General features: G+C 32.6%; 2 protein-coding genes and 1 pseudogene across 4 annotated transcripts in view; all 3 read left to right on the forward strand.

Moving 5' to 3' along the window:
- The first annotated feature begins 7,833 nt into the window (after positions 1 to 7,833).
- LOC133202057 (vacuolar-sorting protein SNF8-like) lies at positions 7,834 to 15,458 on the forward strand (annotated as a pseudogene).
- Positions 15,459 to 42,082: 26,624 nt separating this feature from the next.
- LOC133202200 (calcitonin receptor-like) lies at positions 42,083 to 57,162 on the forward strand. Its single transcript, XM_061337976.1, has 12 exons — positions 42,083 to 42,304; positions 47,023 to 47,136; positions 47,425 to 47,534; positions 47,912 to 48,012; positions 49,109 to 49,235; positions 50,469 to 50,622; positions 53,967 to 54,033; positions 54,564 to 54,627; positions 54,833 to 54,912; positions 55,853 to 55,991; positions 56,651 to 56,692; positions 56,950 to 57,162. The coding sequence occupies exons 1-12, from the start codon at positions 42,196 to 42,198 to the stop codon at positions 57,088 to 57,090; spliced, it is 1,248 nt and encodes a 415-aa protein (XP_061193960.1). The 5' UTR covers positions 42,083 to 42,195; the 3' UTR covers positions 57,091 to 57,162.
- Positions 57,163 to 64,212: 7,050 nt separating this feature from the next.
- Positions 64,213 to 72,089, forward strand: part of LOC133202198 (methylmalonyl-CoA mutase, mitochondrial-like) — a 16,894-nt gene continuing 9,017 nt past the window's right edge. The window contains exons 1-10 of one of the 3 annotated variants that reach the window (XM_061337975.1): positions 64,213 to 64,337; positions 64,718 to 64,846; positions 66,535 to 66,619; positions 66,758 to 66,804; positions 68,137 to 68,243; positions 68,769 to 68,952; positions 69,282 to 69,416; positions 69,671 to 69,788; positions 71,208 to 71,287; positions 71,656 to 71,787. In XM_061337975.1, the coding sequence (XP_061193959.1) occupies positions 64,284 to 64,337; positions 64,718 to 64,846; positions 66,535 to 66,619; positions 66,758 to 66,804; positions 68,137 to 68,243; positions 68,769 to 68,952; positions 69,282 to 69,416; positions 69,671 to 69,788; positions 71,208 to 71,287; positions 71,656 to 71,787 (1,071 nt within the window). In that variant the 5' untranslated portion in view covers positions 64,213 to 64,283. Of the gene's footprint in view, positions 64,338 to 64,717; positions 64,847 to 66,534; positions 66,667 to 66,757; positions 66,805 to 67,578; positions 67,626 to 68,136; positions 68,244 to 68,768; positions 68,953 to 69,281; positions 69,417 to 69,670; positions 69,789 to 71,207; positions 71,288 to 71,655; positions 71,788 to 72,089 lie in introns of all 3 variants that reach the window. The other 2 variants (XM_061337974.1, XM_061337973.1) reach the window with 2 other exon arrangements.

The following is a 72,089-nucleotide window of genomic DNA, read 5'->3' on the forward strand; positions in this document are numbered from 1 at the left end:
CGTTCAGTTCACAAGGAACCTTAGGTTTTTTTTTTTGTTCTTTGATATACCAGTAGCTTACTTTCACCCCCCCCCCTCTTCCTCCCTTTCTCAGCGCAATAGGATATATTTTTACTTTAAACAAAACCTTGGAGTAACTCAGAATTTCAGGATTCTGAAGTCAATGAATTTTACTAGATATTTCTTAAGTTGCAGGCACGTAGTATCGGTTTTGAAATGCGGAGGCGTTGGGGGGGGGGGGGGGGGTCGAACTTGAAAATCCCATTTCGTGGGAGGGAGGTCCAACTTCTCAACTTTTTCCACATCATTTTTTTTCATACATCACCACATAACCCTGCAACAAAAAGTGGGGGAAGGAAGCTACTAGCCCTTCAATGGACATTTTCGATAGAGAATGTAATGTTAAAAAAAAAAAGGGACACCCCCCCCCCCCAATACTTCGAGCCTGAGTTATTATTACATCCTGGTGATATAATTCCTTATTATTTTGCTGCCCATTGATCTCTTTTGCATGAATAATTTAATACTGTTTTAAAATTGCATTGATTAATCTCAAAATGGGCGATTTTCGGTATTTAAAAAAATATAATTTGAACCTTAGTGCAAATAGGTCAAAATTAATACTAAAGTAAGTTATATTTCCTCGTTTACCATTCTTATTTGTTAATAAAAGCTTCATTTCAAGGATCTTTTTGCATTCTCTATCTATTTTTTTTTTAAACATTCCTGAAAAAATAAATTTATTTGTGGAGAAAAACAGACTGCACATTATGCAAGCAATTTTGACTGCAGTTATGATATTCAGGTATATCGATACTATGGAGGTCATTTATTCTTTAAAACATTCTTTTTTGAGCAATATTTTCTTTGAAGTAAATAAACTATGCAATGTAAACATTTTAATGTAAGATTTTTTACGTATATCATACATTGATACATTAAATTAAGTTGTTATTTAAATGTTCTAAATTGACAGCAATAATGACGTCATAGTGCTCAAAGCGGTTAAATGCAATAAAATACATTCCATTTTTAGAGGGCTATTGCAACTAAACTACAAAAGTTAGATAAAAATTGTTGATATATTTATAAAGTGTACATCTTCAACTCATTTCTTTATAATTATTTTAAATTTTCAAAGAAGGGCCGATTTTCACTACTAACGTACCTGGCTCTTTCATGTATACTCATGCTTAGAAATTTACAGAGAAAAAATCACACTAAAGACTAAGTGTCACCAAAATGAGGCTACAGAGCTTGCATGTAGGTATAATTTTCATGAAGTACTAGCACATTTCATGAAATATGCCTACATGAAAAGTCTGTGTGATTTCATATGCAGATCTAGAGAGGGGTTAGGGTCCAGACCCCCCCCCCCCCCCCCCGGAATTTGCAGTTATTAATGTGGATCCCACCACCACGAAAAAGGTTTTAAGATCTACTGGTCATGCAGAGACCAGAAGAGCTTATGCAAAAGTGAGGTGTCTGCCAGTCTGTCTGTCTCTCTGTATACAATTTTTCAAAATGCTACTCCTCCTACAGTTTTGGTCTAATTTCAATATAACTTAACATACAAGTAGACTACACTAAGATACATAATTTTTTATATTGGTTTTTGATTTTCAATGAATGGTGTTGCCCTGGTTACTAAAAATATAAATTCTCTGTGAAATACTTTCAAAATGCTACTCCTCCTACAGTTTTTTTCTGATTTCAATATAACTTGACAATAAGTAGTCTAAACTAAGAAACATAATTCTGTTTATCAGTTTTTGATTTCGATTTAATGGTGTTCCCATGGTTACTAAAATTATGAATTCTCTGTGAAATACTTTTAAAATGCTACTCCTCCTACAGTTTTGGTCTGATTTTAATATAACTTGGCACGCAAGTAGAATCTAAGAAACATAATTCTATGTATCAGTTTTTGATTTCGATGAATGATATTGCCATGGTTACTAAAAATAGAAATTTCTGTGAAATACTTTCAAAAATGCTACTCCTCCTACAGTTTTGGTCTGATTTTAATATAATGTGGCAATCAGATGAGTAAATTGTCAAAAAACGTTTCATTTTTTTTTTGGGGGGGGGGGGGGATGGGGGTGGCAAATGGACTAATGAATTAATGTTATGGACTAGTGAATGTCATAGGCATAGTAGACATGTTTAGGGAAAATTTAAACCCCTGCATGTAGACACTAGACATTGGAAGATATTGTCAGCTAAGTTTGAGTACCATTTGCTTACATCAATTTTGGTACACTGGTACCCTTCGAGAAGTATACTACCCCTACTGATATTGAGATCTGATAGTGAGCAAACTCTGTATGTATTATGTTTTCCCCTGAATAGAAGATGACAAATTGTTTTCAGTATAATTACAGACTTTTTAAAGTTGTTCTGTTTTCAAAATTGCCACACAGGGACAAGTAGGTTTTTCAAACATTTCTTGTCTAGATGAAAAGTCAAAAAAACCTTTCTAAAACCTTTCTCAAAAAAATACTTGTCCTGAACATATTTTCTCACCTCTTGATACAGATGGACTCATATTTCAGCCATAGAGTGCCAGTGTCAGTGAGTAGAGGAGGTGCAGTGACCATGAACCAATTTTCTAGATGAAAGGTCAAGGTTAGAAAACCTCTCTGCAAAAAATTCTTGTCTAGAGCATATTTCCTCTCCCCTTGGTGATATCTTGCTCATACTTCACCCATGAAGTGTCAGTGGGTAAAGGGTGTGGAGTGACCTTAAACTAATTTTCTAGATCTAAGGTCAAGGTCAAAAACCTCTGTGTAAAATTAGTTACTCTCCCCTTGGCTCAGTTGGGCTCATATTTCACCCATAGAGAATCCATACATGTAGGTAGAGGGTGTGGAAGGATCTCAAGTAAATTTTCTAAGTGAAAGGTCAAGGTCAGAAAAACTCTTTTCTTGAGCATTTTTTTTTTCTCTCATTGGTTCCATCTGGCACAAACTTCATCCAAAGAGTGCCCTAAGATAAAGGGTGTGCACTATGCAGTGTTAAATAATTTAATTTCTTTTTTCCTTTTACTAATTAATTCCTGAGACATTCTGACTCCATATTTTGGTCCAGTGTAAAATGAGTGTTTTTGCCTCACAAATGTTGAATTATAGTATGATATCTAAAAATATTTCAATTCATGAAGTTTCAACCAAACATTTTAGGGAGGAATACCACAATTTTACTGGATCTTTAGAAGAACTTTTTTATTATATGGTTTTAGCATCCTTTCTTTTTTTAAGTCACCTGAGTCACTCTTGAACCACTGAACCAATTTCAACAAATTTTGGTATATAGCATTAATGGATAAAAAGCTAGGTGCAAAAATTATGATTTTAATGGTTCCTGCCCCCTGGGGCTAAAGGGGTGGGGCTAAATCCATCTAAATTAGTGCTATCTTTAAAAATATTCTTCTTTACTCCTGAACATCAAGCATTCAAACTGTTGGCATGGTTGTAATAGGCATTGATCCCTCTAACAAAATTGTGAAATTCATGGCCCCAGCATCAAAGATTCTGGAGTTAGGATGGGGCTATTCTCTATTGAGAAGTTGCTGGCTCCTTTATACTCCCCCTGAGCCAGCAACTTCTCAATTGAGAATAGGATGGGGCTCTAATGACCATATAGTGAAAATACATAATTCTTTAAACATCCTTCTCTCCCTCTGTTTTTACATGTAAAGCAGAAGAACTAGATGCATGGTTATGATGATCAAGGAGACCTCCTCTAAAATGGTGAATTTTGTTGCCCAAGGGTCGGGGGTTCTGCGGCGGAGGTGTTGGTGGGAATCTATTGATGATATGTATATAGTAAAAGAGCAAATTATTTCTTTGAAAATCTTCATCTCTGCTCCTGGGTATTAAGCAAACAAACAAAGTGCATAGTTATCCTGAATTTCATGGCCCCTGGGTCAGGGGGCCAGTGTTTGAGTGGGGCTCTATTGATTATATATAATAATTAAGTTTGTGAAGTATATGTATTTACATTTAAAAACACCATGTTGTTATCCAGCATGCTCTGTATTTCTTTAATGAATTTTATGAAATCTCTGATGAGAACTGTTTTTTGTTTTGTTTTGTTTTGTTTTGTTTTGTTTTTTGGTTTTGTTTTGTTTTGTTTTTTGTTTGTTTGTTTGTTGTTTTTTTTTTTTTTTTGGGGGGGGGGGGGGGGTTCAGATAATGTATATAAAAATTACCCCATCTATCCTTTGCAGTTATTTTTAAACAAACATTGTAAATTAAGATTATGGTTACAATGCAAACTGAACTTCTGTGATATCTGTTCTAAAAAATATTTTAGGCCTGATGGCTCTGATATTTTTGGCTTACAAACATATTACCATGAAAAAAGAAAAAAATAATAATGCCCAATGTTATAATTTTTTTAGTATTTTATGATTGTGATAAAATGGGAAGTTAATGTTTTTTTTTAATTTTTATTATTATTATTATTGGGGGGGGGGGGGGTTACTTGATACTGGTAGGCTTTAGTAAGTATTAATTAAATATCAACTAAAGGGCTAACATTGTAGTATTCCGTCTTTGAAGAGTGCATTCATGTTTGGTTTCTTTTGTTGACTACTTCCGTATGTCGCTCTATTTGTAGAAAAGGATGAGAAAAGTTGCTGCAGTAAAGAACAAATCCCTAGCGGAGGTTAGTAACATAATCAGTGTAAAACTAACTGTAAGACACAGGCGCTTGACGTTTTTAACCTTTCTTTTCATAAATAAAAAATCCCCCATACTATAATAATAACAAGGTTCGTCACGGTCGCCATCTTGAATTTTTCAGTTCAGCTACTTCGCCTCGATTTTTTAGTCTACAATTTGTTTAAAATTAACGGATACAACCGTTTCCCTCAAGTACTTACTTAAATATGCCTCCACTTTCGGGAAATTCAACTCAAATCACATTAAATCCTCTCTAGTTCTTAAAATGTCGCTTCAAATTCAGTCTACTGCTACCGATTCCGTAAAACTTAGAAGAGGGAGGCCGGAAGTTGATGTTAGAACGTCACAATCCGGGAAAGCCCTTTTCTGATTGGTGGATAACTTGAGAGTTATATTAATATTAAGAGCTGTTTAAAAATGGAGCTTGAGCAGTTCCAGACTACTGGTACGTATTTTATAAATAACTTAGTAATATATACTGATACATCTATAGTCCCCAACTGTTTGCAAATAAATATATATTTAGCCTAAAACTGTGTACTTTTTCAACTGCTATTTTTAAAAGAAACACTGAAATATTTAGGCTGAATAGTATACACTGTATTTTACATACAGAGGCGTAGTTACACACCTGAAAGTAAAGGGGGCTTAAATCCAAATAAAAATTCAATTATATTGTCAAAACATGAAAGCGTTCACAATTTAATTCTGAAATTTAGGGGGGGGGGGGGGCTGGCAGATTTTGAAAATAAATTTAATTGTCCTTCACTGACATGGAAATAAAGCTGGGAAAAAATTGCCAGCCCAGTCCCTCCCCCTCCGGAATCAATTGGTCCTCCCTTAAAAATAAATGAATGGCAATATAATCAGTGAGGCCACCCGTAGGTCTTAGGCGAAGCCTTGATTAGGGCGGGGGGGGGGGGAGCTCCTGGCTTGTACAAATATTTCAATCACATTCTTGCAGGGAATAGCATGGTATTCGGCTTTTCTTATGAAAGACAAAACAGTAATATTGTTTTTAACACGAAGTTTAACTTTCTCGAAAACTTATTGTAAATGTACTTGAGGCATGCCATCTCACAGCCACACACACAAAATTGCTTTATTAAATCTTATGTATATTTTGGACACAAAGGAAGGGGCCGGGTCCCCTGCCCCCCTCTAAATCCTACAGTATACTATTTGATCAAGCCATTTGACGATAATTAAACTTAATTTCTCATGATCAAATGTCTTATAGAATTATTAATGTGTTATAGAACACTTACTATAGATTAATGATTTATTTGGATTTGGCAATGATTCAATAAAAGATTTCAAATAGACGTAATAATATAAAATTTGATTCGAAATAATGACAATTTATTATTTAATAATTTGAAACAAAAATATTTGCCTGATGATGTTAATATTTGTTTTCTCTCAACAATCTCTCTCTCTCTCTCTCTCTCTCAGACCTAGTTTTTTTTTTTAACGATGTGTAGTAACGCACTTGCGTACTTGCAAATACAGCTTCGCGCGCCTGTATAGAAAGAGGGGACATGGAGGTTAATTCAGTGATCTGGGCCATCTCACCACTGTGATGAAAAATAAAACATACACATATCTATCCTTCTTTTTTATAATTTTCATCACTTCCAAACACTAAAAATAGTACCATTGTAGGGAAGAAATATTTATGCCAGAATGCAAGGGGTCTGGTTTACACGAGAAATTAGTAACCAGAATTCAAGGACCAAGCATAATTTTTATTTCCTCATGATTTTTTCTTCAACAAAATAAAAGAAAAAAATATTTCACATATTATTTCTGATGATTATGGAAAGCATCGGCCTGCTCAGCATTCAACATGTCGAAAAAGTTTGTTAATTACTGTCTTTGCATGATTTTTCCCGCGAAACGTCATATTTCTTTTAACCAATGAAATTTAAGTAGAGGGTATTCCATTTACATAACAACATCAACTTCCGGCCTCCCTCTTCTAAGTTTTACGGAACCGGTAGCAGTAGACTGAGTTTGAAGCAACATTTTAAGAATTAGAGAGGATTTAATGTGATTTGAGTTGAATTTCCCGAAAGTGGAGGCATATTTAAAGTAAGTACATGTACTTGAGGGAAACGGTTGTATCCGTTAATTTTAAACACATTGTAGACTAAAAAATCGAGGCGAAGTAGCTGAACTGAAAAATTCAAGATGGCGACCGTGACGAACCTTGTTATTATTATAGTATGGGGGATTTTTTATTTATGAAAAGAAAGGTTAAAAACGTCAAGCGCCTGTGCTGTAGGAGAAATACTTAAAGAAAAGTGACTTCGACCCAAACTAAGGCACTCGCCGGCAATTGGGGGGGGGGGGGGGGATCTGGTAGCAGTGTCAACAAGAAGTAAAGTTCACAAAATATTTTATAAATTTTATTAATAAAAAAAGGTATCACAGGAAAGATAAAGGGAAATGCTATTTTTCACAGCAATATACCAGGACTGACATGGCGGAGAAAGAAAAGAGACGTACACAACGTGTTAGAGGAGAAATGGACCTAAGTTAGATCTATAACAATTAACATACATTGAAAATTTATACACACATATGAAAATTTATAAATACTCAATCAAAATGAAAGGCTGGGCCAGGAATTCTGGATGCTTGATGTTTAAATATTGGGTACAGCTTTTGATTTATTCTTATTTATTTCCTAAACTAGCTTAACAAAAAAAAAAATACTTTTAGCCATTTAGAATTGACAAATTTCTGTTTTTGTTTTGTTTTTTGTTTTTTCTGTTTTATTAGTTATTCATTTCATAAGAAATTAATTCTACTTTGATGTGTTTACAAACAAGATATATAAAACTTAAGCAAAAGAGCTGTATATATTTATGATAAAGTTGAATTACAATACCAATTTATATAACTTAACTTTAAAGGAGTAAATTACTATAAGCATTGATAAACTTACCACAAGGAATGTAGCAGGAGAATGATTCTAGGGGAGGGAGTTGTGTGGGAGGGGGATAACAAAGCCTTTTAGTTTCAAGATTTCTGACCCAATATTTCCTGTATCTCTGTGTCTTTAAATGAACTTCAAGGATCATAAAGTTATGTTTGCATGGTTAGCATTAAGTTAAGCATTCTTTGATTGAACATTTAGATGGCCAAACAAATGGAAATGTTCAAAGTGAACTTAGAAGACTTTGCTGCTAAACACAAAGATGACATTAAAAAGGACCCACAGTTCAGGGTCAGCTTCCAGGAGATGTGTGCCTCCATAGGAGTGGACCCACTGGCCTGTAAGTATCTGTATCAGTAAAAGTAGACATTAAGCCTGTATGTATGTATATCAGTAAGAGTAGACATCAAGCCTGTAAGTGTCTGTATCAGTAAATGTAGACATCAAGCCTGTAAGTATCAGTATCAGTAAATGTAGACATCGAGCCTAAAAATATCAGTAAGCATAGACATCAAGCTTGTAAGTATCTGTATCAGTAAACATAGACATCAAGCCTGTACGTATCTGTATCAGTAAGAGGAGACATCAAGTCTGTATGTATCTGTATCAGTGAGTGTAGACATCAAGCCTGTATGTATCTGTATCAGTAAGTATAAACATTAAGCCTGTATGTATCTGTATCAGTAAGAGTAGACATCAAGCCTGTAAGTATCTGTATCAGTAAGAGTAGACGTCAAGCCTATAAGTATCTGTATCAGTAAACGTAGACATCAAGCCTATAAGTATCAGTATCATTAAACATAGACATCAAGCTTGTAAGTATCTGTATCAGTAAACGTAGACATCAAGCCTGTACGTATCTGTATCAGTAAGAGGAGACATCAAGTCTGTATGTATCTGTATCAGTGAGTGCAGACATCAAGCCTGTAAGTACATATCTGTATCAGTAAGTATAAACATTAAGCCTGTATGTATCTGTATCAGTAAGAGTAGACATCAAGCCTGTAAGTATCTGTATCAGTAAGAGTAGACGTCAAGCCTATAAGTATCTGTATCAGTAAACGTAGACATCAAGCCTGTAAGTATCTATATCGGTAAATGTAGACATCAAGCCTATAAGTATCTGTATCAGTAAGAGTAGACATCAAGCCTATAAGTATCTGTATCAGTAAACGTAGACATCAAGCCTATAAGTATCTGTATCAGTAAACGTAGACATCAAGCCTGTAAGTATCTATATCGGTAAATGTAGACATCAAGCCTATAAGTATCTGTATCAGTAAACGTAGACATCAAGCCTATAAGTATCTGTATCAGTAAACGTAGACATCAAGCCTATAAGTATCAGTATCAGTAAACGTAGACATCAAGCCTATAAGTATCTGTATCAGTAAACGTAGACATCAAGCCTATAAGTATCTGTATCAGTAAACGTAGACATCAAGCCTATTAGTATCTATATCAGTAAATGTAGATATCAAGCCTGTATGTATCTGTATCAGTAAGAGTAGACATCAAGCCTGTAAGTATCTACTGTAGATTCCTTATTCTACGTGAGTAGTTAATATCATGAAATTGCTGTTAGGCGTCAAATCACGAGAACAATAATTCGTGAATGGACTGTTGATCAACTGATTTTACATGGATTTCAGCACCATAAATACATAAGTGAGTAATTTTATTTCGCAAGTGATGCTTCATATGAAATTACGCGAATACTTAGGAATCTACAGTAAATCAGTGAGAGAAGACATCACTGCTGTTAGTATTTTTGTTGTTGCGAGTGGACCCTCTTGCTGAAGGAATCCTTAAGAGTAGTCCCTTGTACTTATGAAAATATACAAAAAAAATCATCCCTTACTCATGAAATGATTATCATATCAAACTACAGAACATTGAATTTTCTACTAAATATATCTATTTTTATCTTGCCTTCTGTTTTAATCCTCTTGTTTGTTGTTGTTATTGGTATGTTTTTTTTTCTCTCTAGCCAGTAAAGGCTTCTGGGCAGAGATGCTGGGTGTGGGAGACTTTTACTACGAGCTGGGAGTACAGATTATTGAAGTGTGTATGGCAACCAACCATAGAAATTGAGGTAAATAACTGGTGACTTATTGTTCAGTTTGTTATAAATGTTTGTTTTTCCCAGGAATTTCATTTTTGTGGAGTTAAATGCCATCCTCATATACTAGTAGTATCGCTTGTGTATCATTTTCTGTTTATTATCTCACCTGAGATCAAGGTTTTCAGATCAAATTTGCGGTCTGTAAATTTTTAACATTTTTGACCTCTTACCAAAAAACTTGAGCAATTTTTAACAAAATTTTGTAAAATGTTGCTAGCATCTCTTTGTGCAGGAGAATTAAATTTGACTGTTCTTCCTTCCAAGAGGAGTTAATCAATAAATGATAAAATGGGATGGGTCATTTGAAAGTTCTCATCTCAAAGACCATTTGGCTAAGAAAGACTAATTAAAAGTTAAGTTAAGCTTCCTGGCTAGATGTATAATTATTGTAGTTTCAAGATTAAAATGGTGGTGAAGTTGGGACATAGAATTAAACATGAATTTTTTTTTTCAAGAACAAAGACTCAGAAATTAGTTACATTTATACACTGCACATACATGAATTCTCAAGTTTATTCAATTAGTAGTACCAGGTTAGGAATGGGATCACAATTAGGGCATTAAAATTTGATAGCAATGTACAAAATTTTTCAAGAACACCATGGCTAAAATACATATGCTTGACTTCAAACTTCAATATACTTACCCAGTAATCTAAATTGCTGAAAGTAGTGAGTTTTTAAAGTTGAAGGGTAAACTAGAAGTGGTTTTATTTATGAATGTATTTCTTTGTCAAAAGAATTAATGATTCAGGTAAGCATCTTGGTCCTTGGGTGTCTTGTTGATACTGTTCAGTTTGTTAGAAAATCTGTAAATTTACTTATTCACTCATATGACCTCAGTAATATTAAATTACACATCAGGAGTATATACATGTATAAACTGGATATACTTTGATGTTACAGGATTAATCAGTATAGAGGAATTAAGGGACAAAGTAACAGCCTCTAGGGGAAAGAAAAGTCAGCCCATTAGTATGAAAGTACTGATGTCCTCAGCCTAATATGTAATTTAAAAAAAATATGTTATTCATTAGAAATAGACGTAGTCTTGATTATCTTTAATAAGTAATGTAGAAATTCATTATTATATAAATAATTCATGTAGTTATGGGTAAAATTGAAAATTTTCACCCCAAGAAAATCATTGTCAACCGAGGCACAGCCAAGGTTGACAATGGTCAATCTGATTAAAATCAGATCTTTGTTACGCTCCAAAATTCTGATGGTCGCTGCTTTGTACAGCAACCATCAGAATTTCGGAGCGTAACAAAGTTCTGATTTTAATCAGATTGGACAATGGTTATCTTGGGGTGAAAATCTTCATTGTTTCCTTCAATTACTTAAAGTGTTTATTATATTATACTGAATGTTTTAAATAAATACTAATAACAATGAACAGTGTGCGCATAGATTCTGCACACTCAATATTTTTTGGAATATATAACCCATTGTCAAGTAATGCTGACTGTTGTTCTATCAAGATGGAAGGCATGGTTTCATCATTTAGAGGATAACAGTGTGTTTTTAACAAATGTTTCTCAACAAATCAAATTCAACTAATTTACATCAATGTATAATGAATTAAATGTATACTGCATCTTCACTGAGGCCTAAGCTTTACAGTTGAACTTTGGTGTGTTGACCATCAATATTTCAAACATCTTGAATATGTCAATGTGAGCTGAAAGTCCCCATCACTCTTTCTTTATATATTTTAATCTCATTATCTTGAATCCATGGATATATTCAGTGTTTTCCCTAGGAACTAGCTACTGGCCAAATTGACCACTTCAATTGATAAAAATGCCACTTAAAAATAAAAAATTTGAAAAATAATTGTAAGAGATTTTGTTCATAAACCTCAGCCCCTAGCCTGTTACAACTGATCTTTAACCCTTGTGAAATAAATTGAAAACAGTGTATATTGAAGTTGGTCATGCACCATTCTAGTTCAAATGACAAGGCTGAAAATCTAATTTACAAGTTCATGTGTTTCAGAGATGATCTCTTGCGTGCAATAAAGAAGCTGAGGATTCTGGGTAATGGTTTTACTGTGATAGCCCTCGGAAAGAGTTACATGGTGCAGAGTGTATCAGGGGAGCTAACTATGGATCACACCAAACTACTGCAATAAGCTCAGGTACATGTATATAAATATCTATACTTATAAATTAATAAATTTTGCAAATAAACTCCGAAACAGGTGCACCAGAGTTCTTACTATCTCCTCTATGAATTAATTCACTAGATACAAGATGAGATCCGTAAACTATATTCAGATTTCACTCGCGTAGTAAATATCATACATTGAATTAAAAGTCTACTTTCAATTTCTATAAACAGCCATGAAATAGCAAAAACGTGAGTACGGTGGCTGCTCCGGTTGGCGGATCTAAGTTACTGGCAATTTGTAACGAAACTGACAACAAGCAATCGTTTTTTTAATTTCATAAAACATCATCCTGAATTATTCAATCAAAACTTGATTTAAATGATATAAAAGAAATAAGTTATGATAACCGATTAAAAAAGGAAATGCGCAAAATATTTTCGTCATTCATCGATCTTAATATTGACGGAAACTTCTAGAACATTGTATAGCATTGAGCCCGATGTTAAAAAAGAAAAACGAGGTGATTCTAGCTGCATGAACATAAAAAAAGCTTTTGTGTGAATGGTCATTGAAATAATGGTAAATCATTGATATCACTATAAGTTATGAATATATTTACATATCGAAAGACCTAATAAATTCATCGGTAAAAATTTGAGAGCATAGCGACAACGAACCCGAAGTACAATTATTTACTTAATAATACAATAAATTTGCTTACATGAAAAGAGAAAATAAATGAATAAGGTATTGTTCAAATACAATTAAAGCTGTTAATATTTTGTGCTTTAATCAACACACTTCATGATTTTTTTTTTTTTTTTTTGAATGCAGTCTTTTGTATCATCTACTCGGCCTAATTCATAGGGCGTTAAAAGCAAAAAAAAGTTTACCCCCCCCCCCCCCCAAAAAAAAAGAAAAAAAATTCAATTTATCATTAATATGTGCATATTCGCTGCTTTTATCCTTGACGGAAATGAAATGAGAGCACCTTAAGTACAATATCCATAACATAGTATAACAGGTTTCACAATAAATGTCAATTAATGATATTGTTATTTTCAAGTTTTTACAAAAGGGGGTGGTGGTGACGTACATCTACTTCTGCTACAAAGCTAAATTCGGGATTTTGAACAAAGTATTTCTTCCTGCTATAAGCCTGTAGGCTGTCAGTAGAAACTACAATATATATTATTGGAATTTTTCTGTCGGTAGTGGTATAAATTCAATTCCCTTTGCTTGCGCGGGATTTCATCTAGTTTTCTTTAATTTAATCATTGTAGAGGAAGCGATTTTTTTTGTCGAGAGATCAAACAAAATCTTGATTTTATGGAGACCATGTTCATCCTTGAATTTGACAAATCCCAATGATCAGTATTTTATTCTGTATAAGAATTCAGATGAAATGCACATATTAAGATTTTAGTTTTAGTTTTTTTCCTGTCAAGTTCCTCAGTATTGTTTTTTTTTTTTTTTTTGTTTTTGTAGAGTGAAGGATTTGTGTCTAAGAAATCGTTGATGTCTTCTTTGAAGTGGGAAGAAGAGCATGCTTCCAGAGCCTTGGTATAATTATAGATAATGCATGCTTTGTGGCATGAAGAGTCCTCCACAAAATCTTATAAATTTTCAAACTACTGTATTATTTTTAATTCAATGCTTCTTGAACCACAAACCAATACAATCTGTTCCAAAGCTGGCACTTAGCTCTGTTAGTAAATAGTAAAAGGATATCGAAATTATATTGGTGAATGTTGGCACAAGTTTGCTTTACAAATGCATGATCTTGCAAGTGCACAGCCAAAGACTGCCAATACTCACTAATATAAGTTCAATAATGCCTTTATTTTATAGCTAAAACATTTTATCATTGAATTATAAAAATTATTTAAATGAAAAATTTCCAGATTAATGAGAATTATTCAATGTCAGTATTTGAATGAAAATTGAGTGTGCAGTATCAGCGTCTCCTCCTGGAAGTGTTCAAAAATTATACTGATGACCCTACCAAAGGTTATGATTTGCTTACTGGGTTTTATTTATTAGGCTATAGGTACTAAATTATTAATATTTTCAATTTTGTGTGAAAATAGATGCATCATACATACATGTAGCTGCCACTACACATCATTAATATTGCTGTTGACCAGACAACACTTTTTGTTTACAACGTGGCGTTTGATATTAAACGCTCACATTCGGCATGTTCCGGGGACATACTCTTATATGTGTTGCAAACTGAGCATTCAATAAAATGCTAAGATATTGAATGCTAAAAAACTGTAGAGTTTTATTAGGTTTTTAATATAGACTATTTATTAGCTTTTATTAGGTTTTTACATGTATTATAAACTATTTATTAGCTATATAATAATGAAATTTATTGCAGACTAAACTATTCAAATTCAACCAGATTTATCAAAAGTAGTTGAAAATACATGTACATTTGGGCAATAAATTGCAGTGCAAAATTTTAATGCTTATATGCTTGTTATGGGAAGATGGAACATAATTGTTTGAATTGTACAATTAAGGTTTTTATTACATGACTTATTTTTGTTTTAGGACTACATGGTAAAGAAAGGCCTAGCCTGGGTAGATGACCAAGCGTCAGACGGTAGACAATACTGGTTCCCCAGTTTTTTCCCAGAAATCTCCTCTGTCACGTGATGTCGTTCTGTAGACTTTAGCAAATACTGTTTCGGTTATACATTATTCATGATTGTTGCACTACATACATGCAGTCGATGGACAGAGATAAATTTCCATTAATTTAATTTTGATTCTGTAAATTGATTACCTTCAGTTCCTATATATTTTTATGAAGAAATAAGGTATCATTTTTAAACATCTATCGGGCTATAAATACGGGTTGGTCACAAGATTAAATTCCATAAAGCCCAAAGGGCTTTATGGTAAATTTGATCTCGTACCAACCCGTATTTATAGCCCAATTGATGTTTTAAAATGATACCTTATTACTTATATTTACATCTGTGACTTATTCATATTTTATATTTGCCTGCTTATAATCTTTAACGTGTGAAATGTTTTATTTTTCAAACCCAACGGCACGTGTTTGATCCACTGATTGCGCGTCGACCCTTTATGACATCACTGAGAAATTACATTGAACGTTTAATGACGCAAGGAACCCGTGTTTATACGGATATAGATACGCGTTGCTTTTAATAGTGTTATATAAAAGAAAACATTTGCAAATGTAAATATATAAAATTAAATCACAGAAAAATGTTCTAGTATACAGGACAGTCTCACTTTTAACATAATTTCTGCAATTGGTTCCATCTACTACAGATGCATTGATTTTATGTTCTCAGAGCACGTACAGTACATAAAACAGTTTTTTTGTAAAAATATGCATTTTTTATGAATCAACATTGATTAAAAAGAAAGATTGTTACACTAAAGTATTGTGCCTTTATGCATTTAAAATCATATGAACATGATATTTGTTAGATATTAGTTCCTAGGTGTGTACAGCTAATGTACATGATTTAATATTTCATTTGCAGATTCTGCTTCTATATGTCTAGATTTCTGAGAGAATTACACAATCATAGAACTATTTTGCTAGTAGGTTTATTTTGTCAATTTATTCTCCAGGTTTTTCTGTAATCCATTGGCATTACTTCCTATAAAATGATTGAAAAGATTTGAAGTAAATGGAATTTCAAATTATACAAACAGTTCATACATGTTTATAAATCAGAGTTACCATAGAAAAGCTTTTCTCATGAACATTTTCAGAGCGTATTCATGTTTATCTGTGTAGATATGTGTATATCTGCTGCTCAGTTTGTCAAAGAAAATATTTGTGAGTAAAGGGTATTCAAATTTGTATTAACTGAAGGACACTATCTCATTACCTGAATTGATTAGCAGTTGGCTATTTTCTCAGCCTTTAGTGCTGGTAGACTGTCTTTGAACTCTGCTTCTGTTATGGCTGCATCAGCTATTAAAAGAATTGATTGATGAATTAGTACATTTTCATTTGATATACTGGTACACGAAAATTGTATTTCATATCGAGCAAGCTGTTAGTAAAACTTTTAAAATCAATGATCAGACCAGTTCAATCTAGACTTTTGTTTTTTTTAGGCTCACTAGAAATAAAAAATATTTTTTTTATCTACACCACATATGGGCTAACATTTCAACTGCAGACCTAAAGGGGATTTGGGAGTCTGGAACCCCCTCTCCTGCTAGTTTTAGAGTCATTAAATTAATATGTAAATGTAACCAGAAAAAATGACCTTGGATCTCCCTTAAAATTTAAAATGTTAAGGAGAGTTGTGTACCTGAAGAAAATTGACTTAAGATAGTGCCCCCCCCCCCCTCCCGAGAAAAATCCTGGATCCGCCCCTGCATTTGCACTGTGCAAAAAATTTAAAGAAAATTGTCGTAACACGAAAATCCCCAGATTCATGTTAGTATATTCAGCTCACCTGAGCTTTTCTGAACACCCATTGTCCGTCATCTGTCTAGCCGCCCATCTGTAAACTATTCACATTTTCAACTTCTTGTCAAGAACCGCTGAATCAATTTTAACCAAAGATGGTACAAAGCATCCCTGGGTGAAGAGGACTTTAAATGAAGGACCAAGACACCTTCCAAGGGGAGATAATATTACAAGAAAAGGCAAAAATTGGGTGGGGTCGTTTAAAAATCTTCTCAAGAACCACTAGACCATAAAAGCTGAAACTTGAGTGGAAGCTTTATGAGGTTGTGTAGATTCTAAAGTTTTCATATCATGTGCCCCTGCGGAAGGATTGGGCCACAATATGAAATCAAAGGTTTACTAACATTAAAATATATAAGAAAATTCTTTAAAAATCTTCTTTTCAAGAACCACTGGACCAGAAAAGCTGTGTGGAAGCATCCTGGGGTAGTGTAAATTTCAAATTGTTCAAATCATGTCCCTTAGGGGGGGTAGGTTGGGGCCTCGGTAGGAAATCAAAGTCCTACATCGATATATAAAGGAAAAAATCTCGAACCGCTGGACCAGAAAAGACGAAATTTAGACGAAAGCCTCCACAGGTAGTGTAGATTGTAAAAATCGTGGCTCTTGGGGGTAGGGTGGGACCACATCAAGGAATCAAAGTTTTACATTGAAATATACACACCTATGAATTTACGCTTACAGCGAACTAATTTCCATTCCCCATGGTTTTGAAACGTTTTTCTAACTGAACGTAAAAAGCGAATCATGTTTATAACGAGTCAAAATTGTTGGTCCCAGGCACTTCACTATAAGCATGTTTTACTGTATAGAAAAAAAAAAAAACTTTAAAAAATTTCTTAAGAACTGCTGCACAAGAATAGCTGAAAACTTATGTGGAAGCTTCTTGAGGTAGTTAGATTGTTCAGGTTATGGTCCCTAGGGGTAGGATGGGGCCACGTTAGGGATTACATAGGCATAAATCTTTAAAACTCTTTCTACTCAAGAATTAACAGCAATTTCTTGAGTAAAGTAGATTACTCAAAGTAATAAGAGTATCTGGTAAAATAAATGTAGATTCATTTTTGTTCAAAACTCAGCCCCTGTATATAGGGTGGAGCCATCAACGATCAAAATGTTACGTAGACATTCTATATGGAAGAAAATCTGATGCAGAACAGCAGAGCCAAAGTGACTGAGGTGAGTGTTGTGTCCAATGGGCCTCTTGTTTATTTTAGTAACCGCCAACCGGCCTTTCAATGATCATTTTTCATACTAAATTTTAACAATTAAACATTTTGAACACTGTTTAGAGAGAAAAAAAATCAGTAACCCACCCCCCTTTCTACCTGCTTAGACCTTTGATGCAAGATTTTAATCTACCGGTATATGATTTCAAAAAAAATCCATATACGAACCATCAGCATCCATTTTGTAGAAAATAGTCTCGGTAAGCGGTCTTGATTTTGGAGCCACGTGTCTCTGAAATTCCTCAAGCGTAATGGATCTATCACGGTTTGCGTCAAATAAGTTGAAATTACACGGCAATGTTCCGTCTGATTCACTACCACCACGCTGAAAAAGGAAAGTTTTTTTTTTTTAAATTGCATGTATGTTTTTTTCCCTATTTTTTTTTTTTAATTTATTTATGCATGTATTTTTAAGCTATAATGACTATAATTCTTATGGAATTCCATATACGACAGCCAACTGTTTACTGCCAACTGCTCACTGCTTACTGCCAACTGCCAGCTGCTTACTGCCATCTGCTCACTGCTTAATGCCAACTGCCACTGTTCATAGACATTGCCTGTTTTGTTATCTTTAATATCTTTAAAGTCATATATGGCGTATTTTTTTTTATAAGTTCATACTAACTAAAATTAAAAAGATCTTCCTATTTATTTTATTACTTTATATAAAGATAGGACTTTCCTGTAAATTACACAATTTAAAACAATCATTTTCAAAGATATAAGAAATTTAAAACAATAACCGATTTATTTACCGACTCCGCATTTAATTAACAGACACAGTTTAAAATCAATTTAACTATGGAAACATGAGGTTATTCAAGTTCAAAACCGGCGAAAATTTTAATTTGAAAATAAATAACATATGTCATGTTAATTTACACTCAGTCTCGTATTTTCATTTTGCTCAGATACGCATGCATGAATAAATTCCATGATAGCAAGAATATTACAATAATAACAAAAATTGGCGGATTCAAGAATTTTGAAACGGTGAAGGCGAGGGGGGAATTAATAGGAGGAAGGAGTATTTCTACATATCCTTGCAGGCAAATAATTCGATAGCTTTTTTGACAGGGGGGGGGGGGGATTGGAGGCTTATATAACGTCAGAAAGGGAGGTGCAGGATCCTGAGTAACATTTGTTGATATACGCATTTATACCAGAAATACTAAATGAAAAATCATAATACAATGCATTAATTTTATTCCATGTGAAAACAGTTGACTTCAGGCAAAAATCAATCAGCTATTGAATTATTTGCAAGCGAGGAAATGTGGGAATTAAAAGTTTTATTTTTAAGAGGAAATACTAATTCTTTTGATTTACTCCTCCCTCCCCGTCAAAGTTCCTAAATCAGCATTTTTTAAAAAATATTGTAAGGACTACACACGCTAACACTAACTCCCGTTTACATTTCACATCCATTTGATTAAATATTAACAGGAATTTGGCCATTAAATCTTGTTTGAATGCAAAGAAAAGTTCATTAGTAATGGATTGATAATTTTAAAACCAGTGTCATAAAGTTAATTGCTCTTATTTACAACTCCTTTCGTAAGGGGGGGGGGGGCGGGGGGGGGGGGGGTTAGAAAATGTTATCAATTGAAATCAGGCTTCAAAACATCACCAGATTTTCAAATTCTCATGGAAATGGATACATGACCATAAATGTTTAACTTATGTAAAACTCAACATATCAGACATCGTCGCAAACAACGGCTAAAATTTATGATCCTTTCCCGTCCTAGAAAGAGCTATATGCGGACTCCGAATCGTGGCTTGAGACGATGCATATCAGATTAATAAAGTACATTTCTTACTTGTTATCTCATTTGAAATTGGTTATAAAATACATGTAACTATTTTTATTGTTTTTGTAATAAAAAACATACCCCCTCCCCCGGGAAACAACAAAAAACCCTTTGGTATGAGTTTGTGAAAATAACAATTCATAATACCTGTAAAAACATATTGTTGTTTCAAAGGGGGAAGGGGGTGGGGGTGCGGGGGGGGGGTGAAAATAAATATCCGTTTTCCGTTGATTTGTATAGTGATAAACACAAGTTTGACCAAAATTATAGACATGACTCTCTTCGATTTTCCAAATAAGTTATTCTTTATGAAAATTCACATAAATTTCTACATAAATATATAAAAAAAAAATCATTCAAATATGTCATAGGATTTATTCAAGCATGCGTATTAAAGATATTAAGATATCAAAATATAAGCAATATCATCTATAAGCAGTAGCAGTTGGCAGTAAGCAGTGAGCAGTTGGCAGTAAGCAGTGAGCAACTGGCAGTAAGCAGTTGGCTGTCGTATATGGAATTCAATAAATTCTCTGTATTTTTTTTATTCATACCTCAAAATATTAAGTTTTAGATTTTATAATGCAAATTTTAGCAGTTCTGACAGAAGGGAAAAAAGCTATATTTCTTATTTTACTTTTCACTTGAAATTCACCTTTTACATTAAATTTCCATCCTGTTATTTTTAGCTACAAATAAGTAATGAATGGAAGCATACAAGGCGAGGACAATCCCTCGTTAAAAGTTCATTGAGAAGTTATATTTTCAAAAAAAATGTTTTCAGTATCATCTTTTACACACTTGATTCCTTTATTTTACCGAGAATAATTATAAATAATTCAATAAAATAAATGAATCAAATGTGTTAGTCTATAGATAATATTATGGACAACATAGATTTGGAAAATATAACTTTTCCATGATGTTTGCAAACTGAAAAATACTAGTATATTATCTCCGAGGAGGAGATTGTCTTCACCTTGTACGCCCTCATTCTTTTTCGAAAAAACAGACCGACTGACAACGATTAATATGCCATATCTTGGGTTTCAAGATAAAAAAAAATGTATGCATCCAGGCATTCGAAAAAAAATAGCATTATCTAAATACTTATATGGTATTTTAGTTCTTCTGTTTACTTCAATTGTTATTTAAAACACAGCTGTAAAAAGCTTTAGCTATCAATGGAAGACATCACAGATTACCTTCAATTTCATATCATGCTAATAAGTATTGGTATCTGGGGCTAGATTAAAGGAAATTCAATTTCTCTAAAAATGTATATATCTTTGTACTTTTTTTGGGTACAAATAATATTCAAAAAATCTCAAAAAGAAGCATGAAATTGAAATCTTTTCGTGCAGTAATTTTTAATATATTCGATCAGTGCATATTATCTATTCAAGATATATTACTAAAGTCAGGTACTCTTCACACAATTGCTCCGAAGAAAATAGTTCCATTCATGATCAGTAGATAAAACATTACAACAAATATTAAGAATAATCATGTATATTTAATACGTTAAAGAAAACAAAATTAACGTTAAAAGATGTTAAGAAAATCACTTTTTCCCCAGAAAAGCAAATAAAAAGTTTTCATATTCCTACGCTCGCTGCCTCCTCAGTCTTTTTCACGAAAATATATAGGTCACACTTCGATTGATAATGATAAATCTTTTCACCAATTATATTACTGTCATGATTATTGTTCGTTAATTGCCGTATATTTTCTTTTGAGTTAGAATGTTAATCATTAACTCTGTGTGTGTGTGTTTTTTCTCTCTTTTTTTAAATAACGGAATGGTTATTATGGCTAAACACTTCTCGGCAAAGCAACGTGATTTTCCGAGCTCGGAAAGATCTTCGCACGTGTGTAGACCTAGGCTATTTGGTCTTGCAAGAACAGGTGTGTGCACCGTTCCCTAGTGACGCTTAGATCAGTAGACTGGGTATCAGTACTTGCTACGGACATAAAGAAGTTTAGAACTATACACCAGTTTCATCAGTTCATAACAAGTGCAGGTTTTTTACTCAAGGTGAAGCCCTAGACTGGGCTAGAGGGGCTGAGTTAAGGTCATCGATCTTACACGAAAATGTACTATTTTTGTAAATAAAAACATTTCTAGAAACAAAAATGAAGTTTATCTTCAAAACGTCTGTATATTCAAAATCAGTATATGGTGGAGGAATATTCAGTGATGCTCCATAGCCGCAACCGATCTCGCGCTTTCCTTTGCGTTTAACAACGGCCGTCAATGCATCACTGGACGAGTTCATTGATTACTCTAAAAGGTGACAGGTTGGAACATCTTTAACATCTGCCTATACTTTGAGTGATAGTACTTTTTAATAGCACAAAATTAAAAAAAATAAATTAAAATCTATCCTTGATAGATCTAAAGTTTTGTTATTTATGAAAATGGGCTATCTTTGATAATCCATAACGGCTTGAACTTGATTTGATTTTTTTTTTACAGAAGATTCTATCATTGGAAAGTTAGATGGTACACATGTAGCACAGGCCCATAGTACGCGGGATTTTTTGGGAGTCCCCCCCCCCCCCCCCTTTCACTTTGAAAACGTTGCTATAGGCCTGTAACATGCTATTTGGATTAAATATTCCTGAAAATGAGTGAGGCGTTAAATACATTTTTAAAATTAAACGATTAATTATATTTAGTTTATGTTCTATGTGAAATTAAAACTACTTTTATGCATGTGCAACTTTGTGATAAAGTCACTACATGCGTGTAACGTTATATATGTACATGCAGTTTGTTTCCTACTATATGCATATTTTATTCAACAAAAGATGTTGAAACTCAGTAGCCTAAATATTATGTCATTTTAGGATATTTATGTATATGGCACTTTTATAGTTGACTTTCTACAGCTTGAGTATCTCTGACGTTTTGTCAGTAAATACTTGTTTTTTTTATTAGAAATCATATCTGAACACAATGAAAAGTCGAATAAATTAAAAGTCGAATATCTTGGATATGGGGTAACCCATATCTATTCTTGTTATTTCGTGCGTCTCAATATGATTCAAGGTTCTTTGAAGTCTTAGAAACGGACTTGTAAAAAGTTGACATTTGTACCCAGTAAAATTAGTCAAAAACATATACTAGTATATCAATCTATGCATATTTTTTTGTTTGTTTGTCAGTGTTATATTTTCCTAAATCAGCTGGAAACCCATTCTAATAGACAGATTTTCAAACAACCCACTCTCATCCCAATATGTCTCTCTCTCTCTCTCTCTCTCTCTCCTTGCATCCCAAGTTCTCATCCTGAAAATGACTTACTATACCAGACAAACAGCAAATTGTTACTACATCTCCTCATCGGCAAATGTTTGGATTTCTCAGCGGCCTCCAGACAAACCACGAACAAAAGGGACACGAAAAGAGTAACTTTGATATTCATTTTTGTGACTTACGTTCCTACAATGCGATAAATACGGCGCAATGCGATAAATACGGCGCAATAAATTATGGAATTAAAGAAAACGTGCTATGGTTTTTGCAGATACATACATACATACATACATACATATATATATATATATATATATATATATATATATATATATATATATATATATATATATATATATATATATATATATATATATATATAATACCCTCCGTTTTATGAAAAACTGGTTTCTTAAACTTTACTTTCATTATATTTAAAATCAATATATACAATGTGTGTATAATTCAAACCTAATTACTTGTACGTGAACATATAGTTATTTTTAAACTGTTAGTCAGATTGTTTTCAGTCGATATGAAGATGAACCAAATGAAATAAATCATATCTTATTTTTAACACATTTTGTTTATTCTACAGATGAAATTATATTACTTTTTTAAATTCCCATTATTTTCTAGATGTGTCCAGTAATGAACTTAATGAAAGAAGGAATGTATCTATTATACCTATTTCCAGAGCTAAATATGAAATAAATGTCCTTACATAGTCAAATATATAGAATCATATCATAGTCTCATATTTTAGTAATTAAGAACACAACTTCGTTACACTAAATGAAATCTACAGCATTCCACCCCCTCCCCCATCCCACTCTATGACTTATTCCTTCATTTTTACTAGTATTGAAATTGAACGTTGTTTTGAAATCTTATGCAACCCAAGATATTATTTTTCTCTCAAATATTTCAACTTACAGGAACTGATATACAGCACTTGTTCACCTTCTCCGTAGAATCATCAATTATGTAAGTCACAATAGTTTTGGAAATGTTCTGAGACCAGTAGTAATTTTGCCAAAGACATTAAGCATTGTTAATTACACTCATTAAAATGAATTAATTTCCAGTTTGGTGGCAATTATCCCGGAAGTGTATTGACATTTTTACTTGTTTCCGATTGTTTAATTTACAATATTTTATTTCTAATTTAAGAAATGCAGTGTCATTGTAAGAAACAATATATAAAAAATCTTGTAATTTGAAAAAAAGATATTTAATAAAGGTTTACATTATATAAGATCTATGTGAACAATTTAAATAAATATTCGAAGTATATTATGGCCTTTAGTTTAACCTTTCGCTAAATATATTATGACAGCAACGTAGTATATTATTGCTTAATTTTCATTGATTAAATATAAAAATCTTGCTGTTCATGTATATTACTAAGTAAGCAATTTACTTATAAAATGTAACTCACATTGAAGTTTGTAAAACCGGAGTGCAAAGAGCAAAAAAAAAAAAAAAAAATCTGTCTTTTACTCAAATTTGTGAACTCTGTAGATATAAGCTTGTATGTACTTGACAAACCTCACGGCCATTGTGACCGGTTCGACAGGGGATGCTTACTCCTGCTAGACACCTGATCCTCTCTCTGGAATTTCCAGGGATCTGTTTAATGCCTTGTTTATAGATTTGTTTTGTTTGAAGGTTTTTTTTGAGATAGATCACTATTCGTTATATTCACCTATTTCATTTGATGTAAATTTTTCTCAAAGAATTAAAATCCCTTTTTTTTCCCAGCGTTTACTATTTTGCGGCAAAAAAGTTTTTGAGTGAGTTCCCTTGAGCAAGTTATCTTATGATAATTTTTCAGTCATTTTATTTTCTACATAATGATTTGATGAGGGAACCACATAAAGTTATTTAGAAAGAGATATAATTCAAACTGAATTCAAATCTGTAGACTTTGCCCTCTCTTTCTTGTTTTGATAAGAAATCATTCTCACTCTTGAGAATCATGAATAATTGAATAAATAAACTGCAAATCATTCGAAAATTATTTGAAACATGAACTTTTTATTACAAAAGAAGTAATTCGTTGAAGAATATATCGATTTGGTAAAACTTGAGAAGCAAAAAGCCTTCGTAAATTATGGATCTGTTTTTCGATTTATTTTGAAATATATTATAACTCGTATTATATGATATTTATATCATATTTAAATAAAGAGAGAAAATTTTAATAGGAGGATGACTCTTGGTCACTCTCCGTCTCTTCATACAATCATGTAATTAAAAATGTGGAGTATGAACTGTCTCCATTAGCATTATGAAGAGATATCATAATGGAATAAAAAAAAATAGAATAATTAATTGCCGACATTTACTATATTGTAACATACTAGTATTAAAAAAATATACAAATCAGCTGAAAAGTGAGCTTATATGTTTGTCTTGCCTCATTTTGATGCTATGAAGTAGTCAGAAGTACCAGTATAATGTAAAATATAATGTTAAGTAAGCTTAAATCAAACTACAGTATGAATAGAAGAATAGGTTTTGTGAGTCAAAGAACATTCCAGTCACGTTTCTATATCAAATAATTCTAATAAGAATTAAGTGCGAAGCCTCCACGAAAAGATGAAGAGAAGCAATAGATCCTTATGATGATTTTCTCTTCGCGAAGAAGGATAACTCCAGAAGTTTTTATTCTTATTTTGAAAAAAAAGTCAACTTATTGTCTAGGCCAAAATGCTCGAAACACAATATTGATATCAGTCATTCCCGTCTTAATATCTGCAATTTTTAATATCTCATTGAATTTTTGTAAAATATATGTAGTGTTTTCAATACATTGTGGATTGAGGGGTGAGAAAATATAACTTTTTGCATTGGCAACGATATATGCAAGCAGGTAAGTAGTTTTTTTTAAAGCTAAACTCGAATCGTAAAAGAAAGAGAATTTATCTTTGTCCACCATATTGCTCATTATTCGGCGTTATTTGGAGAGTACTTGTCTAAGCCTATTCATGATCACTTGTTTACGATCCAATGCCATACGCTTTTCAGGTTTCACCTGTGTGCACGTACCTTACATTGCCAATGTACTTGAAAAATTCCATGTAGAGACAAAAGAAACGACTTTTTGCTTCTTTAACGACGGGATAAAAAAAAAATATCAAAGAAATATGACATAAGTTGCATAGGTCAGTGCAAAACAAAACAAATAATACATGTAAAATGCAAATAAATGTTAAAATAAGGCATCGCAAGCTACATGTCGTCCAATCCATGCACCTAGCCAGAAACCAATCAGATGTAACGAAGGGTATAACCCAGTGCAGATTACACAGAAAACAAACCAAAAATTCTTTTAATGTATTTATCAATGATGTTTTGAGAAACAATTTTAGAAAAATATGAATTTTTTAGGGGGGGGGGGAGAGAGAGAGGGAGAGAGAGAGGGGTCATCTGGGACAAGACTCATAAGAAACTTGAATTCTAACAGATTAATTTGTATGAATCTGCTCTTCTGGTTCAAAAACTCTTTAGATTCTCAATGAGAACACACTTGGGCCATAAAACTTAATGAGCTCACCTTTAATCTCGGTCTTACTTTTCCACTTCGCATCCCTTTTGTAAGAGTGAGACTGAGATCAAGAAATGCGCTACTAAGTTCTATGGCCCCGGAACCAGGAGCAACATGAATATGACAGATAACGTCTACTATAGACAGTTGACCCTTCCTTTTGGTTCCAGATGGTCTGTGTTTTGCCCTATTCGTGATATATTAATATTGTTTTAAGGATTTATAAGATTTACGAATGCTTGTTACATGTATCTTCACCTTTTCTCCCTTGATTTCCTGCTTAAACATACTATATGTTAGGCCATAGTTTTATGCCAATTTTGATCAATAATTACTTCATATTGCCTGATCATTTCAGAGGGCACAGTTCGTGTGTACCATTCCTCCAAGAAACCTAACTCCGCCTCTTGTGTTTCCAGGGTCTGTGTTTTTCCCTGTTCACGATTTGTATTGTTAACAGGATTTTTGAGATCAATTACTATTTGTTATCTTCACCTTTAGGTATTTTTAGAAGAATATACTTTATGTCCTTTTATTCTTTATTCATTTGATTACTCGTACGAGTGAATAATTACATAATTACATGTATCTATCTATGACCTATTGATTTTAGAGAAGGAAATCTTTCAGAATGCTTAATTTCAATATCATTGTTAAAGCATTTAGAATTATAGAATATTTACAAGCATAACAGTGTTGTATATGCACAGGACATTGAGTGAAAGGTATGTCATACTACCCCCCCCCCCCGCCTTCCAAACCCCAATACACACGGAAAATAATAAGAATATTATACTGAAAAATATTACAACATTCAGTATGTGGCAACAAATGTTAAAAACATTAATAACCATTATTAGGTGATTTTATTTGTATCAGTCTGAATCTTCGACAGCTGCAAAAAATTAAACTAACTTCAGTAAATAGATCCCTTGATTGCTATAATATCCGGCAAGGCAGATTGTGTTTACGACGAACGTCGGAGTGAAGGACAAACGACATCATTGTTTACTCTATGTTAGAGAGGTTTTTTTTATTATTGTATCATGGCGCTTTTGATGTTTTCCTATTGACTAATGTTTTCTCCTCTATTCTATTTCTTCCATGCAAAAGTTTTCAACAATATATATTTACGCAAAGTTATTAGATAATTCTTTAAAGAGGATTCTGAGAAGCATTTCTTTTCTTCTGAAAAAAAAATTAAGTAGGCCTAGTTTCTAGTAAGGAAATATACAAGTCATGTGAATTAAATTACTACCGGCTTCTTAATTAATTTAATTATCTATATACTGTAAATGTTTACTTCCGGGACACTTATTTACTTTCGGATGTGTATTGTAAAGATCAAGTGCTTAATCACTAGGATGGAACGACTTTGAATAATATTTATAAAAGCAATTACTCGAAATGTTGAAAAGAAGTCTTTTAACACTTTTATTTTTTTCAAGATCTTGTGTACCAAAACACCAAATGAATATAAATATAAGGAAAAGTGTGATATTTTTGGTATTAGAAAAATCTGGTGTGGTTCCTCAACGGATTTCAATTTTACTATGGCAATGAAAGCTTACAATTTTAAAAGATTTTGATTAAAAGTTTCTTGAAGAATTGTTTTAAAACTAGAAATGAAATGTGACGATAACTTACAGTAATCATGCTCAAAAATCCATTTCAACAATACTTATTTTGATCAGAGAAAACACAGGACCTCTGGAAACAGAGATGGGATCAGGTGCCATGTAAGGAGTGAGCATCTCCTGTCGACAGGAAAAACCTCTTTGTCAAGATAGGAGAAACTGAAAAATACGTATACAATTCAGTGGGAAAAAAAAGGTTTAACAATTTTTATGAAAGTCAACATTCGACCAACAGATAGATTGTATTTGCGAACAAGGTCATTGTTTCGAACGTAGAATTTGAAATGTTGACTCAAAACGAAATTGTTGATGTCCTTGTGCCATCAATTTAATTGCCAGTAGCATGTCTTGTTTTAGAAATTGATCATACTGTAGAACATGCTCCTGCATATTGAAAGAACTGGGAGATATAAACCCCGTATATAGGTTATAATGGTATACTGCTACATAAATTCGGGAAGTTGACGATAGAAAACTTGAAGTCATCATGTTTGTCATGAAGTTAGGTTGTCAGATTGTCATCAATGTCTTTTTCTAGTAAAATATTTTAACATATGAAACAAATGTGTCAGACTCTGCGGTGCACTTTTACTTCGAGTTTACTGGGATATATCGTATCAGTGTAGGGAAGAAAATGATTATTGTTAATTGATTAAACGTCGTCTACATATCTAAATTTCGAATTAAAGGCCACAGCTAGAAAATGCTTTTTTATATAGAAAGTTTTAGATAAATTCTCCTTCATAAGAATTAAAAAAAAAACACGTCTGGCAAAGTAAGTATCCATGAAAATTCCAACAGATAGTTGGAAGACTCTACAGATTACACATACATGTACATTGTATATTAATATTATTTTAAAATATTTATTTACCAGACCAATAACATTAAAGGTGATATATAGGGCAGTTTCCAGGGATGGGGTGCTGATTTAGCTCCTACTATATTTAACAATATACAATATTTAACCCTACAGCACTACACAGGGTACTTTATACATGCATGTATCTAAATACAATGTCACACATATTTATTCATAACATACATTGAACAGGTATAACTATTAAATTGTATAAAATTTAAAACAAATAATATCTATCCGCATTCAATTTTGGTTCTAAATTTCTTGTTCGTGTATACATATATAAAAGAATCTTTTTAAGAATAAGAAATGTTTTGAAAAATATTGATATATAAATGATCTGTTTAGAGAAGATGGTTCATTTATGGACGTTCATACTTTTAATTTAAAATATGAATGAAAGCAAACTTTCTCGAGTACAATGGACTTATAGCTGCTATTAGAGAATGGATGAAAAATAAAGATAGTGCTTCTCTGTCAAAAGTTCATAGGGCATATATTACACAAAAACTAGGTTATTTATTTAATGCTAAAAAAACAGAAATCTTTTTGAAATTTTGAAAAGTAATGCCATCAAGCCTCTAGGTAAATCTAACTGAAACAGGATATCTAATTTAAATGATTCTAAATGGAAGACTTTTCTTCTTTTCCATTCATGCAAGTTTATCAAAAATACAAACTTCAGTCAGTGGTTTCAGTTTCGAATTAAACATAAAATATTAGCAACAAATTCATTTTTACATAAAATTTAGAAAATAGGTACATACATGTATGGTTGTTCTTATTCTGAAATAAGACTGAAACTATTTAGCACATTTTTGGGGAATGTGAATTAACACAAAATTTATCAAACAGTTTGAAAAGTATTTTTTGGAAAGATTCATATTAATGTTTTTATATTCAAAGAAGGCATTCATACTGGGGTCATTTGAAAAATTAGACAAAAATTAAATATCTAATTGTTCTTCAAATAAAATATTTGATCAATAGAATAAGATATAGTGGCAAAAAGCTCTCCTTGAACGTGTGATATCCTCCATCAAAGATATATATGATACATGTACAAACACAGGCCCATAGAAAGCAATTTCACTTTGAGGGGGGCACAACCATACATCAAAGATAGATATGATACACGATGTAGTGGCAAAAAGCTCTCCTTGAACGGGTGATATCCTCCATCAAAGATAGATATGATACATGATGTATTGGCAAAAAGCTCTCCTTGAACGGGTGATATCCTCCATCAAAGATAGATATGATATATGATGTAGTGGCAAAAAGCTCTCCTTGAACGGGTGATATCCTCCATCAAAGATATGTACGATACATGTACAAACACAGGCCCGTAGAAAGCAAATTCACCATACATTTTCAAATTGGGGGGGGGGGGGTTCAAGTACCAAAACTCCTTTACCAGCAATGAAAAAAATAAAAAGGTCCTCAGACGGTATTATTGAGGGGCCACCAGCATATAGTAGCTATGTTTTATATAGTATTCTATATATCGGCAAGATTATTGGGGGGCACGCCCCCCTCCGATTCCTACGGACATGAAACAAGTATATTGCCTATAAGAACTATAATCAGGAAAATTTTGACGAAGCCTGGGAGCATTGGAAGAATCTGTTCATGTAATTCTCTCTCTCTCTCTCTCTCTCTCTCTCTCTCTCTCTCTCTCCACCCCCTCTCTCTCTTAAAAAGATTACAGAAAATGTATATGTATTCCTGAAGTTATGTATCAGAAACTGTGAAAAAAGGGGGGAAACTTTCGTTAGAAGTTAAAGGTCAAGGTCCAGGTAAGGAAATATAATTGATCTATAAAAACCATGTGCGTATGCATGTAACATTTGTAAGTATTGCTATAGGTAGATGTGACAGGCAATAGGATGAGGCACAGTATATGCCTGTCATAGCTGTATTGCAATACCTATTATTGTTACAGATATGATAGCAGAGGCATCGGGTTGTTTCTTTGTGCGGTGCATGGAACAGATTTTTTATTTGTATTTGTATCTGTACTGGTGTACTGAATTTTGTATTTAGCATTATCATTTAACTTCCTATTTAATCCTTCTGTAACCATTTGATTTTTTTAATTTAATACTTCTGTAACTATTTGTAACTACATATTTGTATTTAAATCTAATCATAAGTCCCTGAAACGTTCTAATTTTTCATTTCCTGATTAGCCCACCATGCCTTCAACGTGCACTCACCGTACGCTCACTTCTAACAATTTTGAGTGCACCGTTCTATTCAGCATTTGCATTTTGCTTTCACTCACCGTTCATCAAGTTGCGTTCAGTGTTCACACCAGGCTTGGGGTAATGCTAAATGTAATGGTAATGCATTGCAATGCATTACTTGAACTCATAGTAATGCTAGTGATGTGTAATGCTAAAAAATTTGCATTACATGTAATGGTAATGTAATGCATTACTTTCTCAAATCCAGAGTAATGCTGGCATTATATAGCATTACAAAGCATTATTTTGTATATACCTTTTTTTTTTAATTTTAAAATGGACATGGAAATTATTGGTTAGATTAAATAATTTTTTAAAGGATAGATTGATTGATTGATTGTATGTTGTTTTACGTCCCATTCGAGAATTTTTCACTCATATAGAGACGTCACCATATACCGGTGAAGGGCTTCAAATTTTGACCTTTACTCGGCACTTAGGGCCATTGAGCAGTGAGGGATCTTTATCGTGCCAACGTCTGCCGTGACACGGGGCCTCGGTTTTTAAGGTCTCATCCGAAGGACCCGCAACTTTCACTTCAAAGTGCCGAGCGCATGGCGAAGGAACAGTTGCTTCCCATTTTATATTGACTTAGGTCAGTCGCGGCCGAGATTCGAACTCACGACCTCCCGATCACGAAGCGAGCGCTCTACCGACTGAGCTACCGTGAACGGTTTTAAGTGATAGAAATGAAAAAATTAACCTGTTTGAATAAAATCTCTGTATTTATTTACACTTTATATTCTGTTGAAAGTACAATTACCACACATATTAAATTTCATACTTATTTTAGATAATATTTAATTTTCACTATTAACTCCCTCTTCGCTCTACGTTCCTTTAGCATTCATTCACCATTCACTTATCGTTCGCCCACCGTTCAAGTGCATGGGATGCTTTTCGTATTTTTTTCTTGGTTGTTCTGAACATAAATGAATCATATATAAATAAATCAACTCAAATTTGCTAATTTTAGACAAAAACATTTCCTATTAACATGTTGCAGTCTATATAATCAATGATATGTTCAAGTGATAGAAATTGTATGTGAATAGATTTACTTGCTTGCGCAACTTCGAAGGCATGGAACTATCATATTAGTTACTCTCTCTCTCTCTCTCTCTCTCTCTCTCTCTCTCTCTCTCTTCATGTTACTCCTGTAATACATGGGTGTTTTGAAAAATCAAATTTCAGGATTTTCACTACTATCTATTGTGTGAAGTAGGTGCCTTCTATTTGATAGGACGATTTTTTTTTTGCTGATTGAAATTAAGTATGGTATACACAGTTCTGGAAATCAAAATCAACTAAAAAAGCTATTTTGATTATCAAACGTGTAATTCATCGAAGAATATAACTGCGATGTTTTATGAATAACTCTCGAAACAATTAATATACAGTAACAAACTCTTTTTAAACTAAAAAAATTATTACATTAATTTCCATAGTAATGTGTTGAAAGAATGTGTATCTTCAATGATGATCATGAAATCAAAAAGAAACTTTGCTTTGATTTTTTTTTTTTTTTTTTTTTTTTTTTTTTTTTTTTTTTTTTGATAGTTGGATATAAAAAAGGTGAAGAAAAGTAGAGATTGGTTTTAGGTTTTTGAATCTTGTTTATGAAAATGCCGTGCTGGTGTCTCTTAAAATATCGCCAATCTGCCTTTGATGATGGTGACATTTTGCTGCTTCGCAGTGAGTTATAAAACTAGAACAATTACTCTATAAAATTCTGCTGAGTAGAAAATTAGTCGTTTTTTTTACGCAGGAGAGACTAATTTGTTAAACGTACCAAGGTAAGCTGTGACCTGTAGTATTCAGGGTTATAATGATTAAATTGTGTTGAGCTATTTTATTTAAAAAGTACATAAACTGTAAAAAAAAAAAAAAAAAAAACAAAAAAAAACAAACTTATCTTTTATGAAAAATGAAACCGGTAACGATCCTTTCCGACTGATTGGATGGTTAAAGGGTCAATCGTTGCCATCCTTTCTAAACTAATATTTATCTATGTGTTCAAAGTTCTTACTTTGACAAGCAATAACGTCTCTATATGAGTGAAAAAATTCTCGATTTGGACGTTACACAACATGCAATGTACAATCAATCAATTGACAAGTAATCACCATACAAATATATTTTCGAAAGAGAAAAAATGTGACACGTTTTGAAACTGTAAGATCAAATGATGAAAATTGAGCCATAAATTCAAAGAAATGATAAAATTGAACAAAATTATTAAATTTTAAGAAAGGAATTGTGTAATTTCACATCTCCAATGACGTGCCGCAGACTAGCAGAAATCCATTTACTTCCCAGACAGTTAATATTATCGATATTAACTGTCGGCTAATAAATACAGAACCACCAGACAATCACTTACATACTTCCCGAATTAATCTTCCTGACTTACAAACTTCTCATTCTCTTAGATGCAAATCCTACATTCATCAAATTATTGCGGATTAACGAGCATGTCTCGTCAATTCAAAAATCGTAAAATAAGAAAGATTAGCTTACTTGAATGACGTGAAATAACTGAACTTGTATATTTCTTGCATTAATTATATCAGAATGTGCAATATATATCAGTAAAATTGAGAGACAGTATGAATAAAATTGTACCTTCAAGGCTTACTTAAGCATGTCTGACAAAAAGAGCTGATGCAACAACTTCTATTGAGATTTTTTCTCATTGTGGCTGCATGATTTGCTTATTGATTTTTCTTTAAAATCAGCCAAGGAAGTATATTACGACTTTGGAGACAAATCGGGTTGGTGATTGATGCACTCTTCTTGTGCACTTAAACTTTATAATACAATTGGTCTCTATGTAAATCAATGGTTGTTTTTTCCTTTTTCATTATTTATCTATCTGCAAATAATTCATTTTGTGGAGCAATTACTTTCCGATTAGGTCAAAATCCATTTTTCTTTACCGTTGTCATAGAATTATAATGCAATGAATTAAGTGTCTTAAAACGTTGCTTTTCGACAAACGGATTACAATGTCAAATAATACCCCTCAAATGATATGAATATTGAAAGAAAAGTAAGTAGTTGTTACAGGGCTTTCAACTTTTTCGCTTATAGTTGACATTTCCCAAGTTATATGGTGTTATAATGAACTTGTTTGAAATGAAACATGATTCTTGTTTTGACTTAAACATTTCTTGCCAAGTGTTGAGCAATTATTTACACTAATTTTAACGACGGGTTACTTCGTTTATCTGATCAATATATAGAGTTCACGGCGGGTGTGACAGGTTAACAGGGGATACTTACTCCTCTTGGGCACCTGATCCTATTTCTATTGTTTCCAGGGTTCCGTTTTGTTTTGTTTTGTACACGATTTGTATTGTTTACAAGAGTTCTGAGATTGATCAATGCTACTTCGTCACCCAATTCACATAAAAATACTTTAAAAACACATTGGTTTAAATTTAGTGTTTGAAAACTTTCTTAGAGTATTCTGATTTTGTGTAAGTTTACTGTATGTAAGCAAAAATTAGATTGGAAAATTGAAAATTATTCCGTTATACGGTATGTAATGGACAGAGAATTCTTTCAGTTTTCTTTGCATGTATGTAATTGATTACAGAAATAATGCACGTACAAGTACATGCTTTATTTTTTAACGGCTTATATATAGGAACAAGTTTACTCCTATCATTTGTCTTTCCATTTGAACTTAATAGCTTCGTAATCTTTCATGCAAATAAAATAATATCTAGAGTCCATTATTGTGGATTTATTTGATATCGAGCGAGTTGCTTTGTTGTTGGTATTATGGGCGACTCTTGTCCTCTAAGTAACAATCTCAACATTTGAATTCATTTGTAGCTCCAAATATGGAAGAATTCTAGTGTTAAAGGTCAAATGTATATTTTCCATTAGTAATTTACGGTTCGATATAACAATATTTCACGGACTTTCACCTTCTTTGGAAGAAAAATGTAAAATGTAATAAATAGAGCTGTAAACTTATCTGTAATAACTTTTTGCTCATTAAAACATACATGTAAAAGCTTATTCTTGAAAATTGACTCAATTTTATTGTTTTTTCTGTCAATATTGATGACTGAAGCATAATTGCTATGTGTTTTTGAAATACATTCGCATAAAAAATAGCACCTTGGATTGTTTTATTTCAATATTTTAATCAGAGAAATTACGGTAGCATTAATGCGAAATTATATCATGGTTTTAATAGCCAAAGCTATACAATGAAAATAAAATTATCTATTTTGATATCAAAACCTTCACAATTATATGCCAATTCAACTAAATATCAACTACAATAACACTTCAAATTTGAAGTTGCTAAAAATGTTATTATAACCATTCAGTTCCTTTATTAGTAATTTTCTTGGAAAATGACATTGAGAAATCCAAGAAAAAATCTCGTTCACAAGGTCGGAAGAAAATATGAAGTGGCATTATCTGAAATCACGAAATGTCAGCATCGATATAAAGCTTTTTTATTGCAGGAATGCAATCTCATCACGTCATTACAAGACTGACCTAGAGTAAAAGCTTTTTTGGGAGGTTCTAATAAACATTCCAGGGCTATTACAAAATAAATGACTGCAAAATTTTTTTTTCCACTTTTGATGATTTCATGTTGATCGAAACATTCTTGTGGAGTGCAGGTTCTTTAAAATTGATTATGTTTTAATAATACTCGTGTAGAAGATTGATTAAATTTTAATTGAAATGAAGGGTTATGATTTTTTCACCACTTTTGTTTCAAAAATACATCAGGTGAAAACGAACAGTGATCAATCTCATAAATCTACTAAAGAGTACGAATTGGGAGTAGTTAAATAAAAGATACCCTGGAAAAACAGAGGTGGAAGACCAAAAATTTCAGTTGCTTGTAAAATTTTGCAAAATTGATGATTCTGTTTAAAATTACTAGTGTAAAAGTATCTTTCTACATACCTTTTAAAAACATTAAAACCATTTTCTATTTAATGTAGATTAGAAAGATATTAACAGAATTAAATTTTGGTCTTAGTCGTAAGTTCTTTTGTAAAACGGGTCCCAGGTACCTTGGAGTTAGCATTAGTCAATTTAGAGGATGAACCTACACCATTCAGTCAACGAAATGGTGACTGAAAGATTAAGAAAGATCACTGAATGGTAGAGCTCTGCCATTCAGTAACCTTTCAGTATACTTTCATTCACCTTTCAGTTTACTGAATGGCAGAGTTTAACACAGGATGAAACTCTGCCATTCAGTTGACTGAAAGTTGACTAAAAGATTGCTAAAAGATGAATGAATGACAGAACTCTGCTATTCAGTCACCTCTCCAGACCTTTCGGTGACCGTTCAGTTGACAGAAAGGTGCAGTTTCATCCTATGTAGTCCAGTGCAACCCGCCATAAGCTCTCTATAATGATCAGGTAAACGGAGTAATCCATAGTGAAAATGGTATAAAAAAAATTGCCAATCCATTGATGGGTGATTGATTGATTGATTGATTGTATGTTACTTAACGTCCCGTTCGAGAATTTTTCACTCATATAGAGACGTCAATTGATTCACATTGATGGGAAAAATGTCAGTCAGAAAACAATAGGATGTATTTGAAATGGTTATTATGACAACCATAGAATTTGTAAAATGCTGATTTAACCGATATATTTTAAAACCTTGTACCATCAATTAATTTGTCAGTAGCCTATTTCTGTCTTCAAATTGATCGTACTCAGAACATTCTCTTGAGTATCCGATCAGATGGGAGACAAACACAATATGTAGGTGATTGTGCAATAACGCTAAATACACTTGTATAGGGAATTATGAATGGAAAAGCTATATACAATGTATATATATGATATGTTGACAATGGTGAAATGTACACCTGATAATAGATCCAAAACAAACATCTTTATTTTTCCTTTAAAAATTGTTATTGTGTACGAGTATATCCGACATTTTAAATCATAATATTCCATGGGAAATTGTTGAGGAAATACAGAGGATTGAACAAAATTATTTTAATTCATTATCGAAAGCAAACAAAATGAAATAATACATGTTTAATTTACATGAAACTTTTTTTAGCTTTTGCAAAACTGCAACATCTTTTGTAATTGCTAATTGACAAAGTATATACATGTATATATATATATATATATATATATATATATATATATATATATATATATATATATATATATATATATATATATATATATATATATATATATATATATATATAAGGATAAATCTACATGTAGTACTTTTAAGAACACTTCTAGTAGAATTAAATTGATACTTTTGATCTAATTTTGATGATCTGCCTATATGACAAAATCAATTAGTTACTGTTTATTAAAAAGCACTTCCTTGACATACTTTGAATTTTTTTTCAGTTTGTGTTACAAAATATCAAGGACTTACAGCTCACGATCTTAATCTTAAAAGAGCAGGATAATAAGATTTGTCACATCAATCGGAAAATGAAAAACCACGAGAGTTTAGATTAAGAACTTTACTGTCAATTGACAGTGAATAAGGCGAATGTAATTTCCTTCGAATTTTCCAGTTCAAGCTAAAGGCGTTTAATTAAAAGCAGTTTCCTATGAAATGCACTAATCCAACTTTGTTGAAAATTTGAATAAAAAAGATTCTATTTGTACAGGACCTGTCAAACAGTAACAAGATCAGTAAAAAATTTTTAGGTAATATTTAGAAGCATATTCAATATTCAGATGTAATTAAAAATAATTAATGGGTTTAGAACTTTGCAGCAAATATAAATATGTTTGTATTAGTCTCGAAAGACAAGTTTATGCGATAAGATATCGTTATCATTGCAAGCTCAAACTATCACATATTAACTTACTTCTTGTGAGTACATTTTGTTGGAAATAAGAAGAACTCAATATAAGATTGAAACTTGTTTTTCAGTACATGCTTGTATCTATGTTGAGCAGTGATGCTGCTTGACATGTCTCAGAATGTATTAACTTTGATTTTTCAACATAAAATTCAAATTTTTTGGGTCGAAAATATCCAAACCAGATTACATTTTTAACACAATAAATATCTCTCTCTCTCTCTCTCTCTCTCTCTCTCTCTCTCTCTCTCTCTCTGGATTATTAAATAATGAACAATTAACTCTCATTTTACCTCATTTTCCATAAATAGAAAATGAATAAACAAGAAAAAAATATCCAATAGATATAAATCAAATTAAAAGGTAATTATTAAAGATAACTTAAGAAGTATTTGGCACATCTGTCTTGGTAACTGTTTTTTATTAGCAGTATTGACGATTCTGATAATATTTATTTGTCCAAAAATTAATTAACCGGGGTATGACACATTATTTCTAAGTGGACTTTGTCTGCTTCGTTTGTTTATTTTATATTTGCTATATTTAGTTTCATTTTATATCATTATTGTTCTATTAAGACAAGAGCTTTAATGTCTGTGATGTCATTACCTTGAATATAAATTTTCATAACTGTCTTTATGGTTATCGTTAGAAACCTTAGAGGAGTTATTTTTCAGTAACAAAAAAAAGAAATTCATCTGAATATGTAAACAACCATTAGTACATGTATTAAAGCTTAACATATTTCTATACAAAGAATGTCTTTACTAAAAGCTACTCACTTTCAAAGACATATGCCAGATCTCTGTTCACTTTGTTTCCAAACAAGAGATCTAAACTATTTCATTCCTTTTCAATTAACTAATAATATGGTTTCAAAAATATTTGTAAAGATGTCAATTTTTTAAGCCCGGCTAAGAATTGGTCGATGTATATTGTTCTACTTTTTTCATCCGTCTTTCTGTCATAGTTAAGTTTTTTTTTTCAGACTTTTTTGCAGTGCTGTAAGACAATGATATAATCTTTGGTATGTGTCTTTATTATGATGACTTGCAGATGAAGTTTAAGTTTCATATCAATTACCCAATTCACGAATGTTATTGCCCTGCCACTTCAATATTACTAATCGTTCATTGTTTTCTGATTTTTAACAGATGCTTGCAAACAAGGAGCTGATTTTTTAACCTCCTCTATATTGACGAATAACAGACCAAGTTGATTTCCATGTCAATTGACCTATTTTCACGAAAATAATTCCCCTAAAACTTGCCATAATGCACTGTTTTCTGAACTTATTGCCCTCTTGGAAATAATGAGCTAAAGGTTTGTTTTTTATATATACATATTTTTGACTTTCAAGACAGCCTGAGTTTAAAAATTTATTATTTTCAACATTTCCTGGCCTTTTTGCTATGTGTGTAGATGATGAGATGATTATGGTATGTCCTTTTATACGGATGGATTGTATATTAACATAGAGTTGCATGTCACTATGATCCATTTTTGCTAAAGTTTATGGCTTTAGACTATAAAATGTCTAATTATTCAGAATTTTCCCTTTAAAAGTTAATTGTCCAATTACATTAAGTTTCAGTTTGTCGTTACATTCAATTGAAGGTTACAATTTTTTTAAAATCAGTTTGATTGTGTTGTTTCATGTACTTGTAAATATGAAATTGTACTGCATATTACATAAAACAAACTTAAAATTTATATTTGTCCTAATTTATTACTTATAATGATTAAAATCTTAAACGTTTTGCTTATCGATAAAGAGAATTAGATTAATGAAAAAGGTGAAGATAAAAAACAGTGATCGATCTCAAAAACCTACAAACAATATAAATCTGTGAACAGGTAATAAAACACGGACCCCTGAAAATTTGAGAGATGGGATCATGTGCCTAGGAGGAGTAAGCATCCCCTGTCGACCGGTCAGACCCGCCCTGAGCTCTATGTATTGATCAGGTACACAGAATAATCTGTAGTCAAAGTATAAAAACAAAGGTCTAACAATTGGTATGAAATACGTCAGTCAAAATACGATCCGATTATAGGTTGGATTTGCTAACAAAATTATTGTACATGTAACGACCATAGAATTTAAGAAATGCTGACTTTAAACGATGTTGGTGGAATCCCTGTAACATCAACTTATTTCTCAGTAGCCTGCTTCGGCTTAAAAGTGATCGTACTCAGAGCATGTCATTGAGTATCGTTAAACACCATATGTAAGAGAAAGTGGAATATTACTATATAAATAAGGAAGTTGACGATTGAAAAGCTGAAGTGATTTCGTTTGTCATATAGTCTAGTTTTAGATGGCGTTTATCGTCTATAGTCAGTAAAACATTCATAGTAAGTAAAACATCCAAATATGAAACAGATGTGGCAGACTCGGTTGTGTCATGTATTTCGAGTTCACTGGCATATATTGAATCAACATGTGAATGGAAGTAACCATAGTTAATTGATAAAACGTGGTCGATAAATCTGAATGTCTAGTTGAAATCCACAATAAGTCTTCTTTTTTCTCAAGTAGTTTTTGTATAAATTCTGTTTCATAGTGTATCCAGGAAAGAGAAAAATGCGACGGACCAGACTGGCGTTCGAACCCGCGCCCCCCTGAATATCTAGTCAGGAGCTCTACAAGCTGAGCTATCTTGCCACCGGTGATCAAACTCGTCTGACCGCCACAATAGGAATATAAAGATAGGTTGGCCAATAAAGGAGCATAATTTGTGTCCAATGGATTTCCAACAGATTGTTGGAAGACCTGGTCTGCAAAGATTACATAGATGTTGCCAATGACGAACTCCAGAATCCCTTTAATATCAACTTCAGAGTACTTGTGCGTAGAATCAGATTGATTTTTCAACAAATAAAGTAATTTTGTAGATGAACAATCACAAAATAAGAATATTTTCAAGTTCCAATTTTATTAAAGAAGGAGTTGTCTTTGATACTAAAAAGACAATTTTTTAATTTATCATGAGGAATTGTTATATAAACACGTTGAAAAGTTATACGTTTTGATTCTACTGGCTTTTGAAAAATTGTGTGATTTTAAATTTTCTTAAAGTTCTTTGGAGTTTTTGAGAATCCACATTTGATTTACACTCCTTCTCAAATATGTTGTATCTGAAGTTTCTCCTTTACAGCAATTTATGTTCTTGTGGGGAGTAAGGATGGGAAATAAATAATAAACAATACCTTGGATGTATACTTACCAGTAATTGTTCCTTGATGAATGACATAATGACGATGTCGATCTAATACAGTGTGGTAAGAGCATGATAAGTGAAAACTAAAGTAAACATCTACAAATGTATATATTTTCTTATGATTGTTTGCTAAAAAAAATTATGCTCTTATTAGTTGCTTTTTTAATGAAGTTTCTTATTTTCCAACGCAGAAAAACTTTAACCGTCAGTTGAACTGTGTTCATAACCCGCGAGATATGTTATTTGAATAATTAAAATTGGCACGTTTTTTCAACCTCCGAGCGATCACCAGGCATCCAGAAAAGTGTTAGTATAGAACTCAAGAGGGATGCTGCATTCGTTAAATATTGTTCTTTTTCATCATTGAAAACAAATGAGTACGTTAATGATATGGATGATTTAATAAGAAATTATCAAACTTCTCCAAATTCAAGGCAAGACCTAACAAATGTTCGATTTGTAATCTTGTGAAGACGAAAATCTATAATCGTTATGATCATATAATTGATAACTGTTATAAATTAAGTAGTTCGTGCGCAATAACTGATATAGAATCGCTCGCATAACAAGCGTTTCTGATCAATAATCATAGTATTTAGTCCGTGTATATATAAAGAGGAGAGCGAAGGGGAAAAGAACGTGTGTTCTACTTTGTGTAAAGTGCTTTTTTCTCTTTGTTTAAAAACAAATTCTCCATCTGTCTCTGTGATCCTTTAACACTTTCCGATTAATTATAGCTGTGATTTCATGATATTATTTCAATTCCAATTAATTGTAGCTTTGATATTATTTCAACAGTAACTGACTGTTTTGAATATCACTGATTTACACTTGACTATTTTGTTATATACATGTACTACAAAAACAGAGAAATTTTTGGGATCTAGCTAAATATTTTTCATTGGATATTCGGATTCCTCTGCTGCACTTAATTGCCACCAAGAGCTAACTTTTTCCTAATTTTACTTGAAGGAGGGCACCTGCTTTAACATAAAGAAAAGGAACAAAGTGTTCTAATTAAACATGGAATCTCACAGAAAACAACCTACAAATTAAAAACAAAAGACAGACAATTCGTCTTTACATAAATAGTGTATAATAGTGTATAATAAGGAGACATTAACCGCAAAGTGAAGTTGTACAGCGCTATAGAAAAACGATGACTGGGAATTTTAGTCTGTTTCAGAGTCCTGTGTATAAACGATACCATGCTTGGTCCGAAACACAGTGCATCAAAAACGTGATATCCAAATCTCCACCTGATGATGGTGAGTGCATATATATTGTATTTAATTTAGTTATGTTAATTGTTAAATTAAATGGTCATATGTATATATTTTTTATTTTCAATTAAAAGAAGGGCAAATTTATAACCAACGTGCTTACGTATTTTTTTTAAAAGAGCTTAAAATAAAATATAAAATATCTTTTATTAACTACAATTATTTATTATTGCTACAATTATTTTAGAACAAATACCTCCTCATTCCATTGAAGTATAGAATATGTGATTTCCGCAAAATATTTTACTACGACATCAGTCGTATATTAACCGGATGTAAAACACACATACACATACAGAGAGAGAGAGATTACAACTTACTTCCATCTAATTTTTTTACCTACAGTATGCATCTTTCTTTAATATGATTTAAAAAGAACATTTCTCAGTTAATATAAGAGTAGTAGACTTTTCAATCATCCCTTGTGAAGACTTATATTACTTAGATTTTCAGCTTCTTGCTTAGTTTAGAAAAAGGGGGAAACTTGGGAACGCTAAAGTCCTAGAAGAAATCAATCCATAATTCCCACTCCCCTCTTTAAGTTATACTGACATAAAGAACAGCAATCATGCTCATTGAAAACAAACGGACCTTTAAAGAAAATAAATACGGGATCAGGTACAATAGAGGAGTAAGCAACCCCTGTCGACTGGTCACATCCACCGTGTGTTCTTTGTTATGATTAGGTAAACAGAGAATCCATAGTCAATTCAGTATGAAATAATGTCCAAACAATTTGCATGATAGTCAGTAAACGTTTGAGCAAATGGCAAACTATATTTGCTAACAAGGACTCTGTATCGACCCTAGAATTTGCGAAATATTGACTTCAAAAGAGATTATTGTTAATCTTGTATCATCCGCCGTTTTGTCAGTAGCCTTTCTCTCTTATCAAGATTGTTCTTCGTAGGAAGAACATGCTTTTGCGTACAGTATCAACTGTGAGACATGAACACAATATGAGACCTTAAAAACCGAGGCCCCGTATCACGGCAGGCGTTGGCACGATAAAGATCCCTCTCTGGTCAATGGCCCTGAGTGTAGAGTAAAGGTCTTAATTTGAAGCCCTTCACCGGTACATGGTGACGTTTCTTTATGAGTGAAAAATTCTCGAATGGGACGTAAAACAACACACAATCAATCAATGAACCCAATATGAGGGTGATATTAGTATATTGCTACATTAATAAGGGAAGTTGACGATAGAAAATATGAATACATCACATTTGATTATAAAGTTAAGTTGTTAGGATGCCATCAATGTTTTTTCTCTAGTGAGGGTACTGAACAATAGAAAAGCAAAATTAAAGACGTTTCATTCCATGAAAATTAAGATGATATTTTATACACCATATATAAATATGTAAGAGAAAATTCTTTTCAGTGTCACATTTATACTAGAAATACTAAAACTGATAAATTAGAGATGATTTACTTTTCTCTACCAGAACACAGTCAAGCTTCTCGTTTTCAAATTATTTGTCGATTAATTATACACAATATAAAAGAGTATTTCTCTAAGAAACTGAAGCTACTTCTTTATAAACAATTTGATCACTCACAGTACATATGCATATCATACCATTACACATACAATGACCGGTCTCTCGTCCATTAAATCCAATTTAGAATACTTTAAAATATATCGCTTCTCAGTAATTTAACATGTACGCATGTTAATCCTCAGTTTTACAGACTTTATCATAAATGTTTGGATATAAACCCTACAGAACTGATGCAGGCTGTGCAAGTTCAAGTTCTGCTTATATTACATAAAAATAATAAATATCTGTTTCTATGTCATGTTCATGTTTAAAACAGTTTTTTTTTTTAGATATTATTCACAGAGAGAGAGAGAGAGAGAGAGAGAGAGAGAGAGAGAGAGAGAGAGAGAATAAAAAATTGTATAACAATACTTCTGCAGATGTCTCATGGAATTCAACCCGATGAACGACGTATCATGTTGTAAATTTTGAATTTACTAGGGGGAGGTAAACGCAAAATTTTGTAAATTTTGCATTTACCCCCCCCCCTAGTAAATTCAAAATTTACAACATGATAGACGTATAAAATTTTGTTTGACAAGACATATTATATTTTCAAATTACTCTTTAACATCTGTCGACAATTGCGATAAATGTCTCTTTAACTTCACTTCTAAAATCTGTGCATTGTCAAGAGTTGGACGTCTGTTATGTATTTTGTAACATTTGCCATTAGTGGGTTTCGTCTATTTTTTATTATTAATCCGTTCAGTTTATTTCCTATGTGCGTGCAAGGTGAGAGGGTTAGACTTAGCGTCTTTAGATGATTAGACATCAAAGGCACTGATACATATTCGATGTACACTATTTCCAGCTCAAAATTTCCGAAGGGAGAAATTGTATACATGCAACGCAACTTATGACTGCTTTTAAAAAGACGTCTAGGTTTTGCCGTTTAGAATCTTCATCAGAAAATCAATTCATTACATATTTTTTCCCTATAGGATCCATTTATCATCAAAATAAACCTAGACATAACTATAGAATTGATTTCATTATCTTTTAGACAGATCAACTCAAATGAGATTCATTTACAGTCACAGACATGACAATGAATTACGTCCACTGACAATTCTTAGAAACACATTAAGACCATAGTGTGCTGTAAGGGTGTCTTGGAGAATTAGATTTTTACAAGGAATTATATTGGAAATGATTTATAAATTACAATATAACCTTGTGTTTTGTTTTCTTTCCCGTCGTCAATGTTACTATATATGCATCAAAGAAGTCAAGGGTTGATAGACGCAACTATTACAATTAATATCCATTTCTTTTTCTTTATTGCTTTGGATAGCAACCATATTTCAGAGATTTGGAAACAATGTCGGAGAAAATTGTTTAGTAAAAAAAAAATTGTAAAATATGCGTTGCTCTTTTTACTCCTCTGAGTATACCTGAGGTACTCGTAGAGAGCCTGATGCGTCTTCAGATAGAGATGGCTGCTTTAAGATAAGTAAGTTAACTACCGGTATACCACAGTAAAACATCGATGTCCAGTACCCCTTCTGATTGATATGTTTGCTGAAAAATAAATAAAGGAGATAGCAGTATTATAATAAAACATCAAGAGCACACATTTAGCCTACAGATAAACAAATTACCTCTCTATCTATCATTTTCTGCTTTGAAAGCTCATCAGTGCTAGATTTATAACAAAACATATATTTCTTGATTTATTAGTAGTGATGGTAGTTAATCAACTGAATCTAATGCTCTTTGTATGAAAGTCTAGATTTGTTAATATATATAGTAGCACTACAAGGAAGTACATGTTCACCAAGAGAGGGCACGATACAATAGGCCACACTCACGCCTATGCAATCTCGAAAATAGTCCATTTGCAATTTTAGTAGGCTTAAGGAGGCTGGGGGTCAACAAATTAACCATCAGATATAACTTATTTTTTTAGATATGATATCTTAAGCTGTCAACTATCATTTGGCAAAGAAAAAATTCATACATTTTAGTTTTAAAATTTGATCATTTTTGTATATCTTTATATGGAGCTCTTCTTCTAAAGGAGATCGATATAGTCTAAAAATGGCCACGACCACCCAGCCCTCTTAAAAATCAAAACAAAGTACATGCAGTTTTATGAACAAGGTAATAATTGAAGCTTTTATGCAGAAAGAGATGATCAATTAGAAATCAAACATAAGCGATAGATTTGAATCTAACCATTAGACCCTGGGGCATCCTATTTTAACATAAAAATATGTTACCTCTTCCTCCTTTTATTTTATTCAAATGGTCATATTTGTGAAAAACGTGTGAGAAGTTAATAGATGTCAACTATAACACATTCAGAATAGATTCTAAAAGTTTGAAAGCCCAAAAATATTGTTTTTGTTAATGATACGCATGCAAAGCATTTGGCTTCAGTCTTTGGCACCTTTTTTCAGCTCTTCAAAGTCTTTTTTTTTATTTAAATATTTTGAATTTCCAACGTTTCGGCATGATCATCACTGAAGCGACATAATTTGTCGAAATGCGCATCTGGTGCATCAAAATTGGTACCGTATATGACTTACATACACATGTACATTAGTATATAACACTAATAACTACTTCAGACTGTGTGAGTGTACTGAGAATTACTGGTGGTCATCAACAGACAACTTTTAGGTCATGTTGATGTTGAGTTTTATATGTTACCATTGAATTCAAGTAAAATGAAATTAGAGCGGAGTCGATCTCATTCTTTTAATAATATTTGCATTTCATGTCAATATTATTTTGATTTGATCATATATTATTATGCCATAAATACAGTAATATACGTTCTCAATATGTGACAATATGACAGATGTCGATATTATGTGTCCTTATTTAACGATTGACCAACTTCTGTTTATGATGATGCCTATAACATTTTATTCTCACAAATTTTAAGTTGAAACAGATACATAAATTACATCCCTATTCACACAAATTACAAATCTGTCTAATCCGACATGCACTGGGCCAAAGGTATTGTGTCAAAATAAACAGGATGTCGGATTGCGCAGTGTAAAGAACCCAGAAAACATGTTTACATATATAAGTGGGAATGAAATAACACACACACATACTCACACACACACACCCTCACACACACACAGAGAGAGAGAGAGAGAGGTGAGTTTACTTTTTTTTCTATTTAATAAAAATTTTCAGGGCTGTTGTACTGCACGCCAAGACATGATCATTTTATGGGATGTTGGAATTTTACTTTGGCAGGAAGTAGGGCTTATCTCCCTTGTCCAGAGCTACCGGGATTTTCAACAGAAAGTGAGAGCCTTTCACAGTTATCTATAAATTACAGTACGAGTATATTATGGGTTTGCCTAAATTTTATGGAAAATCAGATTTAATAATAGTAATTTAGTTATTTTTGTATGATGAAATCGTGCAGCTTACATTTCATTTAGAATCGTAAGATACATAAATAATTCTGCAACTTTTTTACAGTCTCAAGAACAGCTAGTACTAATATAGAATTCTCAACTTTTAATCTACCAGTACTTGTCATTGTTTTTTTTTTTCATTTAAGATTGGTGTATTTTTGGCTTTATTCAGATTTTGCTTATTTTGACTGTCTGCCGAATGGTTCTTGGTACGTACACCCGTCGACAGGAAAGGAGTATGCTAATTACATGGGTTGCAGAAATTACCAGCAAGTGTTGAAAGTGAGTAGAACAAAACTCTACACTCTCAAAAATAGATTTTTTTTGTAACGATGACAATTTCCAAATGGAGGATGAAGACAAAAATGAAGTTCAAGCAGATTAGATACACGGTACGGTGGGAAGTATTATCATACTATAAAACCTGTCTACTCTGACATGCACTTGGACAGAGATTTTTTGTCTGAATAGACAGTGTGTCTAATTGCACAGTTCGATAAAAGTGGGAATGAAAATAAATCTCAGTAATACAGATTGCACAGGTGTAGGATTAAACAGTTTTTACTGTATTTATAAATCAATGTTGAAGATGCCAATTTTATAACGGAAACAGAGTTCGGTCCTTCTTAAAGTCGGCTTTTGCATATCTTACATTACAGGAAACGGAGGAAGACCTTTTACATGTTTATGTGTCCATTGCTGGATTCAGTATCTCCCTCCTCTTGCTTATCAGTGCACTTGTTATTTTCTTCAGTTTCAGGTAAAACTCTGTACAATGCCTTTATTGAAAAAAAAGGATCGTAATGATTTTTTGAACCCACATGTACAACTTACTTGCAAAATGTTATTGATTGCACTATTGTTAGAATCATTGCTGAAATGAAAAATTGTTGATATGCAAATCCTAATTAATTGAGATTAATCGACATTAATATGTGAATTGTATAAAGTAATAATTCAAAATAAAGATTATTTTTCACATAATCGAAATTTTAAATAATTCTTAAACACTCTAAAACTTTTTGAGAAAATTCTTGTATAAATTTGTGAGAAGTAAAAAACGGAAGTCAAGTTCTGTTATATGGTGCATATTTCTGCCTCCTACATGCAAGATAAATTATGTTAACATACGAGAAAAGTATGTCAAGGTGCAAGATAGTTTTGTCTATATGCATAATAATTATGTTGACATGCAAGTTACCAATCTTTTTAGAGAATATAGTTTAAATATTGGTAAACTTACTAACGCCAGTATACGACATCATACAAACAAGATGCAACAGAATTATGTTGACATGCGAATTATTTATGTAAACATGCAAGATATCTATGTCAACATGCCACTTATGCATGTTAACGTGCAGCATAATTATATAGACATGCGACTTATGTATATCAACATGCAACTTATTTATGTCATCATGCGACTTAAATGTCAATATGTGAGTTATATTTAAACATGCAAGATATTTTTGTCAACATGCAAGATAATAAATTGCATGTCAACATACATATCTCGCATGTTGACATAATTAACTCGCATGTTAACATAATTAGCTTGCATGTTGAAATAAATTAGTCGCATGTCTACATAATCCCGTTGCATTTTGCTTGTATATGTATAATGATGTCATATAATGGCGTTAGTAAGTAACTTTACCAACATTTACATGTAAATTAGATTCTCTAAAGAGATTGGTAACTTGCATGTCAACATCATTATTTTGCATGTTGACATAAATAAGTCGCATGTTTACATAATTATGTTACATTTAACATAATTTATCTTGCATGTATTGGGGGTAGAAATATGCCACCATACTGTTATTTTGATTTCAGTTCAATTTTTCCTACAGGCAATTAAATTGTGACAGAATAGCAGTACACAAGAACTTGTTTATCTCTTACGTCATCTCAGATCTATTCAACGTCATCTACTTATCTGTCGTCTGCTTAGATGAAAGTGTTCTGATGCAGAATCCGGTAAGCCAAAAGTGTCAAATTTAGTTAAATTTTTTGTGCCTTTAAATAAAATATGTTTTTTTTATAAATATTATAGCAAAATTATAACTTTTTCCAGAGTTTATGATGTCAATGAATTTATTCTTAATAATGCTACATTCAAAGGAAGATCCAACATCATCCACACACACACACACACCTCGTTTGGGATTTTTTCTTTTCTTTTCTTTTTTTCTTTTTTTTTTTTTGGTACATTTTGTTTGTTTGTTTGTATACTCTTAATTTAGTCCCCACGCACGTTCGAGAACCGACACTAACACCCCCTTCCCCGATTTTTGGACAATGTTCTTTTTTTTCCAAATTAAAAATCCTTTAAATGCCTCCTCCCCCGCCCCGTTCCCAAATTTTTGGATCCGCCACTGACATTGTAAAATAGTTATGAGGTTTCTGCAGGAGCTCTTCTCTTATTTATATTATACTGCCATACTGACGATTTTCAATTTACGTAAGAAAAATAAACATTTGCAAACAAAGGCTAATTAGATTTTTAGAAGGCAATGTTGTATTACCTTCACTCCTGTTCTTCAAATATTTATAAATTCCTTGAGTATTAATTAAACAATCTGACCCCAGCTAAGTCAAACGGAGTGCTCTTAGTGACTGTAGATTATTCAGCTGTGGTAGAGAAAATATACCTGTGATATATTAAAAATAGAATATCACAATGAAATAGGACTGAATTCAATTAATGTTTCGAAAATAAACCGCGAGTGTCATTTTTTTTTTACTTAATCTTACGAAAATCTTGAATAGATTTTGACCTTTTTTTGCTCCTTTTCTGGTCAATATAATTATGCGTGATCAACATTTAAAAACAAGTCCGAGGCCGATTTAAACAATAACTCAAACTGTGATATTATATGTACAGTTAGTTACACAAAATTTGTATGTACTTTGCATATATGATTTTTAACAATCTAACTCTTCACTTCTAAGTGGAATTCTAAACAATTGCTGAAGTCTGAGGAATATACGCACATATACTGACTAGCTTTAGCATATCGAAGTCTCGAAGTTTACCTAAAATTTATAAAATTATGCAATATTTGTAAATTTCCATACTAAAACAGTTGTCCTAGAAGATCACCCATTATTATAAATTATGCTCATGAGATTTTGACATCCCTTTTATTTGAATTTTTTTTTTAAATTTTGTCTTTGATACAAGTCTTGTTAATGTTTTTGTTTCTGTAGTTGTGGTGTCGAGTATTACACGTTATAACACAGTATGCTGTGGTAAGCAACTTTGCCTGGATGTTCTGCGAAGGTCTCTTTCTACACACTTTAATCATGAATGCCCTTAAATCTGGACACTCTGTCATTATGATCTGCTTTATCATTGGTTGGAGTAAGTATAAAATAAATTAGTACTAAATGCTATTATTGTATTATTCACTAGAGATATACCTTTTAGTATCATTTATTGCTTCATGATATAGTGATAGGTATTGGGTATTGCATGATTACTGTTGAATCACCAAAGTGTATCCTCGTGTATCACCCGTACCCACGAAATTGGGTCTCCACGAACTTTGAGACAAATTACTAGGATGACATTGTAAATGTTTCCTGTATGCTGAATTTTTTGGAAACCCTTAAATTTACATATATAAAAATATGAAATAAGAATTCAAGTATACTTGGATTTTTCGCGACTTGCTTTCTGTTTTATATGTTTATGAAATACATTTTTCTATAATTTTTCTTACCTTGGTTGATTGAATTAAGGACCCTCTGCACACTGGACATTGAAGAGTTCTAATTATATTGTACTTTTATGCAGTTAGAGTGATCTACCTTTTGATTTAGAATTGAATGAATTAAAGTAAAAATATAATCCTTGGTGTAATACACAATTTATAATGAATTTAAGTATTCTTAACAGTAGAGATTGTTCTTTCTGACGTATCCGTATAAGTATCCGTATCCGCATACGTATCGAGGTGAGAGAGGCATCTCGATCCCGATATCTAAACTATTTACTATAATTTCCATCGTTATTTGTTTGGTTTTAAAGCAGCCCCATCCATTTAATAATAGCATATTGTATTTTTTCTAATAAAAAATGTATTAACCTGCTGTAAAAGTCTATCATTTCGCTGGAAAAATTTTAAGAAATAGATAATGAAATTAAATAAATTTGTATTTGTTTTCATTATATTGTTTAAAACTTTGATTGCAATTTTGTTTAAAAACATTTATCGGGATCCCCCTCTCTCTCTCTTAACATCAGGACATTTTATTGATTGATTCTGTAATTAACATTAGATGACATCAAAGTTAACCCCCCACCCCACCCCCCACCCCACACACACTAAAATGCAAAAGACGTTGATATCCACACAATCAATAAAACCTTGTAGCCGTTTTCTAAAGAGAATGTGCTTCCAGACCCTTACCAGTTTATGCTTAAAAATGCCAGTTCACCCCCCACCCCCCGGGAACACACACAAATTTTCATAGCGTCTGTTGACTTTCTTCATTCTTTTTTCAATGAACTATTTGACAAATACCTGTATGTCTTCCCTTCCCCTCCCCAGTTGAAATTGCTACTTTCGTGCCTATTCTCATACGGCTTGATTTTGCTTTATATTTTGTCCTTTCAGCAGTATTAACTTGAAAAGACTTCATGGCGACAAAAAAATAGGTAATGAAATGAAAATGCAATTGTTAAATTTGATTTTTCTTTTAGTTCTCTTGCTGTCGTACATGCGTATTATATATAATTCATGAATTTATATAGAAACTGTTTCATAATAGGGTATTCATTATTTTAACTCTCTTTTTATAAGAAAGAAAAGAACTTTAGGCTAAAAAATTCCAAAACAATAGATTTATCTATTTCTTCTATGCTACCTTGTCCATCCAGCTGATTTATATTTATTTATTTATTTTTTAATTTTATTTATTTATTAATGCATTTTAGCCCAGATCTGGACAAGTGTGAGTCAATTCAACACGCAGTTTATAGAATTGAAGAGAAGAGGCTGCTTCAACGTAGCAGAGAAATAAAAAAAACACAGAATAAAGGATAAAATTTATACAAAACATTTAATTGATAAAATATCAGCATTTTTTTTTTTAGAGTTTTGATCCCGCTTGTACACAAAGAATTACAGTAGTCTTAATTTCAATAAATAAATCATTAAGTAAACTTTAGTCAACATGCATATAAAGTAATGTATAAGACATAAATAAAAAAAAATTCTCCGTTTATCTCCTTTTATCGACAATTGTTAATTCATCCCCGATAAAAACTGCGTGTAATTGCATCACTTTTGGAAATGGTTGTCCTTTCTCAAGCTCTCTGGAATTTCGGATACGGCTATCACCTAACAATTTAGGGAATTTAGAGTCTTCAAACCATCCCAATTGCCAGCTTTCCAAAGCTTTTCTGGAGAACTATGTCCATCATATATAATCAAATGATATACAGAATGTTAATAATGATAAAAAAGAAAATGAGGATCGAAATTTTCAGTGCCCCCCCCCCACACACACACACACAAACGTACACACAGAGTATGCAGTAAGGTCAACTTAATCTTTCACAGTTAATGTATCCGTAATTATTTTTGTGGAAAAGAGGAACTCAAAACTTAATATCCATACCCCCCCCCCCCCACACACACACATACATACATACCCAGTAATAGGTTTTTTAAAAGTTTGATTAATATCTACACATTTTTATTGTCAAATTTTGCTAAGGTGACTTGTCATTTTTTGGTTTCTCCCTGCCTCGGCCCAGCTTCCCCCTTCTCCACTTTGCTAATCAATTTTAAGTGTCTGCTTGATGTATACAAACTTATACTCATCTAGAATGTTTGATCTCTGACACCTCGTACAGTTAAACTTTGTTAACTCAAATCCTTGGATATATCGAAGTTTTAATTGGTCCAATCAAGTTGCATGAGATAATGAGCGTTGACTGTATGCATTATGGGGAATATGTCTTGTACTGGTAAAGGTTACTTCGAGAATGAAACAATAATATATCCTGATATTGAGAGAGAGAGAGAGAGAGAGAGAGAGAGAGAGAGAGAGAGGAGTCCCTTTTTTAATTTTTAAACAATTTAATAAAAATAAACATACTTTTTTACTAATTTTATTTTTTTTAAATCCTTCAATAAATGATAGGTGTGAACAGCAACTTGATACGTTTTATTAGAAATATTACAGTAACTATATATCTTATTTTCCAATGAATGAGGTTAAAATCAAACAAGAAACGATGGAAATGGTACCCAACAGTTAAATCATCGGGATCGAGATGCCTCTCAAACATCGATACGTATACGGATACGTATACGGATACGTCAGAAAGAACAATCTCTATTATATTAGATGCAGATGAATTTCTTGAAAATTTCATCTGCATTTATTTTCCCCATTTAAGCAAGCAACAATTGCAGTGTATTTCTGTTCATCAATACTTTGTTGTCTAAGAAAAATTTTACGGGGGCAGAATGGAAGGTACTCTATATTAAAAATGAAAATGGTCAACTTAATACTAAGTCTTTCATCTTTATCCAGTGTAATTTTCTCAAAGTCCAAAAGCTAGTGTTTAGAGAGGGTCCTTAATTTGCACACTAAGCACTTTTTAGACTATTTTTAAAACTGTCTTTAATGCTTTGACAAAGACAGATTGAATGCTTTCAAGTAATAATAAATGATTTTGTTTTATTATAGTGGTTCCATTGGGGTTGACAGCAGTCTATGCTGGAATCAGGGCAACTCTCTCTGACAATATAGAATTGTACGTTGATAACCTTCTTAAACATGCAAGGGGCAAATTGTCACATACGTAAACATGATACATCTTAATTGTTTTTCGTAGGACGTCATTACAATTTAGACGTGTCTTCTATCCTTAATCTATTTCGGTGGGGATTTATAGTGTAGCTCTTTTTATATATATTTTTCTGTAATCACTTGTGAGTTGAAGGCTTCATTTTTCATCTTCAAATGAAACTTTGTCATCTTAACATTAAAGAAAAATTAAAGTATAATTCATCATTGTCCTTATTCTCTCTCTCTCTCTCTCTCTCATGCATTTAAGAATTCTTGTGTTTTACATGTGATTCAGTATTAGAATCAGAACACTGCATTTCTATTTCTGCTACTCTAGTAAAAATAACTTTTTTCAGACTTCAAAATCTAGAAATATAAGATAAGGATTCACCTTTTCGTAATCTCAACGTTTTGTATCTTAAAGCTAAACACGGAATAATGTACGACACCGATGCAGACAATTTGTTTCATAAATCACATTGTTTTTTTTTCCAGCTGTTGGTTGTACGAAAGCTCCCTGCAGTGGATCACTTTTGCACCGGTTGTTCTTTCAATGATGGCACGTTATTTTTTACCAGATTTGATCTTCTTGTTTGTTTTGTTTTTGTTTTCTGTCTATTTTTTGTATATATGCACATTATCAAACTTTGCTGGAAAGTGTATCTTTCGAGAAAGGAGAATATTAATAAAAGCACTTCTGAAATATATTGAATTGTTATCACAATAAAGAATATATATTTAAATATCGTTATTTTTTCTTTCAGGTCAACATCGTATTTCTTATCAATATCATGCGTTTACTTGTAACCAAACTACGACAACTCCCCGAGGCTGCGCAGACTAGGTATTTTTTTGTTTGATTTCAACACTGACATTGAAACAATTGTTTATAATTAAAAACTATGTACTTGATAAGACAGTTCATGTGGGATCAAACAGTGTTTGGTGGGTGTAATATTCATGGCACCTCTATCAGAAACGCTAATCGCAATTGACAAAAATGACAAAATGATCCATGATCATTTTTTTTTTGTCAATCGACATTTCTTCTAATGTATGAAACGTGTTCTTTTTTATTGATAGATTTAGTTTTATATCCAGTTCAGGTTACTTTGTCGAATTCGCTGTCGAATCAGATTAATGAGTGAGTGTTTGATTGAATGGTTTTTAACGTCCCATTCTAGAATTTTTCCCTAATATAGAGATGTCACAATGTGCCGGTGAAAGGGCTTCAAATTAAACCTTTTTTTTTACCGTGAACTTGATAGGAAAATTAAAATATAAACAGTATGATAACTGAATGCTTGCTGATTATCTAGTTTAATAATGAAAATTCCTATAATTGCTCTCAGTCGCAGAGAAATTAAGCCATCCAATGACGTCAGATTAAGTTATCTTGAGAGAGTATGATATCCCTGCAGCTAGAATTCAGAGACCCATAAGGATAAAACTATGCACGTCACAAATTTTAATCGATAGAATCTGTTCTGGATGTTGACAATATCCGTTAACATGGTCTTCCGGTTCCGTGTCAGGAATTACTAATGACTTTGCTAACCGTCTCGAGATGTTATATAAAATAAATTTTGGCCTTAGGGCTTCTCATTCTCTCTCTCTCTCATACTTAGAGCTCGCGTGAGAGAGAGAGATGAAAATATAATCAACAAACCCTGTCAGCTTTGGATATTTGAAATGAATATATTGGAGGATCTCCCTATGAACTTCATTTACTTTTATACTTTTTTCAAATCATTCATGACAAAGTCATTTTCTTTCTTGTTCAGAAAAGCAGTTCGAGCTACGGGGATTTTAATTCCATTGCTGGGTCTACAATTCCTTCTGTTTATAAAGCGTCCAAATGACAAAGAATCCATGCTGTATGACGTATACACTTACGCAGTTTCGGTGGTTGTATCATTACAGGTAATATACTGATAATGACATTGTATCATTACATGTAACTACTGATAATTACTTAAGAAATGAATTTAATAGCTACCTAGATTATACGGTATAAACTGGGATGGGGCAGTTTGCGTTTTATAAATCGCAAAACGGTTTCATCCCAGTTTATACCGTAAGAATTGGATAACTATTAAATTCACTCCTTCTAATTTAATTTCCATCATTTAGTGTAAGAAAATAGAAGGGTTATCCATAAAAGACTTCAAATTGTGCAAAATTTAAATGGAACGTCAGGCGGATCGATACGTTTTTGATGCTTGCAAGTCATTGTGGCGTAGGCAACACATTTTATACGATATGAAGTCAAATTTTTATCCAATCAAATGGCGTGTTACAACCAGAATCAAATTATAATGTATCATCACGGGAATTTACCGATTATTACATTGTATAATTATGGGTAATTACCAATGATTATCTTGTATAATTACGGGTAATTTCCGATAATTACATTTTATCATTATGGGTATTCACCGATAATTACATCGTAACGTTACAGGTAATTATGAAATAAAGAATAGTAATAATTTACTATCCAGTATTTTCTACTCCTTGCTAAAGTAAATGTTGCACTTCTGAAGAGCTTACAATCTTTTAACTGCTTTTTATTCTTTCAGGGGGCCTTTGTTTCCATTCTCTATTGTTTTTGTAATGGTGAGGTAAGAGAAAAAAAATTCTAGTTTAAATAACCATTTAAAGTATATCTAAACAAAGGTTAAGAAGTTAAGATAAGGATTCAAATACCTAAGTACTAGTATGTTAATGAATGCATTATAGAATAAAATATAATTAAGGATAAAAATCTTCTGCTTATATCAATTATTCCATGATACAAAAAGAACTCCCTTTCATTATAGTCTTGTCCTTTCAAAATGTTGTTTTTTTTTAACTTAAAATATATTACTTTTTCTTGAAGGTTTTGACACTGTTACAGCGGAAATGGTATCAACACAGAATGGTGTTACCAGGGAAACGGAAGCGCGCGCAATCTTCCTCCGCTTCGACCATGTATACGTTTATTGATCAAGTGTCACAAGGAAATACCAACATGCTTTGAATTCGAAATACATGGAATATTGTTAATATTTTTATAGAAAACATTTTCTAAAATAAAATTTAGCATATTTGAGTTTTCTTATTGTTTTCTTTATTTTTTTTTTCCTCGACCAATCTAACAGTATATCCAATATGTGTATACCAGGGATGTCACGGTGTGCTGAACTTAATTGCTGTCTGTACATGGGTATCTACGCTTCAAACTCATTTGGAACCTATCAAAATTTTTTTTGAATTTAACTTGACGAATTGTTAAATTTGTTAAAAGGAATTTAATTCGTCCTATCATTTTTTTAATTTAAAATTCGTTATAACCAATTTAATCTGTTATAACAAATTTATTAATTTCGTTCTAACGAATTCAAAATTTGTTATAACGAATTAAATTCATTATATCGAATTCATAGACAATTTTCCACAGGTTTTCAATGTGTAAATTGATTATTCGAATTGAATACCTTATTATATTAATAACATATTTAAGAAATTATTGCTATAACGAATTAAATTTGTTATGACGAATTCAAACATATTGTTATACGGAATTAAATTCGTTATAACAAATTCGACAATTTACGGAAACCCATTTAGGACCTATCAAAAAATATTTTTGAATTCGATATAACGAATTGTTGAATTTGTTATAACGAATTCAATTCGTTATAACAGTTTCTTTGAATTCGTTATAACGAATTTTATCTGTTATAACAAATTTGTTGAAATCGTTATAACGAATTCAAAAATTTGCTATAACGAATTAAATTCGTAATAACGAATTCTGAAACTTGTTATAACGAATTAAATTCGTTAAAATGAATTCTCTAATTTGTTATAACGATTTAAATTCGTTAAAACGAATTCGACATATCGTTATATTGAATTCATACATATTTTTCTGTATGTGCTGATTGTTGAATTTGATTTAACGAATTCAAATTCGTTATAACGAATGAAATTTGTTATAACAAATTGTGGAATTCGTTTAAACGAATTTTATTTGTTATAACAAATTTTTGAATTCGTTATAACGAATTCAACAAATTTGTTATAGCAGATTAAATTCGTTATAACGAATTCAAAGAAATTATTATAACGAATTAAATTCGTCATAACAAAATCGATAATTCGTTATATCGAATTCAAAAATATTTCTGATGTGGCCTTAGTGGGCTTCCGTAGCTTCTGTATAAGTATCTGCCATTATTCAAATCTTCAATCTTCATTGCATTACATCCGTCGATTCCATACGTGTATTAAGTACCAAGGCTTTACAGCAAACAGAAATATCGGTGAAGCAATCAAACGAAAGATTAGACCTGTTTATTTACAGCCAATAAACAATTAGTTTAGTTGAAATATCAACAGTTAGGTTCATCGTCAATCCAAATTAAGCGATCAAAACCCACTGCGATTATATTTATAATTAGGGAAGTTTTATAGCGAGATTATTTTGAAATTGTAATCTTATATCCTGAGTTTTAAAATCAAAATAAATTGATTCAGATGCTTCAGACAGTATGACGTCTTTATTACAATAAATACATGGTCTTTATGAATATGAAACTATGAAATTTAATTTTTTTTTTTTACAATTTAAAATGAAAAAATTTAGAGAGGATATTACATGCCTTATGTATTACATGTATTATACATGGAAAAAAAACTTGTCATCCCATCCTTTGTAAAATATTAATTTGATTATTCATCAATTGCAAGGGCCAGGGGGCCGCCCACCCACCCCGCCACTTTTTCTAAGTATAGTATTTTTCCTTTAGAAGCCGTTGCCCTCCACCCCCACCCCCTTCCTTCACTTTTTGTTGCTGTAAGGTCGAGCATTGGCAAATTCCAGGATAATATGGACAATTAATAAGTTTTTTTTGTTTGTTTTTTGGTTTTTTTTTTTTTTTTTTTTTTTGCTTGTCAGATTTTTTGGCAAAGTTGCCCCCCCCCCCCACACTTTTGAAACCGTTGCTACGGGCCTATTGCTTAAGAACAATAAGGTGATATAATTGAAAAAATCAATCCTTTTCAAGAACGTTTATACTCCTAAATGAAAAAAGATTTTACACATGTCCGCTTTATATACACTGTGAAAATGATGAAAATGTTAATCAATATATAAACAGGGGGAAAAAAAATCTTTTTCCCATTATCAATTGTGTTTTGTCACTACTGTGCAGTTGTTCTTTTTCCGTATTCATAATTATCTGCACCATTTGTGGTGACTGTTATGAAACACCTATGACGATACCGGGGTATTTTGATTGGCTGCACGATTAAAGAGCCTCAGCTCGTGTCTCTTGAAAATAAAAAAAAAATGGAACTCGAGTTTGAGAAAAACTATGTAAGGTTATAGAACCTACCTCAAGATCAGCAGGGCCATGAATTTTCATGAATATTGATATGCAAGTTAACTCAGGTAGTGCATTTGTTTTTTGTTCAAAACACAGTCACCGGCTGTACAGTTTAGTTACAATAGGGATCAAATTTTTTACATGGAAATATAATTATAAGAAAAACCTTTAATTAAAAATTTAATCAAAAAAAAATCTTTTAGATAAATTAAATACTCTTATGGTTCCGTATTACCTATGTGAGTTGCATTTGTATTGGAGTATCTCCTGCATATGTTGCTTGGATTTAATTTTAATTGATAAAGTCATGATTCCTTTGGGCTTGTATGGGGACACAATATGAAGTCAGAAGTGTTAATTGTAATAAAGAGGAGGGATAAAAACCTTCAAAAATCTCTGTCTAAAGAACAGCAGGGCAAATCTATCTCATGTGAGCGTTGTGGGCCATTGGCAGGGCTCTAATTGGGGACTAATTTAGTCGCCATGGCGCCTAAAATTTTTGATTGGCGCCTGAAATTTTTCCATAAGTCGCCAAATTGGCGACCATTTTAAATTTACTTTGCGATCCTCGAATTCCGGAAATTTTCATATTTTTTATCTGGACACTCTGTCATTATGATCTGCTTTATCATTGGTTGGAGTAAGTATAAAATAAATTAGTACTAAATGCTATTATTGTATTATTCACTAGAGATATACCTTTTACACATGTCCGCTTTATATACACTGTGAAAATGATGAAAATGTTAATCAATATATAAACAGGGGAAAAAAAAAAATCTTTTTCCCATTATCAATTGTGTTTTGTCACTACTGTGCAGTTGTTCTTTTTCCGTATTCATAATTATCTGCACCATTTGTGGTGACTGTTATGAAACACCTATGACGATACCGGGGTATTTTGATTGGCTGCACGATTAAAGAGCCTCAGCTCGTGTCTCTTGAAAATAAAAAAAAAAATGGAACTCGAGTTTGAGAAAAACTATGTAAGGTTATAGAACCTACCTCAAGATCAGCAGGGCCATGAATTTTCATGAATATTGATATGCAAGTTAACTCAGGTAGTGCATTTGTTTTTTGTTCAAAACACAGTCACCGGCTGTACAGTTTAGTTACAATAGGGATCAAATTTTTTACATGGAAATATAATTATAAGAAAAACCTTTAATTAAAAATTTAATCAAAAAAAAATCTTTTAGATAAATTAAATACTCTTATGGTTCCGTATTACCTATGTGAGTTGCATTTGTATTGGAGTATCTCCTGCATATGTTGCTTGGATTTAATTTTAATTGATAAAGTCATGATTCCTTTGGGCTTGTATGGGGACACAATATGAAGTCAGAAGTGTTAATTGTAATAAAGAGGAGGGATAAAAACCTTCAAAAATCTCTGTCTAAAGAACAGCAGGGCAAATCTATCTCATGTGAGCGTTGTGGGCCATTGGCAGGGCTCTAATTGGGGACTAATTTAGTCGCCATGGCGCCTAAAATTTTTGATTGGCGCCTGAAATTTTTCCATAAGTCGCCAAATTGGCGACCATTTTAAATTTACTTTGCGATCCTCGAATTCCGGAAATTTTCATATTTTTTAACAATTTTTCTGAAAAAGCGAAAAGAAATTTAAAACTAGAGGAAATTATTTTAGCAATGGACATGTCATGTTTTCTTAGGCACGTCATGGGTCCCTATATTCTATTTTCCTTTAAAGTTAGAGCCTTAGGAAAATTGCCTGGCGACTAAAAATTTGCATTGGCGACTAGATTTTTTTGATAAGGCGCCAGTTGGCGCCTAAATTTTAGAGGCCACTTAGAGGCCTGATGGGCCTCTTGTTTCGAATATATCCCTCATAAAACTTTGATCACTATAGTGGCCCTAACCCACAGTTTCCAGATCTGATCATGATACAACCTGAGAAAGCTTGCATATTAAAACGACTAATGATGACCTGGCTGTTATACTGAGAACATTTTAAAAAAAAATATTGTATGCACCATCCTAAAACAGTCCCAACTATGGCCCCATACCCTGGTGCCACAAATTGAACAAACTCTTATCTACACTACCTGAGAATGCTTGCAAATTAATATATCTTATAATTATATATGGCCTGGCTGTTTTTGATCACGATTTGAACAAATTTGAATCTGAATTACCCGAGGATGATTGCACATTATTAACTTTTATTATATACCCAACTGTTTGTCACTCACTTGTACTGTCGAATTATTTACATCCACTGAATATTATCTCCTTTATTTCTTAAGAAAACATTGCTGTTTACCAGTCAGTAAACACCGCTAGGCATATCACCTCTACAGATTTCTTGAGCAGTGGCTCTTCCATCAGTGAAACGTATCATGACATTCATATCAATAAATTAATACAATATTTAATCGTCAGTTCTTAATCCTACTTTAACTGATTGTTTTTACAGATATAAATATAAACAATAAAATGTCTTAAGTTTCTTTGTATATTAGTATGGGATAAACGTTGCAGCATTTTATTGTTTAATTATTGTGGCTAATTAAAGCATAACCCCAGACGCTGAACAAACTTAAACTTTTCCAACTCGAGCATAGATTAAATTCCTTGTGAACCATTGATATACTTGTTTATTGAATCTAAGTCATATTGAATTAAAAAAAAAGTTCTAAATATATGATCGTAAATTTCCATTTCTACAACCGCTGAAATTGGAATGAAATAATTATATTGCCATTCACAATATTTCTAAACCCCCCCCCCCAAAAAAAAAAATTAAAAATTTTCCTTCTTCTTTCTATTGATTATGTAATTCCATATACGACAACCAACTGCTTAATTACTGCCAACTGCTCACTGCCAACTGCCAGCTGCTTACTGCCAGCTGCTACTGTTTATAGATGATATTGCCTGTTTTGTTAACTTTAATACGCGTGCTTGAATAAATCCTATGCAAGAAAAGAACGGCGAACCTTAGTATTGTTCTGCCAACAACCTCCAAATTCAATTTTCAAAAGTTAACACATTTGAATTATTTTTCATATTTATATAGATATTTATAGGAATTTTCATAAAACATAACTTATTTGGGAAATCAAAGAGAGATAAGTCTTTAATTTTGGTAAAACTTGTGGTTTTCACAATATTTATAAACAAAACAAAAAAACCCAGAATTTTATTTTTAAAACATCACCCCCCCCCCCCACCCCCCCTCCGTGAAACAACAATTTCTCTTTACAGGTATTATGAATTGTTATTTCACAAATTCATACCCAATGTTTTTTTTTTTCTTTTTTCATTTTTTTTTCTTTTGTTTCACGAGGAGGGGGGGGGGTATTTTTACAAGAGGGAGGGGTTAAGTTTACCGACTAGCTAAAAACAGGAAAATAGTCATTTTATTACCAATTTCAAATGAGATAACAAATAAAAATTTATGTACGCAGGTATGTTAAGGCAGTACCCAGATCATATTTCGGCGAATTTAGACTTTTTTCGTAAAATGTAACATTGATAAATCGGAAAAGCCTTAGATAAAACATTTACTATAAATATCCATTGTATAGATCTTATTGGGTTTTAGGCTAAAAGAAGCACTCCACTACGACGTCATTACTAAGAGTTTGCCCCCCCCCCCCCCAAAAAAAAAGAAAAGAAAAATGTTTTCTGATGTTACATAAACCTTTAATCTCTCCCGCGTCAAGAAAGCTATTGAATTATTTGCCTGCAAGGAAATGTGGGAATTAGATGTTTTGTATTTAAGTAATTAAGGGGAAATACCCTTTCCTCCTACATGTGTTCCTGGATCCGCCCTTTTTTGTAATTATTGTAATATCCTTCCCATAATAGGGTATATTCAAACATGCGCATTAAAGATATTAAGATAACAAAATACGCAAGCAGTAGCAGTTGGCAGTAAGCAGCTGGCAGTTAGCAGTGAGCAGTTGGCAGTAAGCAGCTGGCAGTTGGCAGTAAGCAGTTAGCTGTCGTATATGGAATTCTATAATTAATGGAATTATGATAACATATTTTATATATTCTTTTTTACAAGGGGGGGGGGGGATTAAAAAAAAAAAAAAAAAAAAAAAAAAAAAAAAAAAAAAATATATATATATATATATATATATATATATATATATATATATATATATATATATATATATATATATATATATATATATATATATATATATATATATATATATAATTATTGGCCATGATACGTAAACTTCACTGCACGTTCATATTTTTTTTATTTTTTAGCTATGATCAACGAAGAAGTTTTTTTTAAAGGGCAGATGATGCAAACAAAAAAAATACCTGAATTGATATATATTTTTTGAACATATGTTGTAAATAATGCATGAATTCAATTTCTAACATATTAAGAAATTGCCAAACTTTCTATGAATTAGTTCAAAATTCTACCTAAATTTCTGCAATCAAGCTCATTAATCTATACAACTTTTTCACCTTTAGCATATTATTGTGAAACTTTGAATGAAAAATTTAAAAAAATATATCTATGCGGTCAAACTCATCCATTTCACTTATAAAAACATGACTTTACTACATGTAGTTATTTACATAATTTGAAAAAAGAAAAGTTTTATTTAATATATCATCTGTCCTTTAATCCAATGAGTTAAACAACTATATACCAATATTGGTTATAATGAACGTTTACATTCTTGAAATATTTATATTTTATTCACAAACAATTCTGCTCAGTAATCTAAAAGTTCTGTACAAAATACCTCGGGCTCGAAATTCCTGTGTTGCATGACCTTGAACTCTGTAGTCTTGAATCGCCTCTGCTCTGGATTGACATTTTGATGTGATAAACGAAATTTAAAATGTTGCGATTGGAGAAGCTATCGCAGTTGATGATTCGGCAGAATCTCCACAAGGTAAAGGTTCACATAAATGCAGCAGAATAACGAACTGACAACTGCGCAAAGAAAGTTAAATGCACTAAATAGTCTTGTCATGACGTTTGCATAAGACCCAATACATGAAATACACATGTACAATGCAGTAAGATGTACGAACTAGCCTATTTTACATGTCCCAAAAAGCATATTAATATGTATGTTAGCCTGCAATCTGAGATGTAAATAACCATTCTTTTGGATTTATAAACATAATACAATAATATTGTAAAGGATCGATGCTAATAATCATATTGTTAAACACATGTTCATAGAAAATGCTTTATTGTGCAATGTGTTTGACAGAAAGAGAATTCACTTTTTGTGATTAGTCAGAGAATTATTGTTGACATTTACAGGGAATTGCACCTCTCTACTGTCGTTGTGCCCACACCAAAGAACCTCTGCACCCAGAATGGAAAGCAGCAGCATCAAAAGAACTAAAGGGGAAAAAAGACATAGATTCACTGATCTGGAAAACACCCGAGGTTTGTCTATAGTTATACTGCACAGGCATCTCTCACAGGTACTTGTGGACAGGACTGTGCCAAGTATATCTGTGGCACTGTGTCTTATGTCAATGATTGTGGTAGTAGGTTACTGGTTAAGAGATAGGTGATGCCCCTCAGCTGGATGTGTATCCACTCACCAGATTTATAATCATATATAGTATGCATATGCGTGCCTACCAGTAATTCAAGACAGTAAAAAAGAACATATCACTGATATGCGAGGGGTGATCAAAAAGTTCGCGAACTATCTCTATATTTACAAAACCACAATTCAGATCAGAATGAAATTTGGCACTGCACATATAGTCATACATGTGTTCTATAAATAGCAGATGTTATGTAATGTTTTGTTCCATGTTTGTGACGTCACAATGTGAAAATGACGTCAATAGGTAGGTTACTTGTGACAAAAAATTATTGACTCGGTCGTATTCGAGCAACACACGGCTGTAAAGTTTTATGTGTACCTTTGAAATTCCTTTGTAGTACATGTAGCACATAATAATTTGTACAAAGTTTAAAAAGACAAAAGACTTGTCAGGAGTTCAATCATTAATTGGATTTATTGTTTAAGTGAAGGAAGGGAGAAGGTTAAAAATGACGTTTGTTCTGTTGCCCAATGAAAGTATGCCGGGGAAGAGATGTGTCCTTAGTGAGCAATTTGTTATGAAAGACCGCCAAGTTACAGGTAGAAAAATAGTTGGATATCTTAACAATAATATAATTATTAAATCTCTAAAATATCGTTTACTTTAGACTTTAAACATATCAGACTTTAGACTTTAAACATATCAGATATGATAAAAAGAAGGCACCCATACTCTATCCACACTGGATAAACGACTCACCCAAGACAGTGGATTCGGGTTGTGATGGCCACCATGCTCATTTTGGGAAAGGATATCCTTATCCATCCATCCTATTGCTGAGATTTGGCCATTTCTGACAAATGGACTGTTCTTGTTATAAAAAATAACTTGCATGGTAAGAAATATAAGACTCTGAAAAATCTTTTAGCTTCTGTGAACGGAACGCTTCGGAGCATGTCACGTGACAGCCTGTATCACGATTCGCGCATGGGCAGAACGGTTGCAGATGTGCATTTAAATTGGAGAGGACTACTTTAAAAATTGATAAACACAGAAACCTAATTTCATTTCTTTTATGGAAGTAATTCAATTACTTTGCGAACTTTTTGATCACCCCTCGTATATGCCCCTGAAAATATAACTTTATTTAATTATACCCAAACTTCCCTATGGAGGCTTTGAAGTAAGTCTTCTTTTTAGTATTATTTGGTATTTTATCTGATACTTTATTAGAATTAATATAAAACATGGAAAAGGATAAATGGGTACTGTCATCAGTTTTATTGGTTCAAGAGTATTTAGTCTAGTAGCAAATTTGTCTTTTACATTTGTTAATGTATGATTCTGCTGAAAAGATACTTTTTTCCACAGTGACATAACTAAACAGAATCGCAATTTCTGTTCAATCTGTAGATAGAAAATTATGCTAATTTCTTAGATTGTTGCCACTTTCTGTCTAAAATGTACTTTAAATATGCTGGGTCAAATTTCCACAGAAAATTTGTAAATTAATACCATACAGAAAAAAAGTTCTGTAAAATGTATTGTAAAGTCATTTTATTCTTCTTTCTACAGGGGATTGAAATAAAACCTGTTTATACAAAAGCTGACGTCAAAGATGTACAAGATGAGGTACCAGGACAATTTCCCTACACAAGAGGTCCCTACTCCACAATGTACACAAATAGACCATGGACAATCAGACAGGTAAGGGAAAGAGAGAGGGAGAGGCCCCTACTCCACAATGTACACAAATAGACCATGGACAATTAGACAGGTAAGAGAGAGAGAGAGAAAGGCCCCTACTCCACAATGTACACAAATAGACCATGGACAATCAGACAGGTAAGAAAGAGAGAGGTCCCACTCCACAATGTACACAAATAGACCATGGACAATTAGACAGGTAAGAAAGAGAGAGGTCCCTACTCCACAATGTACACAAATAGACCATGGACAATTAGACACGTAAGAGAGAGAGAGGTCCCTACTCTACAATGTACACAAATAGACCATGGACAATCAGACAGGTAAGAAAGAGAGAGGTCCCTACTCCACAATGTACACAAATAGACCATGGACAATCAGACAAGTAAGAGAGAGAGAGAGGTCCCTACTCCACAATGTACACAAATAGACCATGGACAATTAGACAAGTAAGAGAGAGAGAGAGAGGTCCCTACTCCACAATGTACACAAATAGACCATGGACAATTAGACAGGTAAGAAAGAGAGAGGTCCCTACTCCACAATGTACACAAATAGACCATGGACAATTAGACACATAAGAGAGAGAGAGGTCCCTACTCTACAATGTACACAAATAGACCATGGACAATCAGACAGGTAAGAAAGAGAGAGGTTCCTACTCCACAATGTACACAAATAGACCATGGACAATCAGACAAGTAAGAGAGAGAGAGAGGTCCCTACTCCACAATGTACACAAATACACCATGAACAATTAGACAGATAAGAGAGAGAGGTCCCTACTCCACATTGTACACAAATAGACCATGGACAATCAGACAAGTAAGAGTGAGAGAGAGAGAGGTCCCTACTCCACAATGTACACAAATAGACCATGGACAATTAGACAGGAAAGAGAGAGAGAGAGAGGCCCCTACTCCACAATGTACACAAATAGACCATGGACAATCAGACAGGTAAGAGAGAGAGAGAGAGAGAGAGGTCCCTCTCCACAATGTACACAAATAGACCATGGACAATCAGACAGGTAAGAGAGAGAGAGAGGCCCCTACTCCACAATGTACACAAATAGACCATGGACAATCAGACAGGTAGAAATAGAGAGAGAGAAGGGGAAGGGGAGAATTAAATGTAATTTAGTATAAATAGTTTCCATATCACACATGCTAAAAAGGGATACATGTACTTTTTTCTAGTAATATTTACTTAAGTGTGAGAAGTTTTTGCAGCATTTTGGACTGACTGGCCAACTCATGAGAAAACTTGTCTTTCACACACTGTGTTACAATGTGTGATGTTCGTAAAGCAATTAATTAAGAAGTCTGAATAATCATCATGAATTTCACTCGGCTACATGACAAATATATTCCTTCAACAGTTTAATGAGTTTGTTAAGTTAAATGATTTCACATGTAATATTTGATTGACAGATAAAATATTCTCTAATTTCAACACTGATTTTTTCAGTATTCAGGGTTTAGTACAGTAGAAGAGAGCAATAAATTCTACAGAGACAATATAGCTGCTGGCCAGCAGGGACTCAGTGTAGCCTTTGACCTTCCAACACACCGGGGGTAAGACTTCATACTCTTGGATTCAAAGTGATCACTGACCTATCAACATCTAAACATTTAGACTGTTTATGCAAAGCAGCCAATTTAGAATCAGTTTTTTTAAGCTAAGAGTCCAGTGCCATCAAGTGAGTTTTTCTGGTCAGAAATTGTTTTTGCCCTGTTTTCATTCATAATATACAGGTTTTCCAAGAATTGCTTTATAAATGTATTTCTGAATTATATAATTTTCCAAAATTGTCATCAAAATCTGTATACTAGGTTGACTCTTTTCTTTGCACCGAAAATTAACACAGGATAAAACTCTGCCATTCAGTAAACTGAAAGGTGACTGAAAGTCTACTGAAAGGTGACTGAATGGCAGAGCTCTGTGACCTTTCAGTGACCTTTCCAAACCATTCAGTCACCGTTCAGTTGACTAAATGGTGTAGGTTCATCCTGTGTAAAGGTGTACTTAAGACTACATGTTGCATACTTTGAGACTTAACAACATATCTTCAAATTTAAATCACTATTACTTATTTGTAGCTATGACTCGGATAACGAGCGTGTCGTCGGAGATGTTGGAATGGCGGGGGTTGCTATTGACTCCATGGAGGACATGAAACTCTTGTTTGACGGAATCCCACTGAAGAAAATCTCCACCTCGATGACAATGAACGGAGCTGTACTTCCTGTGATGGCTATGTTTATAGTCGCAGCAGAGGAACAGGTTGGTACAGTGGGATTTTTCAGTTGATACAAGTCATGTAGTAAATATGAAAGGGTATTTGAACTTTGAATCCTTTTACTAATTAGTCGATTGAAATTTTCATATTGAAACTGTTAAAAAGGGAGTTCTGTTGAATTATCAAACTGAGAATTGAGAGTTGCTGGATGTCCAACTCTGCCTAATTCTCTTGTTTTCTGTTTTGAATCTGAATGGTGATTTATGTAATAAAGGTGCAAACTTTTAAAAAACTGGAGCCAGATGATCAGATGCTACAGTATGTTTTTCAATCTTACAGTTAGTAAATTCATTAACTGATTTTTATCCTATAGGGAGCCAAACAGGAAGAGCTGGCTGGTACAATACAGAATGACATCCTTAAAGAGTTCATGGTCAGGAACACATACATTTTCCCCCCAGAGCCCTCCATGAAGATCATTGGGGACATTTTTGAGTACACCTCCAAGGTATTGAAAGTTTTAGTCCAAAACATGTCAATTAATTTCATAAGGTAGCATTCTGTTGGGCTGTAAGTTTACTTTTCACTGATTAAGAATAATATACATGTATTTACTATTAGACATTTAAATAAGGTATTGTAAATAAAGTAAAAAAAGCTGTGTTTCAGTCGTGTCATCTCTTACAATTAGCTTGTCTTATTTACATGAATATTTACATGTATGTCCCACTTATTTGATGTTGTAATCAACGTTAATTGCAGCACATGCCAAAATTCAACTCCATATCGATCTCAGGGTATCACATGCAGGAGGCCGGGGCTGATGCAGTACTAGAAATGGCATTCACACTGGCGGATGGTCTACAATACATCAGGACAGGTGTGATATACATGTACATTATTATACAGTCAAACTTCGTTATCTTGAACTCTATGGGATGGAGAAAAAACTTTGAGATATCCGAGGTGCGAAATATCAAGGGTAAAATACTTAAGAAATACATGTTTAGGATGTCACTTCAACATAACCATGGTATCATGGTATTCGAGATATCCGCATTCAGGATACCAAAGTTCAATTGTACTTTCATTTTAAATACTAAGATTTGATTGGTTTAGATGCATTTAACAATTTGTTATGTTACCGTCAGCATTAGCAACACACTTGACAACTGGTACAGGGCTCGACGTTAACGCTTGTCCGCTTGTCCAGTACCAGTGAAAAAAAATACGGACAAGTTAATATTGCTGGGCACTTGTCCGATTGGACAAGTGCATTTTTATGTAAAGAAGTCTCTAAATATTTAAAAGAACGACTGTTGAAAGTTTACCGGTATTTTAAGACGGAAACAGTACATAAAAACCGAACTTCGATCCCGATATAGATCGCTATGTAATTGAGTACACTCGATCGGGATTGAAGTTCACTAATTGCATACTACTGCAAAGGCATGAAACTGACGAAATTTGGATTCTGTTTTATGTTGACAGCATTTATGTTGTCAGGACAGAAAGTCTAGATAATTTTTGTATTATGTGTTTGTTGTATTTATAAATAAATCATGCACATGTAATGGACTTCATTTTTAGTTTTTCAGTTAACAGTATTAAATCTTTATTGAAAATTTTTCGGACAAGTGAAGTTGAAGTTCGGACAAGTAAATTCCTTGGTCACTTGTCCAAATGGACAAGTAGGAAATAAAGTTAATGTTGAGTCCTGTGGTAACACAACAATAATGTCACAAGCATGTAAACTATGGGCATACAGTTCGCCATAGAATTCTCAAAGTAGAAAGAAGCCAAATAAACTTGACATCAACCAAAACTTGCGTCCGATGTAGCTTGATTGAAAACAACAAATGACAGACAAAAAATGCTTACAAGTACAGAAATAAGGAAACTTCAGATGATAAAGGACTCTCTGAGTATTAAACAAACAATGAAGGGGGGTCAGTAAATCTTTTCTGAAGCTTTCTTATTGAGAAAAACAAGCAGGGAGTTTAAAAGCTTTCTAAACGTGTACTTAATGACTATAACTTGTTCCTCTTAAGGTTGACAAAGCAGAAATCAAGAGGATGTAAGAGAGCTAGTTGATTGTTATAAAGGTTTTTGTTCACAGTTTTGTGTTAAATCAGGAAGATCTTATTCAAATTGAAAGCCTGCTACAATACCCTGCTGATAACAACTTTATTTTCTTCCTATGAAATATTGACATTTTCTCAGAATATTTACATGTAGTTGACTGTTATATTTTTGTCTGTGGTAGTTCTGTAATAGACAGCACGTTTTTATTTCACAGGTTTGGAGAGGGGGCTAGATGTGGACAAGTTTGCCCCTCGACTTTCCTTCTTCTGGGGAATAGGAATGAACTTCTACATGGTAGGGGGCAAAATTGTTTGCAAGTGTGAAAAGGCAAAAATAACACAAGGTGAAAATAACCCTGTATACAGTATTTGGCTGTGACTTCCTTTTCATTAGTAATACAAAAAATCTCCTTCTGTATTGTTTCAAAAATAAATTTAATAAATGTGTAGCCTACTTCTACTATATTGAAATTTATTAAAGGTTGTCTCCTACATGTATTTCACATGCTTCAGTTTTAAGTGCTAATTTCATGCAGATCTTAAAAAGAAATGAAGTTTCCTTAAGATTTTGAGGCTTGTTAAATGATCTTCTGACTTTCAAACCTTCATGCTAAACATCAAATAAATGTTGTACATTCTAATCTACTGATTAAATCATTTCAGGAAATTGCTAAGATGAGAGCTGCTAGAAGACTGTGGGCAACACTGGTGAAGGAAAAGTTTGGTCCCAAGAATCCTAAATCTCTTTTACTTCGGGCTCATAGTCAAACCTCAGGCTGGTCACTGACAGAACAAGTAATGTAGCATTGATATTCATGATAGTTAATTGGTCATTGACAGAACAAGTAGTGTAGCATTGATATTCGTGATACATGTAGTTAAAGAGGACCCCCTGAGATGAAGTCTCATTAATTTTTGTGGGGATCGAATGTTGTAGTTTGGGAAAAATATACTTTTGTTGATATGCAACTTTTTTGAGAACTGCCTTTGTCTATTCTATTTTTAGAATTATTTTTATCATCTATTTTCATGGTCTGAATCACCATAAAAACAACAAAAATTGCTATTACAGTAGTTTATGGGCAACATATTATTTA

Source organism: Saccostrea echinata, unplaced genomic scaffold (assembly GCF_033153115.1).
Source record: "Saccostrea echinata isolate AGI-Se365-2 ecotype Australia unplaced genomic scaffold, CSIRO_AGI_Sech_v1 ptg000046l, whole genome shotgun sequence".
Taxonomy (NCBI): Eukaryota; Metazoa; Mollusca; class Bivalvia; order Ostreida; family Ostreidae; genus Saccostrea; species Saccostrea echinata.

What these genes read in the sequence shown, in the direction of transcription:
- LOC133202200 (XM_061337976.1), top strand. Translation starts at nt 42,196, where the DNA reads ATGACTGGGAATTTTAGTCTGTTTCAGAGTCCTGTGTATAAACGATAC. An exon ending in CAAATCTCCACCTGATGATG is followed by an intron (nt 42,305 to 47,022) that starts GTGAGTGCATAT and finishes AAAAATTTTCAG; the next exon opens with GGCTGTTGTACTGCACGCCA. An exon ending in CGGTGGTTGTATCATTACAG is followed by an intron (nt 55,992 to 56,650) that starts GTAATATACTGA and finishes TTATTCTTTCAG; the next exon opens with GGGGCCTTTGTTTCCATTCT.